This window comes from Triticum dicoccoides, chromosome 4A (genome assembly GCF_002162155.2).
Source record: "Triticum dicoccoides isolate Atlit2015 ecotype Zavitan chromosome 4A, WEW_v2.0, whole genome shotgun sequence".
In the NCBI taxonomy this organism is placed as follows: domain Eukaryota; kingdom Viridiplantae; phylum Streptophyta; class Magnoliopsida; order Poales; family Poaceae; genus Triticum; species Triticum dicoccoides.
In genome coordinates, this window is record NC_041386.1 from 405406665 (window position 1) to 405478753 (window position 72089).

Below are 72089 nucleotides of genomic sequence, written 5' to 3' on the forward strand. Positions count from 1 at the left end.
ATATTGTGCTAGCCTTGGAATGCAGATATGCTACGCCTCAGTGGCACACCACAGGAGCAACGACCAAGCTGAGCGCGCCAACGCGGAGGTCCTGAGAGGCCTCAAGATAAGAACATTCAATAAGAAGCTCGAGGCCTGTGGCAGTGGCTGGCTCGACGAGCTCCAGTCCGTTCTTTGGTCCATCCGCACCGCCGCCGCCAAGCCGACGGGCGAGACTCCGTTCTTCCTCGTCTACGGAGCCGAAGCAGTCCTCCCTCATGAGGTCAAGCATCGTTCCACGCGGGTGTTGGCATTTGATGAGGCATGCCAGGAAGCCACGCGGGGGATGGACCTCCTGCTGGGGGAGGAAGGCCGCCGTCAAGCCTCGGTCCAGGCGGCAAGATACTAGTAGGCGCTGCGGTGGTACCACTACCGCAGCGTCTGCTCCAGGACGCTCGAGGTTGGCGATCTCGTACTGCGGCGGGTGCTCTCCAGGGAAGGGCTTCATAAGCTCTTGCCCATGTGGGAGGGCCCATTTAAGATTGCCCGTGTCTCCAGACCTAGTGCCGCGTGCCTGGAGGCGCAGGACGGGATCCCCATCCAGAGTGCCTGAACATCCAGCACCTCCGGAAGTTCTACCCATGAAGCAAGGCCCAGTACCTGTGAAGGTCTCTGCTCGTGACACTCTCACGTAATAATGAGTGGGGATGTACATGTCCCGGAGTCTCCGGAGAGACGCCCTCGGGCCTTGGGGGCTCCCTCCCACGTCCTAGTGGCAGTGCTTAGCACCGCGCTAGTGAGATTAGTCCAGGTGCCGGACACTGCTGTTCATTTGCTTGCTTTGTGTAGTTGGTTTGCCCCCCTTTGTTTTAGTGGAATTTGGAGTTCTCACGTGTTTGACTGCCTAGTTGGGTTTCCCCTTCGCCTTCTCTCTTGCCCTTCAGTCTTGGCCCGGGAGGAGTGACAGTTTCTCGTCCCTCTACCTCGCACGTCTCACGTGAGGGGGCTGGGCAAGTGTGTGCGTGCATGGCGTTGGGCCTGCCCCGTGTCGCAAACACACTTTGCCACAGCCCTGTCCCCCCAGAGCCATGGCTTTTTTATCCTCGCGAGATGCCCTCGAACGAGCTTGTGATTTGCGCATCTTCTTAAGTCCGTGCCCCCAGGGTACCGCGACGCGATGCACTAAGCCACGACTAGCCCATGCCCGAGGACTTGCGCAAGGAAGAAAAGGACACCCAACAAAATTTTCTTCCTAACAACTATGCAGCTTCATGATGTCTCCTGAGGCCAGCGACCCCTTAGCCAGCAGCAAGGGGGCCTCACGAGACGATGGAGGGTGCGCCATCGCGAGGTGCAACACTACCGCGAGTATATCAAGCAAAGTTATTCTATCGCACCTACCCGGACATGAGCAACACAACACACATCAGTGCAATAAGCATAGCATAGTGGCAGAAGTACCATGGTTCATTACACGCCCCAGCAGGGCCCTCTACTTTTTTCAAATGCATGGAAAAGGAAAGGCTAAAAAAAAGTTGCCCGCACGACCACGGCAGCTCCCAAGGCTGGGCTCCAGAGGCCTCTAGGCTCAGCCCAAGCCTTCCTCCCACTTCACCGGAGCGCGACGACAAGACGATCCGCCACCGTCCTCGAAGCGAGCCCGATGACGAGGTGGCTGGTGGTAGTTGTCGCTGCTCATTCTCTTGCTGGAGGAGCCGCCATCGTCTTCAAGGAAGCACCCTGCGCGACGGCCGTCCTCCCCAAACACCCTCACGCAAAGGGTCACGATGCCGGCGAACTTGAAGTGGAGGGTGCACCTCCCACTCAGGCCACGCGCGTGGGTAAACGCCAGCCAGTCGCGGGCCAGGGACACGTTCTTGGTGGCGGAAACATTGACCCTGACCCACAAGGCCTTGCTGCAACAACCGCCAGCCTGCAGCCAGAGGTCATCAGGCCCCACGGCCGGCAGCTCACCCGCAAAGAAGCGGTGGAGCAGGAGCCAGGTGCCGGCTAGCCTGTCCGACCACACAACGAACTTCGGGAGCACCTGGGCCGAGTGCAAGTGAGGCCGAGGAGGCCGGGCAACCGTGGCACACCTCCCCTCGTCACAGGGGCTGCCTCGCCCTTGGCGGCACCCGCCATGAGAAGAATCACCGCCACGGCCGACCAAGATGCGCCCGCGCCCCTCGAGAAGCTGCCGTGGGAGTCGCGACGTGCTTGTGGGGGCGGCCTCGCCCTCTCTTGGGTGTGGCGAGTAAGGTCCCTCCTTGGCGGCCTTCACCTTCTCGACGGCGGAGAACTTCCTCGTCAGCGCCATGAGGACTACATAAAGGCGGCGAGGCAGAGAGAAGATGAAGAAGCAGACTGCGAGAAGACGGAGATGAGCAAAGGGGGGCTCCGCCCCTCTACTTATTTATAGAAGGAGGGAGGCCAACCACCGGCCTCCATGATCCCGTGCAATAATGGTTTCTTTGCATGCAGTGGAGTCTCGTCTAGTCGAACAGTTGCCGAGGCAACGTGGGGAAGCGAAGGCGCCCACGTCCCATCAATAGCCACGTGTCGACCAACGCCGCAGGCAGTTAGGGCCCGTGGCGCTCTGCACTTGCCCTTTGGCTTCACTCGAAGCCAAGTACGAGCGTTCCTTGGGCCCGGGGGCTACTATCGGCGTTCTGGGAGTGGGGGTACCCAGACTTGCCTAGCTGCGGCCAACGGCGTGCGTCTAGCAACGGCCCAGTGATATGTCTCCAACGTATCTCTAATTTTTTATTGTTCCATGCTATTATATTATCCATTTTGGATGTTTAATGGGCTTTAATATGCTCTTTTATATTATTTTGGGACTAACCTATTAACCTGAGGCCGAGTGCCAGTATTTGTTTTTTTGCCTATTTTAGAGTTTCGCGGAAAAGGAATACCAAACGGAGTCCAAATGGAATGAAACCTTCGCGATGATCTTTCTTGGACCGAAAGCAATCCAGAAGACTTGGAGCCGAAGTCTGGAACTCCGCGAGGCGGCCACGAGGCAAGAGGGCACGCCCAGGGGGGTAGGTGCGCCCCCACCCTTGTGGGGCCCTCGTAGCTCCACCGACATACTTCTTTCTCCTATATATACTCTTATACCCTAGATCGATCGCACAAAGCCTTGAAACCACTTTAGACCGTCGCAACCTTTTACACCCGTGAGATCCCATCTTGGGGCCTTTTCTGGCGATTTGCCGGAGGGGGAATCGATCACAGAGGGCTTCTACATCATCACAATAGCCTCTCCAATGAAGCGTGAGTAGTTTATCACACACCTTTGGGTCCATAGTTATTAGCAGGATGGCTTCTTCTCTCTTTTTGATTCTCAATACAAAGTTCTCCTCGATGTTCTTGGAGATCTGTTCGATGTAATACTGTTTTGCGGTGTGTTTGCTGAGATCCGGTGAATTGTGGGTTTATGAACAAGATTATCTATTAATATTATTTGGTTGTTCTCTGAATTATTATATGCATGATTTGCTATCTTTGCAAGTCACCTCAAATTATTGGTTTAGTTTGGCCTAATAGATTGATCTTTCTTGCAATGGGAGAAGTGCTTAGCTTTGGGTTCAATCTTGCGGTGTCCTTTCCTAGTGACCGTAGGGGCAACAAGGCACGTATTTTATTGTTGCCATCGAGGATAAAAAGATGGGGTTTATATCATGTTGTTTGAGTTTATCCCTCCACATCATGTCATCTTGCTTAATATGTTACTCTCTTCTTATGAACATAATACTCTAGATGCATGCTAGATAGCGGTCGATGTGTGCAGTAATCTATACTATTAAAGGAGAATCGAACGTCGTGATGGTTCGACCTTCGGTATTACCCCGTGCCAAAATAGATCGAAGGAAACAACCCACGTTCGATGACAGAAAAAAAACTCCACGATCTCCACCTCCTCCCCGACTTTCCCCTTCCCCAGGCACGACCCATCTGCAAATCTTCTCCCGCACCCACCCTGCGCCTCCCTGTCCAAAGGACGCCACCACTATCCGGCGATCCCCGACACCTCCTCTTGTGTGGGAGTAACTCCCTCTACGCCCGTCTATTGTGTGCCGCTACCGCCCCGCCCATGGACCTTTTGGGCATGGTCGGGACCGGCACCGCACCACGACGGTGGAGGCAGCAACTAAGGTCTAGGAGGAGAGGCACAAGAGCTGCAGCGGTGGAGGCCGTCACGGACGTCGAGGAGGAGGAGAAAGGCTCGACCGAGTGTGGCCTTGCCAGAATGCCCACGTCGATGGCGCGCCACCGCTCTCGCTGGTGGGGTTAATTTCGCCGCGCCTCATCGCCCTCAAATCCCAACTACCTCGATGTCGATCCCGTTTATATCCCCAAAGAAATCGTTGCAGTCGTCCTCCTCCTTCATCGCTCGCATCGGCCAATCCGACATCTCCTTATATCCTCTCACCCACGGTCTCTCACTTTCCCGGCGCCGACCTCTGCTCCGTCTCCGCCCGCCATCCCCTTGACCCGAGTCGTCTTCCGGTGCAATAGATAAGTCGGCAAGCTCACTGAGGCCCATGGCCCGGCTACACTTGCCGGAGCCATCAGTAGGGACCAAGCAAGCCAACCCGCATGACGTGCTTACAGCATCTCGTCGGTGGTTGCGGTGAGGGTGCGTGCCACTCAGACCAAGTACAAGGACAAAGGTAGGGCCAACAACCTGGACTTCAGGACGCATTGTCAAGGGTGCGTTGATCTTGATCCTCTCATTTGTTTTTGTGACTCTCCTGCAGCTGCGTGTAGCGCCTGTTGCTCTTGTATTCCAGAAATTTTGATAAATTGTGTGGTTCTTATATTCTTACAGTAGCACACCGTGTGATCCTCTGCCTCTTAAATGTTTACTGGGATCTTCCTTGCCTTGTCTTTCACACAACCATGATTGATTGGGCGTTTTGACTACGGAGTTGTGTCGTGAGATTAATTTGGTGTAGATTGCAATTTCAGTGGAGGAATGATTTTCAGATCAAGTGGAGAATAAACTAATTCTTCATCTTTTTTTTGTTCGACACAAATATATGCCATGGGTCTGATAGCAGATTGAAGAGCTGCTTAATGAAAGAATATATTTGTACCAAATGTATTTGTACCCATAGTACTAATGTTATGTGTTCTTCTGCCATCAGGTGATTGAAGATGGTTGTGACCAATTTCAGAGGTGCAAAGCCATTGCACATTGTTGGTAGGAATTGGGTTTGGAAGATACTCGATTGAGCAACTCCTTTGTTCTTTGATTATAGGTATACTCCATCTTTGTGGAAAGTACAAGAAGAATAACAATTATTAATGATAATTGTTCTCTGGGTGTTTTGGTGGGATAATAGAAACAAGCTTCCTGAAGGAGGAGATAGGCAATACCACTAATTCTTATATCGCTATATGCTCTCATGTTGTAGATTACAAGGAGCCGTACGACCGACCTACAGAAAGTGATGGATTATGAGATGTGGCAAACTAAAAGAAAAATTGTGTTGCCATGCCAAATGTGTGCAGCGTGCCACCATGTGGATCTCCTCTGCGTCGATTCAACGGCATGGACCTAGCAGCAGTGTGGCGGTGGGCAATAATAACCTTTGGCCTTAGCGGTGAGTCACGGCAGCAGACTGGTTCAGGACAGAATTAGTGGTACTGCATTTCTATTTTTCTGCAGCTGTTCCTGGATCTATTTGTTCTCCCTCTTAACTGTGAATAGCATGCCAAATTCGCCTTTAGTAATAGAGATGTACATACCTTGGTGTACAAGGACCCATTGTACTCCTTTTTTGTAGCCTCATAATCTGTCCATAATCATATACATGTTGTAGACCGTACAAACTAGCACGGTGTTACTGAGAGAACAGTTCTATGATACCTTTGGGTCACCACACCAGACCAAAAGTATGGTGTTTTTTTTATTACCGATGTGTCATAGAAGTGAGATGTCTTATTGCTTATGAATGTCTCTATGCTTTGTTAAATTTTCCTTGACAATGATGACATGTGTTCAATTTATGATTTAATCTTTAAGCAAGAGGTGAAAATTGGTCTTAGATTCAGCATTATGAACCTGACTATTTATACCTGTCCGATCATTCATCCTCGTGTATAACCACATTTCATTCTATATCAGATAATCCCTATGGGTTTGAGTAATATTTATCCTATTTTAGGTATCAAAATTTCCTTCACTGCTGGTGCTGCTCTGTAGTAATTTGTCTAAAGGTTCCAAAATTGGCATGTAGGAAGCAGGCTGCCTCTCTAACATGTTTAAAACTTTTTTGTTAATAATTCTGTTTATAACTTTGTCTTGAAATCTCGTAGCATGGTCGATATACTGATTTTACATTCTAAACATTTTCCAAAACAATTCACCCTCACTGAGGCATTGGTTGATGTGAAGCATGAGGCAAATTTGATTGCACATTTGTTCAAGTTACTTACTGTGGGTTGCAGGGATATGGCGATTGTCACAAGTCCTTGATTACACATATTTATGTTTTGCCCTTCATGTGTGCCCTTTCTCATAGTGAACAACAAGAGCTCTGCAACAATTCTTTGCAGTTGGAAGAAATGCCACATAAGAAAAGAAGGTATTGCGAGCCAGATCCACATATGAAGACCGACAGAGAAGTAGTGAAGGAAGATGAAAACCATTTTTTCCTCAAAAAAAAGAATATGGAGACCATCATCAAACTTTACCTATTTGTGTTTCGGGTGGGACTTACATGCAGAGAAACAAACATGAGGGTCTCCAAGAATGGAGCGAAGTGGGAGAAATACATTGGAGTTTGTGAACAAATTTTAGAGTTTTGATAGAAGGACCAATTGGTTCAATACTTGGTCATGAAACTATATGATTTTGTAAATAAATGATGTGGCATCCAATATGAACTCAAATTGTTTTTCACATATCTTTGTGGTTCAAATTCCATTTGGTAGGCAAGCATGTACTGATGGAACTATCTCCAGTTTCTATTTATCATAAACAGATTTTGGTAAGAGTTCAAGCATCTTTTGTTTGCATCTTCCATAACCAGTATGTTTTGATACGCTTGCTTTGACAAGACAATGTCAATAAGTTCAACTTAAGAAAATCACACGAACCATTTACTTGAATAGCCTGGTAGTCCGAAATCCAAATAGTTGAGAAACATGCACCTACATATGAGCGTTACCAATCCATAAAAACAATGAATGACAAGCATAGTAAGAGCTAGCTTATCATGTCATAGTGAAAAATTATGGATTGAAGTAGAGTGATGACACCAAAGCTAGAGCAAGGAGTGGACCGAGATTAAAGAGGGGAAACGAAAGTTTGTCTTGTTTGGTTAGTTGTTGAGACAAATACAACCAAAGTAACATTGTTGTGTTGTCCAGTGGCAACGCACGGGTATTTAACTAGTAGTAGTAGATACAGAATCGTTTCGATCTACTTGACATGAACGTGATGCCTATTCATGATTATTGCTTTAGATATCTTCATAACTATGCACTTCTCTATCAATTGCTCGGTAGTAATTTGTTCATTCACCATAATACATGATATCTTGAGAGAAGCCACTAGTGAGACCTATGGCCCCCGGGTCTCTTTCTTATTATATTGTATTTCTTTTATTTATAGAGAATCCCGTTTACTATTTTGCAATCTTTACTTTCCAATCTATACAACAAAAAATGAAAAATAATTACCTTTCTATCTTTATTAGATCTTACTTTTGCGAGTGACCGTGAAGGGATTGACAACCCCTTTATTGCGTTGGTTGCAAGGTTCTTGATTGTTTGTGCAAGTACTAGGTGACTTGTGCATTGTCTCCTACTGGATTGATACCTTGGTTCTTAAAAACTGATGGAAATACTTACGCTACTTTGTTGCATCACCCTTTCCTCATAAGGGGAAAATCAACGCATGCTCAAGAGGTAGCAAGAAGGATTTCTGGCGTCGTTGCCGGGGAGATCTACGCCAAGTCAACACATACCAAGTACATATCATAAACTCTTCTCCCTTGCATTACGTTATTTGACATTCGCCTCTTTTTTTCCTCTCCCACACTTCTAAAATGATTTTCAAAAACCTTTGCCTTTTCTTCGCCCCTTTTCCGTTCGTCTCTTTTCGCTTGCTTCTTGTGTGCTTGTGTGTTGGATTGATTGTTTGTCACGATGGCTCAAGATAATACTAAATTATGTGACTTTTCCAATGCCAACAATAATGATTTTATTAGCACTCCGGTTGCTCCTACTACCGATGCTGAATCTTGTGAAATTAATACCGCTTTGTTGAATCTTGTTATGAAATATCAATTTTCTGGACTTCCTAGTGAAGATGCCGCTACCCATCTAAACAACTTTGTTGATTTGTGTGATATGCAAAAGAAGAAAGATGTGGATAATGATATTGTTAAATTGAAGTTGTTTCCGTTTTCTCTTAGAGATCATGCTAAAACTCGGTTCTCTTCTTTGCCTAAAAATAGTATTGATTCATGGAATAAGTGCAAAGATGCCTTTATCTCTAAGTATTTTCCTCCCATTAAGATCATCTCTCTTAGGAACGATATTATGAATTTTAAGCAACTTGATCATGAGCATGTTCCACAAGCTTGGGAGAGGATGAAACTAATGATACATAATTGCCCTACACATGGTTTGAATTTGTGGATGATTATACAAAAAAATTATGCCGGATTGAATTTTTCTTCTAGAAATCTTTTAGATCCGTCCGCGGGAGGCACTTTTATGGAAATCACTTTAGGAGAATCTACTAAACTCCTAGACAATATTATGGTTAATTATTCTCAATGGTACGCCGAAAGATCCACTAGTAAAAATATTCATGTGATTGAAGAGATTAATGTTTTTAGTGGAAAGATTGATGAACTTATGAAATTGTTTGGTAATAAAAGTGTTTCTTCTGATCCTAATGTTATGCCTTTGTCCACTTTGATTGGGAATAATAATGAATCTATGGATGTGAATTTTGTTGGTAGTAACAATTTTGGTAACAACGCGTATAGAGGAAACTTTAATTCTAGGTCGTTTCCTAATAATTCCTCTAATAATTATGGTAATTTTTACAACAGCTCTTATGGAAAACTAAATAAGACGCCCTCTGATTTTGAGATTAGTGTTAAAGAATTTATGAGTTCTCAAAAGAATTTCAATGCTTCGGTTGAAGAAAAATTATTTAAGATTGATGAGTTGGCTAGGAACATGGATAGAATTTCTCTTGATGTTGATTCTTTGAAACTTAGATCTATTCCACCTAAGCATGACATCAATGAGTCTCTAAATCCATTAGAATTTCCATTGATGAGTGCGAAGAAGGAACCGCTAGGATGCGTGCTAAAAAAGATTGCTTTGTGAAAGCGTGTTCTTCTAGTTTTCATGGTAATAATGACGAAGATCTAAAAGTGGTTGATGTGACTCCTATTAAATCTTTGTTTTCCAATATGAATCTTGATAAATATGGGGTTGAAGATGAGTCAGCTTCAGTTATAAGGCTTCCCAATGATTCGGAGTTTTTAGATCTTGATGCAAAAATTGATAAAAGTGGGATTGAAGAGGTCAAAACTTTACATAGCAATGAACCCACTATTTTGGATTTTGAGGAACTTAATTATGATAATTGTGCTTTGATAGATTGTATTTCCTTGTTGCAATCCGTGTTAAATTCTTCTCATGCTTATAATCAAAATAAAGCTTTTACTGAACATATCATTGATGCTTTAATGCAATCCTATGAAGAAAAGCTTGAACTAGAAGTTTCTATCCCTAGAAAAGTTTATGATGAGTGGGAACCTACTATTAAAATTAAGATTAAAGATTATGAATGCTATGCTTTATTTGATTTGGCTGCTAGTGTGTCCACAATTCCAAAAACTTTGTGTGATGTGCTTGGTTTCCGAGAATTTGATGATTGTTCTTTAAATTTGCATCTTGCGGATTCCACCTTTAAGAAACCAATGGGAAGGATTAATGATGTTCTTATTGTTGCAAATAGCAATTATGTGCCCATATATTTCATTGTTCTTGATATAGATTGCAATCCTACATGTTCTATTATTCTTGGTAGGCCCTTCCTTAGAACGATTGGTGCAATTATTGACATAAAATAAGGAAATATTAGATTCCAATTTCCGTTAAGGAAAGGTATGGAACACTTTCCTAGAAAGAAAATTAAATTGCCTTATGAATGTATTGTGAGAGCCACTTATGGATTGCATACCAACGATGACAATACCTATATCTATTCTTGTTTTTATGCCTAGCTAGGGGCGTTAAACGATATCGCTTGTTGGAGGCAACCCAATTTTATTTTTGTTCTTTGCTTTTTGTTCCTGTTTAGTAATAAATAATTCATCTAGATTCTGTTATAATTGTGTTTTTTATGTTTTAATTAGTGTTTGTGACAAGTAAAGCCTTTAGGACCTTCTTGGGTGATTGTCGTTTGATCTAGCTGATAAAAATGGAAAGTATGCGCTCATGAAAATAATTGTCATTTTTTACCAGAGAGCGATAAAATACCAATTCCAATTGCAGTATATCAATATACTTTTTATCCTAGCCGTCCTAGTTTTTCAGAATTTTTGGAGTTACAAAAGTATTCGAAAGCTCCAGATTGCTACATACTGTTCTGTTTTTGACAGATTGTATTTTTCGCGTATTGTTTGCTTGTTTTGATGAATCTATCAGTAGTATCGGGGTGTATGAACCATAGAGAAGTTGGAATACAGTAGGTTTAACACCAATATAAATAAAGAATGAGTTCATTACAGTACCTTAAAGTGGTGGTTTATTTTCTTATACTAACGGAGCTCATGAGATTTTATGTTGAAATTTTGTGTTGTGAAGTTTTCATGTTTTTTGGTAAAGATTTGAAGGATTTTGGAATAAGGACTGGCAAGGGCCTAAGCTTGGGGATGCCCAAGGCACCCCAAGATAAAATTCAAGGATAACCAAAAGCCTAAGCTTGGGGATGCCCCGGAAGGCATCCCCTCTTTCGGCTTCATCTATCGGTTACTCTACTTGAGGCTATATTTTTATTCACCACATGATATGTGTTTCGCTTGGAGCGTCTTGTATGATTTGAGTATTTTCTTTTTATTTTACCACAATCATACTTGATGTACACACCTTTTGGGAGAGACACGCATGAATCCGAATTTATTAGAATACTCTATGTGCTTCACTTATATCTTTTGAGCTAGATAATTTTGCTCTAGTGCTTCACTTATATCTTTTTAGAGCAAGGTGGTGGTTTTATTTTGTAGAAATTATTGATCTCTCATGCTTCACTTATATTATTTTGAGAGTCTTTTAGAACAACATGGTAATTTTCTCTGACTATAAAACTAGTCCTAATATGATGGGCATCCAAGATGGGTATAATAAAAACTTTCATGTAAAGTGCGTTGAATACTATGAGAAGTTTGATGCTTGATGACTATTTTGAGACATGAGGATAGTTATATTAGAATCATGCTAGTTGATTATTTGTGAATTTGAGAAATACTTGTGTTGAGGTTTGCAAGTCCCATAGCATGCACGTATGGTAACCGTTGTGTAACAAATTTGAAGCATGATGTGTTTCTTTGATTGTCTTCCTTATAAGTGGCGGTCGGGGACGAGCGATGGTCTTTTACTACCAATCTATCCCCCTAGGAGTGTGCGCGTAGTGCTTGATTTTGAGGACTTGTAGATTTTTGCAGTAACTATGTGAGTTCTTTATGACTAATGTTGAGTCCATGGATTATACGTACTCTCACCCTTCCACCGTTGCTAGTCTCTCTAGTACCGCACAACTGTCGCCGGTACCATAAACCCACCATTTACCTTCCTCAAAACAACCACCATACCTACCTATTATCGCATTTCCATAGCCATTCGGAGATATATTGCCATGCAACTTTCAACCGTTTCGTTTATTATGACATGCTTCATGATTGTCTGCCTTGCATGATCATGTAGTTGACATCGTATTTGTGGCAAAGCAACCATTCATAATTTTTTTCATACATGTCACTTTTGATTCATTGCACATCCGGTACACCGCCGGAGGCACTCATATAGAGTCATATTTTGTTCTAAGTATTGAGTTGTAAATAAATAGAAGTGTGATGATCGGCATTATTAGAGCATTGTCCCTTGTGAGGACATAAAAAAAGAGAGAGGCCAAAGAAGCCTATGAAAAAAAGGAGGCCAAAGAAGCCAAACAAAAAAAGAGAGAAAAAGAGAGAAGGGACAATGCTACTATCCTTTTTCCACACGTGTGCTTCAAAGTAGCACCATGATCGTCATGATAGAGAGTCTCTTATTTTGTCACTTTCATATACTAGTGGGAATTTTCGTTATAGAACTTGGCTGGTATATTCCAAAACATGGGCTTCCTCAAAATGCCCTAGGTCTTCGTGAGCAAGCAAGTTGGATGCACACCCACTTAGTTTCTTTTGTTGAGTTTTCATACATTTATAGCTCTAGTGCATCTGTTGCATGGGAATCCCTACTCACTCACATTGTTATCTATTGATGGGCATCTCCATAGCCCATTAATATGCCTAGTTGATGTGAGACCATCTTCCTCCTTTTTGTCTTCTCCACAACCACCATTCTATTCCACCTATAGTGATATGTCCATGGCTCACGCTCATGTATTGCGTGAACGTTGAAAAAGTTTGAGAATAATAAAGTATGAAACAATTGCTTGGCTTGTCATCGTGGTTGTGCATGATTTGAATATTTTGTGTGACGAAGATGGAGCATATCCAACTATATGATTTTGTAGGAATGAACTTTCTTTGGCCTTGTTATTTTGAGAAGACATGATTACTTTGTTAGTATGCTTGAAGTATTATTATTTTTATGTCAATATTAAACTTTTGTCTTGAATCTTTCATATTTGAACATTCATGCCACAATAAAGAAAATTAAATTGATAATTATTTTAGGTAGCATTCCACATCAAAAATTGTATTTTTATCATTTACCTACTCGAGGACGAGCAGGAATTAAGCTTGGGGATGCTTGATACATGTCCAACGTATCTATAATTTTTGATTGTTCCATGTTATTATATTTTCTGTTTTGGATGTTTAATGGGCTTTGGTATTCTCTTTTATATTATTTTTGGGACTAAACTATTAACCGGAGGCCTAGTGCCAGTTTCTGTTTTTTTGCCTATTTTAGAGTTTCGCGGAAAAGGAATACCAAACGGAGTCCAAACGGAATGAAACCTTTGTGATGATCTTTCTTGGACCAAAAGCAATCCAGAAGACATGGAGTCGAAGTTTGGAACTCTGCGAGGCGTCCGCGAGGTACTTCATAGCTCCATCGACGTACTTCTTTCGCCTATATATATTCTTATACCCTAGATCGATCACAAAGAGCCACACAACAACTTTTCCACCACCGCAACCTTCTGTACCTGTGAGATCCCATCTTGGGGCCTTTTCCAGCGATCTGTTGGAGGGGGAATCGATCATGGAGGGTTTCTACATCAACACCATAGCCTCTCCGATGAAGCGTGAGTAGTTTACCACAGACCTTCGGGTCCATAGTTATTAGCTAGATGGCTTCTTCTCTCTATTTGATTCTCAATACAAAGTTCTCCTCGATGTTCTTGGATATCTATTCGATGTAATACTCTTTTGCAGTGTGTATGCCGAGATCAGATGAATTGTGGGTTTATGAACAAGATTACCTATGGATATTATTTGGTTCTTCTCTGAATTCTTATATGCACGATTTGATATCTTTTCTAGTTTGGACTACTAGATTGATCTTTCTTGCAATGGGAGAAGTGCTTAGCTTTGGGTTCAATCTTGCGGTGTCCTTTCCCTGTGACAGTAGGGGCAACAAGTCACATATTGTATTGTTGCCATCAAGGATAAAAAGATGGGTTTATATCATATTGTTTGAGTTTATGCCTCTACATCATGTCATCCTGCTTAATGTGTTACTCTGTTCTTATGAACTTAATACTCTAGATGCATGCTGGATAGCGGTCGATGTGTGGAGTAATAGTAGTAGATGCAGAATCATTTCGACCTACCTGACATGGACATGATGCCTATATTCATGATCATTGCCTTAGATATCTTCATAACTATGCACTTTTCTATCAACTGCTCGGTAGTAATTTGTTCACCCACCGTAATACATGCTATCTTGAGAGAAGCCACTAGTGAAACCTATGGCCCCCGAGTCACTTTCTTATTATATTGCATCTCTTTTATTTACATCGCATCTCGTTTACTATTTTGTAATCTTTAATTTCCAATCTATACAACAAAAATACCAAAAATGTTTACCTTACTATCTTTATTAGATCTCACTTTTGCAAGTGACCGTGAAGGGATTGCCAACCCCTTTATCATGTTGGTTGCAAGGTTCTTGATTGTTTGTGCAGGTACTAGGTGACTTGCGCGTTGTCTCCTACTGCATTGATACCTTGGTTCTCAAAAACTGAGGGAACTACTTACGCTATTTTGCTGCATCACCCTTTCCTCTTCAAGGGAAAACCAACCCATGCTCAAGAGGTAGCACCCAGTACGGCCCAGCTTCAGCATCGACAGATCAAGACCCTCGCGAGGCGGACGACACCAAGATCTCCCCGGGGGGCAGCCTCCCCAGGTTGGCTCCCGAGGAGCGGAGATATCAATGCAAGGTGCACCTCACAAGGTTCATGTGACGTGAGCCATGAAGACCAAGGTCAGGTGGACGCCAGCGGGCGCAGTGTACCAGTTCGCTCTTTGACGCTGAAGAGGGAAGCGCAGGCACGGAGTCCCGAGGCGTCAAGCAAAGGTTTCCATTTTGGTGCAACAATGCCAAGACCGCCAGGATGGTAAGATGGAGGTCATCGCGGAGCCCACCGCGGTGTCATGACCAGGAGCTTTTGCATGCGAAGACTACTTTTGTTAGGATAACTTGTACTTGTTGTCTCCCTTTGAATTTGGCCATTGTGGGATCCCTTCCTGCTTACATTTGGGAAGAGGACCAAGGCCACTATAAATAGGACAAAGCCACCACCATAGGGGGGACGGATCCATTCCACCATGACCACCACACCACCTCATCGAGCCTAAGAACACCTCACCTCCTGAGGTTGTTCATCCATTGTACTATTTCATCCTCAGCCCGTCGAGGCCAATCCACTACAAAGCAGGAGTAGGGTTTTACACCACAAGGTGGCCCGAACCTGGGTAAATTGCTATGTCTCTTGTTCGCTGGGTTCGTCGAGCTAGGTCATAGGACCAGTGAGCAGGCAGGTTGTGGAGGACGAGTTCTTCGCACGCGCCCCAGTGTCAGCGGAACCCCGAATCCGACAGCCCCCCGTGACCCGCCTAACCTAATTCTTTCACCTATATATTCCTAAATATCCCCAAACCACCAGAGGCATCCAGGAAAAAACTTTGCCACCGCCTTAACCTTCTGTACCCGTGAGATCCCATCTAGGGACCTTTTCTGGCACCCGGCCGGAGGGGGATTCGATCACGGAGGGCTTCTATAACAACTCTATTGCCCTTCCAATGAAGTGTGAGTAGTTTACCACAGACCTACGGGTTCATAGCTAGTAGCTAGATGGCTTCTTCTGTCTCTTTGATTCTCAATACCATGTTCTCCTTGATGTTCTTGGAGATCTAATCCATGTAATACTTTTTTGCGATGTGTTTGCCGAGATCCGATGAATTGTGGATTTATGATCAACTTATCTATGAATATTATTTGAATCTTCTCTGGATTCTTATATGCATGATATGATATCTTTGTACTTCTCTTCGAACTATCTATTTGGTTTGGCCAACTAGATTGGTTTTTCTTGCAATGGGAGAAGTGCTTAGCTTTGGGTTCAATCTTGCGGTGTCCTTTCCCAGTGACAGTAGGGGCAGCAAGGCACGTATTGTATAGTTGCCATCAAGGATAAGAAAGATGGGGTTTTCATCATAATTCTTGAGTTAATTCCTCCACATCATGTCATCTTACTTAATGCGTTACTCTGTTCTTCATGAACTTGATACTCTAGATGCAAGCAGGAGTCGGTCAATGTGTGGAGTAATAGTAGTAGATGCAGAATCGTTTCAGTCTACTTGACACGGATGTGATGCCTATATTCATGATCATTGCCTTAGATATCATCATAACTTTGCGCTTTTCTATCAATTGCTCGGCAGTAATTTGTTCACCCACCGTATTATTTGCTATCTTTAGAGAAGCCTCTACTGAAACCTATGACCCCGGGGTCTATTTTCCATCATATCAGTTTCCGATCTACAATATTAGTTTCTGATTTACTATCTTTTCAATCTTTTACTTTACGATCTATAAACCAAAAATATTTACTTCATCATTTATCTATGTCTATAAGATCTCACCTTTGCAAATAACCGTGAAGGGATTGACAACCCCTTTATAGCGTTGGGTGCAAGTTGTTTGATTGTTTGTGTAGTTATTCGGTGATTTGTGCATTGTCTCCTACTAGATTGATACCTTGGTTCTCAAAATGAGAGAAATACTTATCTGTAATTTGCTGCATCACCCTTTCCTCTTCAAGGGAAAAACCAACGCAAACTCAAGACGTAGCACTGCTCTCGCCCTGAGGCAACCCTGCCAGGCAAGTTTGTTGCGTTCTCCACCACAATCCACCATCTATCCACCAAAGTAGGACTAGGGTTTTACGCCTCGCAGTGGCCCGAACCTGGGTAAAATTGCGCATGTGATCTTTGTCGTGATGTGCGATGTTTGTCTGCTCTTTGTGCACGTGCTCATCCCCCCCACCGAACCACAAGGGGCTCTTGGCCCCATAGGTGGTCGTTGTTTCCCATGACAGGTTGTTTCTTCAGGAAGTGTACCATATGCTCATTTCCATTAACATGAAAAGTAACATTGCCCTTGTTGCAATCAATAACAGCCCCTGTAGTATTCAAAAAGTGTCTACCATGGATGATCGACATACTGTCGTCCTCAGGAATACCAAGAATAACAAAGTCCGTTAAGATTGTAACATTTTCAACTACGGCAGGCACATCCTCACAAATACCGATGGGTATAGTAGTTGATTTATCATCCATTTGCAAGGAGATTTCAGTTGGTGTCAACTTATTCAATTCAAGTCTATGATATAAAGAGAAAGGCATAACACTAACATCGGCTCCTAGAACACATAAAGCAGCTTTAACATAGTTTCTTTTAATGGAGCATGGTATAGTTGGTATTCCTGGATCTCCTGGTTTCTTTGGTATTCCACCTTTAAATGTATAATTAGCAAGCATGGTGGAAATTTCAGCTTCCGTTATCTTTCTTTTATTTGTCACAATATCTTTCATATACTTGGCATCATGAGACATTTTCAAAATATCAGTCAAACTCAAGCGCAAAAAGACAGGTCTAATCAATTCAACAAAGCACTCAAATTCTCCCTCGTCCTTTTTGGATGGTTTAGGGGGAAAGGCGTTGGGTTTCCAAACCCATGGTTCTCTTTCCTTACCATGATTCCTAGCAATTAAGTCTTTCTTATCATATATTTTATTCTTAGGTTGTGGGTTATCAAGATCAACAGCAGGTTCCATCTCCACATCATTAACATTACTAGGTTGAGCATCAACATGAACATCATCATTATCATTATCACTAGGCTCATGTTCATCACCAGATTGTGTTTCAACATTAGAAATAGAAATATCATTTGGATTCTCAGGTGTGTCTATAACAGGTTCACTAGAAGCATGCAAAGTCCTATCATCTTTCTTCTTCTTTTTATTACTAGGAGGACTAGGTCCATTAGTGTTAATTCTCTGGTAATCTTGCTCAATTCTTTTAGGATGGCCCTTAGGAAACAAAGGTTCCTGAGTCATTTTACCACATCTAGTCATAACTCTAACATCATGATCATTCATTTTATTATTCATTTCATTTAGCAAATCATTTTGTGATTTGAGAACTTATTCTACTTGAGTTTTAACCATAGAAGCATGTTTACTAACAATCTTGAGATCATTAATACTTCTACACATATAATCACCCAAGTGTTCAAGCATATAAGTATTTCATTTCAATTGTCTACTAACATATGCATTGAAGTTTCTTGTTTAACAATAAAGTTATCAAATTCATCCAAGCATATTTATACTGAGGAATATCACCTTCATCAATTCCATAGAGAGAATTTACCTGTACTACCTATGTCGGGGTATTGAGACCATGTATTTCTTCAACAGGTGGTAAATTCTTAACATCTTCAACTTTAATACCCTTTTCTTTCGTAGATTTCTTTGTCTCTTGCATATCTTCAGAACTGTAGAATACCTATCTTCTTCGGAGTTGGCTTAGGGGGTGGTTCAGGAAGAGTCCAATCATTATCTTTACTCAACATGTTACTCAATAGTACTTCAGTTTGTTCCGTGAAAACACAACCAGCATAACTATCTAGGTGGTCCCTAAAAGCATCGGTTTGTCCATCATAAAAGATATCAAGTATTTCATTTTTCTTGAGTGGATGATAAGGCAAAGCATTAAGTAATTGGAGAAGCCTCCCCCAAGTTTGTGGGAGACTCTCTTCTTCAATTTGCACAAAGTTAAATATTTCCTGTAAAACAACTTGTTTCTTATGAGCAGGAAAATATTTTTCAGAGAAGTAATAAATCAAATCCTAGGGACTACATGCAGAACCAGGAGCAAGAGAATTAAACCATATCTTAGCATCACCCTTTAATTAAAAAGGAATCAACTTAAGAATATAGTAATAGCAAATTTTTCCTCATGAGCAAATAGGGTGGCTATGTCATTCAATTTAGTGAGATGTGCCACAACAGTTCCAGATTCGTGACCATGGAAAGGATCAGATTCAACCAAAGTAATTAACTCAGGATGTATAGATAATTCATAATCCTTATCAGTAACGAAGATAGTTGAAGTAGCAAACTTAGGATCATATTGCATTCTAGCATTCAAAGATTTCTTCTTTCAACTTGACAAGCAATTTCTTAAGCAAGAAAGTCCCTAGCTACCTCTCCATCCATAACACAACCCTTAGGTATAACAAGCAATTCATATCTAGGAGAGCTAGGTCTAACAGGTGTTTCAAAGTGTTTAGTTTCAATAATTTCATCAGTTTTAGAAATATCATCAGTTTCAGCATTCCCAATATCTTTAGCTCTAGCAAGTTGTTCATCAAGAAATTCACCCGATGGCAGAGTATTATCAGGCAAAGTAGCAGTATCATCGTAAGCATCATGCGTAGTACAAGTAGCATCATTAATTACTTGCAACATATCAGAATTAATAACAGGTGGTGGTGTCGCAAGCTTACTCAAAGCTGAAGGTGAATCAAGTGCAGAGCTAGATGGCAGTTCCTTACCTCCCATCGTCCTAGAAGGAAAAATCTTGGTTTTGGTATCTTTCAAGTTCTTCATAGTGATCAACATATATAAATCCGAAGTGACTCAGAGAATAGAGCTATGCTCCCCGACAACGACACCAGAAAGAGGTCTTGATAATCCACAAGTATAGGGGATCGCAATAGTTTTCGAGGGTAGAGTATTCAACCCAAATTTATTGATTCGACACAAGGGGAGCCAAAGAATATTCACGAGTATTAGCAGTTGAGTTGTCAATTCAACCACACCTGAAATACTTAATATCTGCAGCAAAGTTTTTTGCAACAAAGTAGTATGGAAGTAACGGTAATAGTGACAAAAGTAATAGTAGCAGTTTTGTAGTGATTGTAATAGAAGTAGCAAGGTAAGTAACTTAGCAAAGATCAATATGCGAAAAGCTCGTACACATTAGATCGACAATGATAATTGTGTTGGATGATATTTGTCATGTAGCAGGCATAACCTAGGGTGACATACACTACTAGGGAAAAGTGTCACATCCCTGTTCCTGTTATGCACTAGGCTAGGCCTCATGTGAGCATCATGTTTTAATTCAAATGAAATTTGAATTGAGGGATTTTCAAAGCCTCAGAAACCTTCTAAAAATGATCAACATTAAAATCTTCTCAAAGAAGTCCAAGAAAATGTTCCTCTTAGTCTCTGAAAATATTTCAAAGAGGTAAAACTCAAAACAATATTTTTGGTATCTCAGAGTTAATTATTTTGGGCCATTTGAATTAATACAATAACTATTTGCTTTGGATTTATATTTAATATATATTAAATATGACTCCAATTAATTCTGGAAGTTTGTGAGTGGCTTTGTATATATTTTAGCAAGCCACATAAAAACCTACAGAATTTATTAAAATGATTTAGTGTCTAAAACTAAATCAAAACAAACTACAGAAAATAGAAAACAGAATTAAATAGAAATAAAAGAAAGGGAGAGAAGGCCACCAGGCCACCTACCTAACTTACCTGGCGCCCACTTACCTGGCCCAGCACGGCCCAGCCCATCTCCACTCCCCCTGTCGTCTTCCTCCTCGCTAGAAGGACCGAGGCGTGGCGCGCGCCCGAGAGGCCTCGGCCACCTCCTGCTTCCCCTGGCCACCTCCTGCTTCCTCCTCGACGCCCCGGTGACGCCACGCGCCTCCCCGACCCCCTCTCACCTCTCCCTCACTCGCTGCACCCTCTCTCCCTCCCCTGACTCCCTTCCCCGAGCTCACCCGAGAGTCGCCGTCACCGCCGTTCGCCATAGCCGCAGCCACCAGCCCTCCCTCGCCCTTCCGCCAGTTCCAGAAGCTCCGCCGCTGACCTCTACACCGTCCCCGCCAAGCCACACGAGCGGACGCGCCCTGCAGCGGCTTCCCCGACCTCTTCTTCAAGCTTCGGCCACCGAGATCGCCGGCGACCGTGTGCCCTCCCTGACGCCTCCCCGAGCTCCCCGAGGCCACCGTCGCAACGCCTGTGAGCCTCCGATCGATTCCCCTCTTCTCCCCGCGTCGATTTCGCGCCCTAGCCACAGATGCACATAGCCGAGTTGTGCTCACCGCCGGCGAAGTCGTCACCATGGCTTGAGCAAGCCCAGCTTGCCCCTGAGCATGTCATCGCGCTCGCGCTGCTCCCAGGAGCCGATCTAGCCCACCCGTTCGTCTCACCGTGCACCACAACGCCGATTCCAAGCACACCTGAACTTCGGCCGCCGCCTTGGAGCTCGCCGTCATCGGCTCCGGCCACCATAGGTCCGGCCACCACCACCGTTCGACGCGTGCCACTGCGTGCGTTTGAATGCAACTAACCGCGCTCGAAATGATGCCCTGAGGGCGATTTCCGAAGCCCGTCGCCGCATCTGGCCTCGCCGGCGTCATGTCGCCGGTGGGGTTGACCCACTTGACCACGGCGGAACCCCCCCTGGGTCGATGACAGGTGGGGCCAGCCCCTGTTAATTAGTTTAGGTGTTAGATTAGTTAACGCTAATTAATTTAGTTAATTATTTAAGCCACTGACATGTGGGCCCAGCCCTGCTGACATTTTCGTTAGTATTAGTTTAACCCTAATCAACCCGGTTAACCAACTGAGTCACTGAAATCATAGAAATTCAGGAAATTCCAGAAAATTGTATAAACTTCTAAAAATCATAGAAATTCAACCGTAACTCCAAATTAAATACTTTATATATGAAAAATTATCAGAAAAATTCAAGGAATCCATCTGTACCATTTTCATGCATGTTAGAACAACTTATAGCTGCTGTATAGCACAAATCAATTAAATGGCATTTGAATAATCACATATGGAGTTTGAATTTGAATCTTGTATTCAAACCAACTTCATTTAATCTGTTGCTAGTTGCATTAGCCCAAAACACATTCATTTTGCCATGTCATGATCATGCATCATATTGTGCATTGCATTGATTGTGTTCCCTTCTGTGTTGCCGGTATTTGTCACCTCTCGATAGACGTGATACCGATGATGTGATCGTTGACACTGATGAAGACTCAATGTTATCTTCAGAAGTGTCAGGCAAGCAAAACCCCCTTGTTCATTCCGATAAAATCCCACTCTCTCGCTCCTGCTCTCTTTTACCGCATTAGGACAACACCGATTCCTCTGTTACTTGCTGCGGTAGCTGAACCCCTTTATCCTTTGCATGACCTGTCATTGCCACAGTAAATAGATGAAACCCACTAGCATGAGTAGGAGTTGTTTGAGCCCTGTTGTGCCTACTCATTCATGTTGTTTGTCATGCCTGCTACTGCTTAGAGTTGAGTCGGGTCTGATTCATCGGGGATGAATTAGAGGTGTGTGAACATGTCCTACTGTTGAGAGCTAAGTGTGTGAACACGATTTGGTAAAGGTAGCGGTGAGAGGCCATGTAGGAGTACATGGTGGGTTGTCTCATTGCAGCCGTCCTCAGGAACTGAGTTCTGTGTTTGTGATCCATGATTCAACTACTACCACGCATTGGGCCCGAAACCAATGGACCCTCTCGGCTTCTTAATCACCCTTGTCCTCTGTCCAGGAGTTGCAAGTAGTTTTTGGTGTTTCTAGTATGCCGGAGGCCGTGCGCAGCGCTGACCGTAGGGGTGGGCTGTGATGCAGTAGGCACATGGCCGGGTAAACCGGGCGCCCGTTTGGTGTCACGGAACCCTGTTCACATCGTTTGGGGCTGTGAGCGAAACTCCGGCCGGATCTCCTCATGGATGGAACCCGAATAGGCGATAAACCTGGACTAGAGACTCGAGTGTTTGGGCAGGCTGTGGCCGACACCCATGTTGGGCTTCCGCTTGAAGGTTTCCGAGTACATGTCGTGTAAACAGCGGTAAGTGGTGAGAGCGTGTGTGAAGAAGTACACCCCTGCAGGGTTAACATCATCTATTCGAATAGCCGTGTCCGCGGAAAAGGACTTCTGGGTTGCTTATATCAGTTCATAGACAAGTGAAAGTGGATACTCTAAAATACGCAAGATAAGCGTGAGTGCTATGTATGGCGTTCTCGTAGGGAGACGGGAGCGGATCCATAGTGGTGTATTGATATGGTGAATATGTGGACTCGTGTGCGCCACCTCAAAAGAGTTACTTGCAGTCGTAGTTCAGGATAGCCACTGAGTCAAACCTAGCTTGCTGCAGTTAAACCCCACCATCCCCTTGTTGATAATGATGCATATGTAGTTAGTTCTGATGTAAGTCTTGCTGGGTACATTTGTACTCACGTTTGCCTATTTTATGTTTTTGCAGAGAGACTTCGGTCTCGCTAGTAGCTCCACATGGACTTCGACGTTTAGCTTGTTACCTCAGCTACGATCTTGTGCCCTCGGCAGGATTTGGTAGATAGTCAGGCTTCTCAGCCTTTTTCATTTATAGATGTCTGTACTCAGACATGATAGCTTCCGCTTGTGCTTTGATTTGTATGCTCTGAATGTTGGGTCGTGAGACCCCCTGTTTGTAATATCTCGCTCCTCGGAGCCTATTGATTAAATACTTGTGTCGTAGAGTCATGTTGTGATGCCATGTTGTACTTGCACATATCGAGCATATTGTGTGTATGTTATTGAAATGCTTGGTATGTGTGGGATCTGACTATCTAGTTGTTTATCCTTAGTAGCCCCTCTTACCGGGAAATGTCTCCTAGTGTTTCCACCGAGCCAGGGTAGCTTGCTACTGCTCCGGAACACTTAGGCTGGCCGGCATGTGTCCTTCTTCGTTCCTGTGTCTGTCCCTTCGGGGAAATGTCACGCGATGAATACCGGAGTCCTGTTAGCCCGCTACAGCCCGGTTCACCGGAGTCCTGCTAGCCCAGTGCTACAGCCTGGATTCACTTGCTGATGACCGACATGTTCGATGTTGGGTCATGGATGCCTGTCCCTGTAAGTTTGTGCCACTTTGGGTTTACGACTAGCCATGTCAGCCTGGGCTCCTTATCATATGGATGCTAGCGACACTATCATATACGTGTGCCAAAAGACGCAAACGGTCCCGGGCAAAGGTAAGGCGACACCCGTGGGAATACCGTGCGTGAGGCCGCAAAGTGATATGAGGTGTTACATGCTAGATCGATGTGGCATTGAGTCGGGGTCCTGACAGCATTGGTATCAGAGCTTGACTGCCTGTAGGATTACCAAGCCAAACTGGTCGAAGTTGAGTCTAGAAATTCTTTAGTTATATAAGGGAATTGATTGTGGGTTGGAACGTAAGGCTCTTTTTACTCCTTATACCTCATGGCCTTCTGATCTGAGTCATCATCTTCTCTTCTACGGGGATTAAGAACTAGGCTATCTCTTCTTTCTATTAGGATCACGTGTTACTAATCAGTAGACTTATAAGATTGTTGGATTTAAGTCTCAGTTCAGTTCCTACTACTTCCGTATGTTAATTGTTGATCTCGGAACCTTGATATTGTGCTTCTGAGTGGTTATGCCACCATTTTGTAGTATGTCTCAAATCTTTTCTGAGCATTTACAGCCGTTATGCTGTCCGAGTCATCCCAGGTTTCTAAATAGTCTGATGCATTTGCAAAATCCTTTCCCTCTGGTTTCGATGTTCCTTTATGCCAGCTCAATCACACTAATTGTTGAGTTGAGGTATTCTATTGCCTTGACATTTATGTTGGAATTATTATTATGACCCTAGGTGTCTCACGGGATCATCTAGTGGTCTAGCCATGATTTGTGTCCTAGTGTTATGATTCTGGCCTTTATTCTCGAAAGCATTCCGTGATGCTACTTAGTAGTAGGTATTCTACTCCTGGGTTTTGAACCCAAGATTCACTCTACTTACCTCATGTTGATAGTGTTTGCTAGTTCCTTGAGGATATTAGTAACCTTTGCGATAGCTCTCAAGGTTCGTGGTACATTCTTCTTCCAATTACCATGAACCATTCTTGGCAGGAGTTCTTCTGAACCAAAAGATGACAACAAGAGTGCTCTCGATGAGTTCTCCATGCTATGTTGTGACTCTGTCAGTTCTACCTTTCTGCATGGGTTATCTGGAAGAAATATGTTGAACTTTGTTCGACATGCTAAACCATGCATCCACAACTCAGAAAATCGTATGTTCCTTTGAGTTGTCCCTCTTTAGTTGTCTGCTGACCTTCTCTATCAATTGATAGTCAAGAGTATGTATGCATTCATTCATCGATGCCTATTATTCTTGTGGTCCGTCAAGCCATTCTATCCGGAATGACTAGGAGAAACAAACTCCAGTACCTCTTCCATATCCAGGATTGGGTCAAAGAAGTTGTGCTCCGCAGAACAAATTGCTAATCCAGCTTTTGCTCTGTTATACCTTGGAGTATTACCATCTTTTATATCGGGATTGTTATAGGAATTGCACACCATCCTATGAACTCTGGGTACAGTGATACTTCTCGCCATCATTACTCATTCCTCGGTTCCGTGTGGTTATAACCGGAATGTCGACAAGTGAATCGTGATGTGTGAAATCAATACTCCTAGTAACCTTGTTGCTTGGTAGTTAAATGGACAATAACCTCATTCTTAATGTGTTGGTTCTTGAATCATCATTCTAAGATTGATCGTGCTATCTTGTTCATCTTCCTGGTGCACATTTCGATTGATGAGTTAGGATTTTGTCAAGTCCTCGCTCATTTGATTATATCGTCTTGCCCTAAAAAGCAAGATTGTTCTCGAGCTTAGTAACATATCGGTGGTTCGTGATTTTCCGAATATCTTCTCGAAAGTATCACCAGGTTGTCACCTGACTGTTATGTTGAGCTCGTGATCAAGTTGGTTTATTCTGTAAACCATCCTTTCTCCAAGAATCTGTGTTGGATACCCCTGAGCTAGTTTGTTAAGCCAAGCAACAACTTGGAGAGTTGGAAGATAAAAGCTTACCTGACTTAGTTCATTTCAAAGGGATACCCTTTGTATGTGTGTGTTGAAGAAAATTGATATTTCATCGGCTGACCCTCGTGATCAGTTAATAGACCTATCATCTTGTCCAACCTTTGATTTGGGTGTGGGCTATCCTCAAATCAAGTCAGAACCAACGATGTTCGTAATGTTGTCTTACTCGTGGGTTTTCCTCGAGCATACACCATTATATTCTTTGGTTTGACCAATGCTATCACCGTGTTCACTTAACTATGGAATTCCTTTTTAAAAGGAAACCCGGATGAATTGTTGTTGAGCCCATTGACAACATCCTTATCTCCTCCATGATTTGTTGAACATTAAGCTAGTGTTGGAAACTTTTGAAAGCATTTCTTCATGCTAGTTCATGAAGCATATGTTCGGATGTAAGAAGTGACTTCCTCCAGTTCATGTGCATTTGATGCAAGTTGCCGCCGTGGATTCGAGAAAGTCAATGTTGTTTCCTTTGGAATCATCCCAAATCAGTCATGCATACGTGCGAAGTATTCTGTGGTTCGGAGACTTGCAACCTCCATTCTATATGTGTCCCTAGCACACCAAGCCACTGATTGATTTGTTCAAGGTTAATAAGTTCTAAGTGCTAGTCCCGAAGGTACCAGACGGATTTGTACAAAACTTCGATATCCTCGCTGATGGTTCCCCCTCCTGAACTCGGTAGTGTTTTATTATAAGACTACTTTGTGGTCATGCTTGTCTGGGACAACGTGTTCACATGTTTGTAGCAGAACCAGCTCATGTTTTGGAGCTTACTATCGTAGTTCATTTCCCGAGAATCTCGCAACGTCATCTCGTCGATTTGTGTTGCAAACTTTCGTTTTTCTTCCTAGACTCGATGAGTCTGGAATATCCTGACACCAACCAGATCTGAATCTCAGGCAGATGTGATGGTTGGAACATTTCCCAAGAACTATAATATTGGTCTCTCGATAACCGGTAAGGTGGATGTCGTGGCCAACACACCCATCCGGTAGACCTATTATTATAGTATCTTGTTTGAGGAAGTTGGCCACCTTCCCATAAGGACTTCGTAGGATTTACTTCCTAGTTGTGCCTTATGATTTTTGAGATCCCGAAGTCCGACCTTTTTACTTGATGTTCTAGATATCAAACCATATCTATGGGTGGATTACGCTAGCACATCAAGGAGAACATTAGAAGCGGAGTGCTAAATCTCTCTCGATCGATCATCTAGATTTCGTTCCCTTGGCTTCGCTAAGGTGAAATCCGAGAAAGTGTTATCCTCCTTTGCATCTGCATCGTCCATCGCTATTCATCATGGTAGTATGTTGTGTGGTCAGCACCTTTGACATGGATGTTGGTGAAACCTTGATGATTATGGAAATGCTCAAGTTCTTGAGAGCACGCACAAGCGCTACGTGTTATCATCGGTACTAACTGGGATTGCCCCAGATTTCCTCGGTTATGCTATAACCATTCCAATAGTGGAATAACTCTCTATTGTTGAGCCTCTCCCCAGTTACTAGAATCATTCCCAGCATTTGCATTTTGTCCCCAGCTTGCACAGCCAATGGGCCATTATACCATGGGTCTCTTCCATTTCCGATGATAAGCAAATTCATCCATTACGTTGTCTTCAACAAGGTAATCCATATCATTCAAGTCCGAGTATGCCATTCTACCGACCCCCGCCAATCAATTGCTGTGATTTGCCTTAGGCTGATATAGAGAGTCTCAATGATCTCTATATCAAAGGTAATTCTTTTTGCCACTTAAGGGGATATTTCTACGAGTCACCATCCCTAAGGTGCCTCGTTGTGGTATCATGGCAACTCAACTCCTCGCTACGTTGACAATCGTTTACCACCTTCTTAGGTGTGGAATCGTTGTCTACCTAGTGAACCTTCGTCATCTGTTCCACTCCATTCCTCTAGAGGTGTGCTTCGTCTCTCAGCTCGAGAGATGTTGCTATGTCCCATTCCGTGAGTTAATCCTGAGTTGTTCGATCCTTGAGAAGATTAATTCTTCTAGAGTTTTCCTTCCCTCTTCTTGTCATGTTAGTTGGAGTTCTCAGAGAAAGACTTTGAGACAATGATGGTGATCGGATCAATGCTCTTATGAAGTGCACCCTGGATCGTGAAGATTATACTAGTTTGCGTTTCCCCTTCACCTTACCCTACGCTTGAATCTCGGGACGAGATTTTTGTTTAGTGGGGGTGAGTTGTCACATCCCTGTTCCTGTTATGCACTAGGCTAGGCCTCATGTCAGCATCATGTTTTAATTCAAATGAAATTTGAATTGAGGGATTTTCAAAGCCTCAGAAACCTTCTAAAAATGATCAACATTAAAATCTTCTCAAAGAAGTCCAAGAAAATGTTCCTCTTAGTCTCTGAAAATATTGCAAAGAGGTAAAACTCAAAACAATATTTTTGGTATCTCAGAGTTAATTATTTTGGGCCATTTGAATTAATCCAATAACTATTTGCTTTGGATTTATATTTAATATATATTAAATATGACTCCAATTAATTCTAGAAGTTTGTGAGTGGCTTTGTATATATTTTAGCAAGCCACATAAAAACCTACAGAATTTATTAAAATGATTTAGTGTCTAAAACTAAATCAAAACAAACTACAGAAAATAGAAAACAGAATTAAATAGAAATAAAAGAAAGGGAGAGAAGGCCACCAGGCCACCTACCTAACTTACCTGGCGCCCACTTACCTGGCCCAGCACGGCCCAGCCCATCTCCACTCCCCCTGTCGTCTTCCTCCTCGCTAGAAGGACCGAGGCGTGGCGCGCGCCCGAGAGGCCTCGGCCACCTCCTGCTTCCTCCTCGACGCCCCGGTGACGCCACGCGCCTCCCCGACCCCCTCTCACCTCTCCCTCACTCGCTGCACCCTCTCTCCCTCCCCTGACTCCCTTCCCCGAGCTCACCCGAGAGTCGCCGTCGCCGCCGTTCGCCATAGCCGCAGCCACCAGCCCTCCCTCGCCCTTCCGCCAGTTCCAGAAGCTCCGCCGCTGACCTCTACACCGTCCCCGCCAAGCCACATGAGCGGACGCGCCCTGCAGCGGCTTCCCCGACCTCTTCTTCAAGCTTCGGCCGCCGAGATCGCCGGCGACCGTGTGCCCTCCCTGACGCCTCCCCGAGCTCCCCGAGGCCACCGTCGCAACCCCTGTGAGCCTCCGGTTGATTCCCCTCTTCTCCCCGCGTCGATTTCGTGCCCTAGCCACAGATGCACATAGACGAGTTGTGCTCGCCGCCGGCGAAGTCGTCACCATGGCTTGAGCAAGCCCAGCTTGCCCCTGAGCATGTCATCGCGCTCGCGCTGCTCCCAGGAGCCGATCTAGCCCACCCGTTCGTCTCACCGTGCACCACAACGCCGATTCCAAGCACACCCGAACTCCGGCCGCCGCCTTGGAGCTCGCCGTCGTCGGCTCTGGCCACCATAGGTCCGGCCACCACCACCGTTCGACGCGTGCCACTGCGTGCATTTGAATGCAACTAACCGCGCTCGAAATGATGCCCTGAGGGCGATTTCTGAAGCCCGCCGCCGCATCTGGCCTCGCCGGCGTCATGTCAGGTGGGGCCAGCCCCTGTTAATTAGTTTAGGTGTTAGATTAGTTAACGCTAATTAATTTAGTTAATTATTTAAGCCACTGACATGTGGGCCCAGCCCTGCTGACATTTTCGTTAGTATTAGTTTAACCCTAATCAACCCGGTTAACCAACTGAGTCACTGACACGCGGGACCCACTATCAGGTTTGACCTGGACCCGCCTAGTTGACCTGCTGACATCAGCATGACCTAGTGCTGACGCAATAAATCATTTTCTGGTTTTAAAATAATTCAGGAAATTCCAGAAAATTGTATAAACTTCTAAAAATCATAGAAATTCAACCGTAACTCCAAATTAAATACTTTATATATGAAAAATTATCAGAAAAATTCAAGGAATCCATCTGTACCATTTTCATGCATGTTAGAACAACTTATAGCTGCTGTATAGCACAAATCAATTAAATGGCATTTGAATAATCACATATGGAGTTTGAATTTGAATCTTGTATTCAAACCAACTTCATTTAATCTGTTGCTAGTTGCATTAGCCCAAAACACATTCATTTTTCCATGTCATGATCATGCATCATATTGTGCATTGCATTGATTGTGTTCCCTTCTGTGTTGCCGGTATTTGTCCCCTCTCGATAGACGTGATACCGATGATGTGATCGTTGACACTGATGAAGACTCAATGTTATCTTCAGAAGTGCCAGGCAAGCAAAACCCCCTTGTTCATTCTGATAAAATCCCACTCTCTCGCTCCTGCTCTCTTTTACTGCATTAGGACAACACCGATTCCTCTGTTACTTGTTGCGGTAGCTGAACCCCTTTATCCTGTGCATGACCTGTCATTGCCACAGTAAATAGATGAAACCCACTAGCATGAGTAGGAGTTGTTTGAGCCCTGTTGTGCCTACTCATTCATGTTGTTTGTCATGCCTGCTACTGCTTAGAGTTGAGTCGGGTCTGATTCATCGGGGATGAATCAGAGGTGTGTGAACATGTCCTACTGTTGAGAGCTAAGTGTGTGAACACGATTTGGTAAAGGTAGCAGTGAGAGGCCATGTAGGAGTACATGGTGGGTTGTCTCATTGCAGCCGTCCTCAGGAACTGAGTTCTGTGTTTGTGATCCATGATTCAGCTACTACCACGCATTGGGCCCGAAACCAATGGACCCTCTCGGCTTCTTAATCACCCTTGTCCTCTGTCCAGGAGTTGCAAGTAGTTTCTGGTGTTTGTAGTATGCTGGAGGCCGTGCGCAGCGCTGACCGTAGGGGTGGGCTGTGATGCGGTAGGCACGTGGCCGGGTAAACCGGGCGGCCGGATCTCCTCATGGATGGAACCCGAATAAGCGATAAACCTGGACTAGAGACTCGAGTGTTTGGGCAGGCTGTGGCCGACACCCACGTTGGGCTTCCGCTTGAAGGTTGCCGAGTACATGTCGTGTAAACGGCGGTAAGTGGTGAGAGCGTGTGTGAAGAAGTACACCCCTGCAGGGTTAACATCATCTATTCGAATAGCCGTGTCCGCGGAAAAGGACTTCTGGGTTGCTTATATCAGTTCATAGACAAGTGAAAGTGGATACTCTAAAATACGCAAGATAAGCATGAGTGCTGTGGATGGCGTTCTCGTAGGGAGATGGGAGCGGATCCATAGTGGTGTATTGATATGGTGAATATGTGGACTCGTGTGCGCCACCTCAAAAGAGTTACTTGCAGTCGTAGTTCAGGATAGCCACCGAGTCAAAGCTAGCTTGCTGCAGTTAAACCCCACCATCCCCTTGTTGATAATGATGCATATGTAGTTAGTTCTGATGTAAGTCTTGCTGGGTACATTTGTACTCACGTTTGCCTATTTTATGTTTTTGCAGAGAGACTTCGGTCTCGCTAGTAGCTCCACATGGACTTCGACGTTTAGCTTGTTACCTCAGCTACGATCTTGTGCCCTCGGCAGGATTTGGTAGATAGTCAGGCTTCTCAGCCTTTTTCATTTATAGATGTCTGTACTCAGACATGATAGCTTTCGCTTGTGCTTTGATTTGTATGCTCTGAATGTTGGGTCGTGAGACCCCCTGTTTGTAATATCTCGCTCCTCGGAGCCTATTGATTAAATACTTGTGTCGTAGAGTCATGTTGTGATGCCATGTTGTACTTGCACATATCGAGCATATTGTGTGTATGTTATTGAAATGCTTGGTATGTGTGGGATCTGACTATCTAGTTGTTTATCCTTAGTAGCCCCTCTTACCGGGAAATGTCTCCTAGTGTTTCCACCGAGCCAGGGTAGCTTGCTACTGCTCCGGAACACTTAGGCTGGCCGGCATGTGTCCTTCTTCGTTCCTGTGTCTGTCCCTTCGGGGAAATGTCACGCGATGAATACCGGAGTCCTGTTAGCCCGCTACAGCCCGGTTCACCGGAGTCCTGCTAGCCCAGTGCTACAGCCTGGATTCACTCGCTGATGACCGACACGTTCGATGTTGGGTCATGGATGCCTGTCCCTGTAAGTTTGTGCCACTTTGGGTTTACGACTAGCCATGTCAGCCCGGGCTCCTTATCATATGGATGCTAGCGACACTATCATATACGTGTGCCAAAAGACGCAAACGGTCCCGGGCAAAGGTAAGGTGACACCCGTGGGAATACCGTGCGTGAGGCCGCAAAGTGATATGAGGTGTTACATGCTAGATCGATGTGGCATTGAGTCGGGGTCCTGACAAAAAGCCTAGCAGCAGCGCGGGTTTTGGGTGTATCAGTAGCGCGGGTGCCCGCACTACTGATACGGCGCCATAGCTAACTTGTAGCAGTAGCGCGTGCTGACACATGCTACTGCTATACATGTTTAGCTGTAGCATGCATTGCAGACATCGCTACTGCTAATTATCTGTAGCGGGTCTTATACCCCGTGCTATTGCTATTACTTTCAAAAAACTCTCAATCACATGCCTGTTGTAAATGGTAGAAGTGGTTCGATCTAGTAACGATTGGCGTCGCCAAAGGCATGAGCGGACATCGGAAGACCAGATCCGGCGGTGGCTGTTGGAGAGGGCCCGTTTCTATGGCAGAGCCAAGCCGCGGCGTGGGGCTCCTCGTCCCGACCATGCCAGATAGCTCCAGGTCGTCCATGGCGATGACCTGCACGGGCATGGACATGGGAGGGTGAGTCAAACAAGAGGGAAAGAGAGAGAAAAGGAAAACCGAGGGTTACAGGAAGGTAATGGAGGGAGCAGCGGAGGTAGTCACCGGAGGTGAGGTGCTTTGGTGTGGTGGCGCGGGGCGGCGGCCTCCTAGATGTCAGTGGAAGACCGGCGAGCTCTCAGACGCCGGTGGCGTGAGGCAACGGCCTCTTTCGGCGCCATGGAATAGGATGGACGCATGGGCAAGAGTGTAATGCCCCGATACCGATGTGCCAGGTGTCCTCCAGTTATTCGCTGTTGTTGCCTTGTCATTGCTTGCGTGTCATGCATTGCATATCATGTCATCATGTGCATTTCATTTGCATACATGTTCGTCTCATGCATCCGAGCTTTTTCCCCGTTGTCCGTTTTGCATTCCGGCGCTCCTATGCCCTCCCGTGGTCCTTTCTACCTCTTTTCGTGTGTGGGGGTTAAAAATTTCCGGATTAGACCGATACTTGCCATGCGGCCTTGGTTTACTACCGGTAGACCGCCTATCAAGTTTCGTGCCATTTGGACTTCGTTTGATACTCCAACGGTTAACCGAGGGACCGAAAAGGCCTCGTGTGTGTTGCAGCACAACACCCCTCCAAAGTGGCCCAAAACCCACCTAAACCTCCTCCATCATCTCACTCGTTCGATCACGATCGCGTTGCCGAGAACCGCACCTCATTTGGACTCTCCTAGCTCTCTCTACCTATAAACATGTCACCCTCCCGGAATTTTCGCGTAGATGAACCCTAAGTTTTCCCCCGCACGCCCCCAGGCAATTTTCCCCGCCGCCGGACGTGTCCGCTGCCTCCGCCCCGGCGAATCCCGACATGCCACGTCGCCTCGCCGCCCTTCTCTCTCCTCCCCGCCCCACCGGCAGGCCCGCGCGGCCCGCGTCCGGCCCTCCCGGCCCAGGGCGAGCGCCGCCTCCCTGCCTCCTCGCGCCAGGCCGCCGCCCCCGCGTCTGGCGCCGCTCACCCGCACCGGCTCGCCGCACTGCCGCAAGTTTCACGCCGGCCGCAGCTCCCCGTCGCCGCCCGGAGACGAGCTCCTCCGCCGCGACCTCCCCTCACCGTCCGGACGCCTCCTCGCCGCCCCGGTGAGTCCACGGCGTGGTCCGGCGACCTCCTCTGGCCAGCCCCTCCTCTCCTCTGGCAAGACTCTGGCCAGCTATAGGAACGGTGACGATCCTCGATTTCCACGGTTGGTTTTATAGTGGTCTCATTATGTCTTAAAGAGTCCTTGGCTATGCCGACACGGGGACGCTTCGTATGTCATGTGCACTGCCTTGTACATGATGGTGTTGTACGATCGAGCCCGTGTAGGCCCCACCACGAAAAATTCGGACGAAATCTCTATCATATGTTTATTCCGGCTTATTCTGCAAGCCAATCCTTTGTTTTGTTTTGAGTTGTGGTATTCGAGTTGCTTCGAAGTCAAGTGTTGATTCCATACCATTCATAAGCGGTGTTCTCATATTTCTATGTGAATACTAATCCTTCATGATAATCGAGATTGTCATGTCAATCCTTTTCAACCGGCATATTTCTCTCCAAGTGGATCCGATCAACATCTGCAAGATCAACTCAAGTTTTCTCAATGTTGTTTGTTTCATCCATCTCCAAGTTTCCTTTGTTTTCCCCTCCCTCCCTCCCTTGTTTTTCTCCGAAGACTCATATATCTCAATCAAGTATCATTTTATTGATGTGGAGTCTCTTCTTTCTTTCCTTTCAATGTTATTACCAAGTGATTCTCATGAAGATTCTAACAGAGTTTCAAGTTCATCACTCTTCACTCATTTCAAATCCCTTCTCATGCCGGTGCACCTCATATTCATTCACTTCTTGCTATTTAATTGTTCCGGAGTGCTCAAGATATCTCGAGGCTGTTATCTCATTCAAGTCTTTTAATTCAACCGGTGCAATCTCTCTCTTTAAATCATTTCAACGGTGTTTCTCTTGAGTGGGCCCTAACCCACAGGTCTTTTCCCAGGATCTTACCTGACTCTTCTTATTTTCCTGAAGCTATCCTCAAATTTTATTTTCAAAGTTTGACGTAAGAATGATTGTCATCAGTCTTATGTTTTTCTCCAAGATCTTTCAAATTCTTTTCATCGTTGGCTCAACTTTTCCATTCTTCATTCCGGTGTGCCTCAATAATTCACGGTGGTGTTTCTCGTCATCATTCTCGGATTTTGAAGACCGAAGAAGAGTTTTTCCTCCATATCTTATCCGTTCTCTCAAAGATTCGTCATTCTAGCTTGTTGCTATCCTCTCATAGTTGTTTTTGGATTGTGAGAACTCTTTTCACCTATCCGGAGCAGTTCAAGAGCCTTCTCAGTTTGATTATCCAGAGTCCATCATTTCAGGTTATTCATTCATTCTCAGCTTCCAGTTATCATTCTTCAATCTTACTGGCGCGTCGTTCAAGTGATCTCTAATAAGTTCGTGATCCCTTCTTTCTCAGGTATCTGGATTGTCTCAAGTATCTTCGTTCTTTTTATAATTCGTCCCGATGTTTCTTTATCTTTACTTCATTTATTTAAATTCTTAAAGTGATTCGTTCAAGAGTTCTCGTCATTGGTTATCATATCAATTCATTCGTTGTTTCAAATCCTACCGGTGGTTCATTGAAGACCTTCTCAAGTTTATGTTATATCTCTCTTAATCTTCTTTACGAGAATAAGTAATATGTCAAATCCGTTGACTGTCATCAATTAAATTGGTGAAGGATACGCATAATGTAATTCTTATTCTTGTTTCATCGAGTGAACTCAATTCCGTATCCCGGAGGCTCATCAAGTTCTCGGTTTTCAATTGTTGTCATCTTTTCTTTTCCGGAGTTCCATGCTTTCCCGCTTTATCTCATCATGAAGTTCCATCTTAAATCATTACAAGGTTTCACCTTGTGTTTTCAACTTCCCTTTCTTTTCGTCATCCTTTTGTTTACCGGAGTTCTTCATAAAGGTTCTACATGATGGTTCATAAAGGATTTAAATTCCTTCTCGAAGTGTTCATCGAGATTCTTTTCAGAGGAGCTCAAGCATTCTTCTTCTTGCAATCCGGAGTGCAATTCTTTCTTTCGTATCATTGGAGGTGGTATTATGTCAATTTGGATAATTTGAGTTCATGTTTCATGACTCACAGGTTGTTAAGAATGGGGTATTTTAAATCCATCAATCTCTTTATTGGAGTATCTTGGGTTATATTTCACCTAAAGATTTCCCTAAGGATTGTTGCTATTTATGGTGCTCTTAAAGGACCCAAATTCTTCTTTCATCCTTCCGGCGAAATAAGCTTTCTCGTCTCTTTGTTAATACCAATCCAATTCTTTTCCCATGAGTGGCAAGTTGTCACCTCATAATTTTGAGATGTCTTCTATAAGACCATATCAAGCTTATTCTTTTCGTTGTTGGTTTTCCAACAACTCCGTTCTAGCATTTGTGGTAAGCGTGCTTCCTCAAGATCTTGTTTTCCCTTCATTCATTCCTTTCCATTCGTACTTTTGTTACGGAGGCTTGGTGATGTTGCTCTCTTCAACCCATCTTTTCATTTTGTCAGGATCGTGTTCTTTTCATGCCTATCCTTTTAACCGGAGTGTTGTACCCTTTTTGCACAAGTTCTTTTCGCCTTATCAAGCCTTGCATCTCTTTTCAGCCGGAGTGCTGCCCAAAGTTGTTCTTCCTTGTTCCTCTTTACTAACGGAGGTTTTCAACTTCGTTCATTTCCGTGGTATTTTTTTTCTCGAAATGACTTACCCTTTTCCAGGTTCTTTGGTTTCACTCGTTTGTCAAAGAAGCAACTTAGTTTTACCTCTTCTCTTTCTCTTCCGTTTTCCCTCCGGTGCCATTCTAGATCTCGGGACGAGATCCTCTCGTAGTGGTGGAGTGTTGTAACGCCCCGAGACCGATGTGCCAGGTGTCCTCCAGTTATTCGCTGTTGTTGCCTTGTCATTGCTTGCATGTCATGCATTGCATATCATGTCATCATGTGCATTTCATTTGCATACATGTTGGTCTCATGCATCCGAGCTTTTTCCCCGTTGTCCGTTTTGCATTCCGGCGCTCCTATGGCCTCCGGTGGTCCTTTCTACCTCTTTTCGTGTGTGGGGGCTAAACATTTCCGGATTGGACAGAGACTTGCCATGCGGCATTGGTTTACTACCGGGAGACCGCCTGTCAAGTTTCATGCCATTTGGACTTCGTTTGATACTCCAACGGTTAACCGAGGGACCGAAAAGGCCTCGTGCGTGTTGCAGCTCAACACCCCTCCAAAGTGGCCCAAAACCCACCTAAACCTCCTCCATCATCTCGGTCGTTCGATCACGACCGCGTGGCCGAGAACCGCACCTCATTTGGACTCTCCTAGCTCCCTCTACCTATAAATATGTGTCCCTCCCGGAATTTTCACAAAGTCTGAATCTGTTTATATTTTTGCTATGTTCACATGCCTACAATTGTATTCTCTGATCCCTTTTGGCTCATGGTCACTAAGGGACTTTTGTTAAGTGCTTTGAGTAGCTTCATTCCATGCCTTGATTTGCCATGATATGTTCCTGTCGCATGTAGTTATCATGCTCTAAAGATTGCTTCCTGATGATAAATTCCTGACATGTTTATTTCACAAAGTCTGAAACCTGTTATCATTTGCACTTTTGCCATGCTTGTTTGAACCTGTTAATGGGTGAATTAGCCGTAGCTCAGTGTCCATGTTTTGTCAAGCATCTTGAGTGGATCCCTGCCATGTATTTTGTTGTCATGTTTGAGTGCTGTAGCATGTTTATCTTGGTGCATTTAGATGGTTACTTGCTGATTATCGCAGACCGGTGCCATATTTGTTTTGCTTGCCATTTCCAAACCGTGCATCCGATTCCGGTGATCTTTATATAAATTTCAACCAAAATCACCTCACCTTTCCAGTGGCACTCTTGGATTTCCATGTTGAGGCTAGGTTCAATCATTCCTTTCCAAATCATGTGTTGGTTGTTTACTGTGTTGTGTGCTTCTTTCCGGTGTTGCTTCTTCGGGTTGGTTCCGATAACATCGCGTTTGCGAGGAACCGTTCGACTACGTCCATTTGTCTTCTTCATGGACTCGTTCTTCTTCCTTGCGAGATTTCAGGCAAGATGACCATACCGTCGAAATCACTTCTATCTTTGCTTGCTAGTTGCTCGCTCTTTTGCTATGCCTATGTTGCGATACATACCACTTGCTTATCATGCCTCCCATATCATTGAGCCAAGCCTCTAACCCACCTTGTCCTAGCAAACCATTGTTTGGCTATGTTACCGCTTTGCTCAGCCCCTCTTATAGTGTTGTTAGTTGCAGGTGAAGATTGGAGCTTGTTCCATGTTGGAACATGGATATTTTGTTGGAATATGACAATATCTCTTATTTAATTAATGCATCTATATACATGGTAAAGGTTGGAAGGCTAGGCCTTATGCCTGGTGTTTTGTTCCACTCGACAGTTCCTTACACGGTTGGGTTATAATGGGAACCCCTTCACAGTTCGCCTTGAATAAAACTCCTCCAGCAATGCCCAACATTGTTTTATCATTCGCCACCTAGCCTTTTCTTTCCCTTGGGTTCTGCAAACTCAAGGGACATCTTTATTTAAACCCCCCAGGCCAGTGCTCCTCTGAGTGTTGGTCCAAACAGAGCCACTTGTAGCGCCACCTCGGGGAAACTCGAGGGATGGTTTTAGTTGTACGTAGTGGTCATCTGAGTGTGCCCTGAGAACGAGATATGTGCAGCTCCTATCGGGATTTGTTGGCACATTCGAGCGGTGTTGCTGGACTTGTTTTACCATTGTCGAGGATGTCTTGTAACCGGGATGCCGAGTCTGATCGGATTGTCTTGGGAGAAGGAATATCCTTCGTTGACCGTGAGAGCTTGTGATGGGCTAAGTTGGGACACCCCTGCAGGGATTTGAACTTTCGAAAGCCGTTCCCGCGGTTATGGGCAGATGGGAATTTGTTAATGTCCGGTTGTAGAAAACCTGAAGTTGATCTTAACTAAAATACATCAACCGCGTGTGTAACCGTGATGGTCTCTTCTCGTCGGAGTCCGAGAAGTGAACACGGTGTTGGAGTAAGCTTGACGTAGGTTGTTCTAGGATCACTTCTTGATCATAGTTGTTTGATCGTGCTCTGCCTTCTCTTCTCGCTCTTTTTGCGTATGTTAGCCACCATACATGCTAGTCTCTTGCTGCAGCTCCACATCATACCTTTTTACCCTACCTATAAGCTTAAATAGTCTTGATCGCGAGGGTGTGAGATTGCTGAGTCCCCGTGACTCATAGATACTTCGAAAACCAGTTTGCAGGTGCCGATGGTTACCAAGCAGGTGACGCAACCAAGCCCAAGGAGGAGCTCGATGAAGATCTTGTCCTTTGTGTTGTTTCATTCTAGTTGACCAGTAGTGGATCCTAGTTGGGACGATCGGGGATCTGTGTAGCATTTGGGGTAGTCTTCTTTTATTTTGGGTTCCATAGTAGGACCTTGTTTGTATCTGGTTGATGTAATGCTTTATTCATGTATTGTGTGAAGTGGAGATTGTAAGCCAACTATGTATCTCTTTCCCTTATGTATTACATGGGTTGTGTGAAGATTACCTCACTTGCGACATTGTTTTCAATGCGGTTATGCCTCTAAGTCATGCTTCGACACGTGGGAGATATAGCCTCATCGAGGGCGTTACAAGTTGGTATCAGAGCCTTCCCCGACCTTAGGAGCCCCCTTCTTGATCGAATCACTGGCGTTATTGAGTCTAGAAATGTTTTGAGTCATTTAGGAATTATATATATCGAAGAGTTAGGAATTCTTTTTACTCCTCAGTCCCTTTGTCGCTTTGGTGAGGCATCCTGACGTAGAGTTTTGACTCTTCTTTTCTCAAATTTCACTAATTTTTTTAGGATCACGCGGGTATTTTGGAATCGTTCCGATGGTTTTGTGACGAGAACAATGTTCTTGGTGCCTCCTAACATTTAGGGGTTGTGGCAGTGTCCCGGGGAGTTGAGCTCCGATGTGTTGTCGTCACAATTTTGTCGTTGCAGTTCTAGAATACCTGAGTTTAGTTTCGTCGACATCGAAAATCTCTTTTATGCAGTTGTTGGTGAGATAACCTCGACGCCACCCAGTACTGGGGCGGGAGTTCAAGAGTATTGCCATAACTTGTATAACGGATGCTTTTCGAAGGTTGAGGTAAATGATTGCCTTCCAAGCAGCGTCAATCGAAGACCCCGACAACAATGCAGCTTGGTATCCACCTAAGGTCGTCCCCAAGAAGAAGAAGAAGCAGCAACTCCGTGTCGGACCTCAGGAGGGCAGCGCCGCGAGTGGCGCCTCATTAGGATCAGCACCCGCGCCTGGGGCGTCTCCCTCTATCGCATAGGAAGGCGTGCCCAGCGCCCTCCTCAGGCAAGGCTCGGTGGCTCTCTTCTGGAGGGCCTCAGACCTTGCCAACGTCATGAGGGAGGCGCTCGGGCACCACTTCGAGGCGTGTTTCGTGGCACGTCTCCATCAGGAGGACACCAGGCAAGGAGCCCTCGGCGCTCAGGAGTTCATCACCAAGGTATCTCAGGAGCTTCAGGAAGAAAGAGCAATATGGGCGACCGCCGCCCACCTTGCGATGCTCCCCACTCGGGCGAGGGTGGTGAGCTGCGCGTCTGCATCGACATCCGAGGGCTCAACCGAGCCGCATCTCAGGAGCGCTTTTGGCCTTCGCGTGTTGGGCGCTGCGAAGGTCCACCTCACAACTACGTTTGTATGCCGCTCGGCCTGCCGAGCATGGCTGCTCCCTTCCAGTGCAACCTGCGGAGCATCATGGCGGGCCAGGAGGCCAGGCACCACGCAGTCCTGGCGGAGATGGCGACGGTTGTCGGTGTCAAAACCGGCGGATCTCGGGTAGGGGGTCCCGAACTGTGCGTCTAGGATCGATGGTAACAGGAGATAGGGGACGCGATGTTTACCCAGGTTCGGGCCTTCTCTATGGACGTAATACCCTACTTCCCGCTTGATTGATCTTGATGAACATAAGTATTACAAGAGTTGATCTACCACGAGATCATAATGACTAAACCCTAGAAATCTAGCCTATGAATATGTGGTGTCCTTTCCAGACTATCCCCTTCGGTTTATATAGACAGCGAGGGGATCTATGGTTTACATGGAGTTGGTTATATAAAAAGGAATCTTCGGTCGCCAAGCTTGCCTTCCACGCCAAGTATAGCCCAATCCGGACACGGTGCAATCTTCGGTCTTCATGTCTTCACGGCCCATCAGTCCGGCCCATGGATAATAGGTCAGACACCCGAGGACCGCTTAGTCCAGGACTCCCTCAGTAGCCCCTGGACCAGTCTTCAATAGCGAGGTGCTCGGCACACATATTGTCTTCGGCATTGCAAGGCGGGTTCTTCCTTCGATGACCTACAAGTAATATATTCGACATTTATTCCAATATCACCTCCTTGTCTTCTGTGCATTGAATAATCTTTGTCCTCCACTTGTCGAGTGAATGTGGAAAGTCAGGGCATTTTTGCGAATAACACCCCATCCATGCAAGGAAGAGCGGATATTTAAAGGGATTGGATCCCGGATCCATTCAGCGCTACGCAGAAGAAATCCCTAGAGACTGCTTAGGAGAAACTATTCAAGCATGGCCAGTGTTCCCAGCTCATCCGCTCGTCCCGGCCTAGAGAAAGGCGAGTGGGAGAGGTGTTCCGTGTCTCATAGTCGATTGATAAAGTTGCAAACACAGGGATTCCTTCCCCATGCAGATCTAGTCCCTGTTCGAACGGGACTAGCTTTCTTCAATGAGGGGACTCAGGCAGAGGACTTCCCCAATCCATCCGAGGGGGAGCGGGTGTGTTTTGTCCCCTACCTGCTAAGTGGTGTCGGATTTCCAATCCATCTGTTCCTTCGAGGGCTTCTGGAATACTACAGCCTCCAGCTGCACAACTTCACTCCGACCTCTATTCTGCATATTGCGGGTTACGTCGCTTTATGTGAAGTTTTCCGGGGCATCGCGGCTCATTTCGAGTTGTTTAGGAAGTTGTTCTGTCTCGTCCCGCGCAATCACGAAGGGTCAATATTTGAAGTGGGCGGAGCCGAAGTATGGCGCGTAGCCGTTACCGGATACCCATCCAGCACACCAAGGAAGGCACCTGATGAATGGCCCTCCGAATGGTTTTATATAGAGGACGTTGTGATTCCTGACCCAATTCGAAAGGGTCTCCATGAATTTGCGCACGTCCCACTGAAGAAACGCCACAATTGGCATCCCCGGAGTCTTGAAGAGGAAGATGACGCGGAGGTTCGTTAGCTGATGAGCAGGATAAAAGAGCTCACCCAGTCCGGACTCAGAATAATGGAGGTTATGGCGATTTACATAGCGCGAGGGGTTCAGCCACTCCAATATAGAGGGCTTCCCATGTGGCAATACAATGGGGAGGACGCCGCCCTTCGCTGCGGTGGGAAAGGTCCGGATACCCCTGCCGCTTTGGCTAAGATATTAGTCGAACAGTTCAAAGGTGAGAAAAAGGAATTTTTCCACGTCAAATCTAGAGACGGGTACTCTATGTATAACCCTCCCAGCTGGGTAATGTCCGACCCCTCCATTTGTACTTCTTCCATCTCCGAATCGCCTTTGATAAATTTCTAGCTTGTCTGCATATGACAACACTAGCGAAAGGTCACCGAGGGATTTTATAGTCCCGCCCCACAGCCAGAGGACCACAACCGGGAGCTCAATCCTGGGTTCGAAGAGGATCCGGATATATTTGTGGTGCTTGCGGAGGGGGTGTTTTACCAGACGATCTACGACGGCACATAAGTGGCCATCATCGCCGACTACCACGGTCTTCTCTCGGCTTCACACGTAAGTGATCCGAACACACATTGTTCAAAAGAGATCCCTCATTCCTTCTTACCCACCGCATTGTCTTCTGCTGAAAAGGGGAAGGGTTCGGCGCACCGTACTACTCCAGGGGTACCTCTGAAGAGAGCGTCCCCCACTCCGGGCGAGCCTTCCAAGAGGAAAACGAACGAAGATACGGCCATGCCCTCATTAAAGAGGTATGAATTCGCCAACCTGCACCTGAGCTGTCACATCCAACTGTGACCCTCCTGTTATTCATGTGTTAGGAGAAAAACGCGCCGGACCGTATCTGGAGGCTCAAGCGGTTGTACTTCCCGTAGCTAGGATTCAAATCCTGCCATGAGGATGGGGGCCGATACGGAGGCGAAGCCGGACTGTCCTCCGGCCGAGGACTCGGATGATGTATCCGTCACCAACTCGGAAGTGGAAAGTGCGATGAATTATCAGTGCCGTCGGGCCATTTTACAAGACCCTAGCTTTTCTGAAGAGTCTTTTAATGCCTTCAACTCGGCTGATGCGTACATCCGAGCTACTCAAGATGGGATTAACAGGGCCACAAAGCAACATTTAAATGATGTGCAGGTAAATTTATTTTGTCTGACTATGATAACCATATGCCAGTAGCCCCCGAGACTTAAAGGAGTTGAAACAACTGATTTAGGGACCATTGTATGACCAGGTGCTTACGGAGAAGAACAACCAGCTAGCTCAGGAGCTGGAAAAGTTTCAGCGTTGGCTGCTTGCTGCCAATGCTAAACTGGAGAAATATAAGGCATCTCCCGGTAATGTTTCCTTCTATCGGAAATTCATAATGATACATCGATACTGCGAATCTGGGTGCCAATATTTGTGTTCAGCCATTTAGACCAAGTACAAGAGCAGCTGGACGCCGGTCAAAGCGAAGAATGCGGAGCCAAAAAGCTAATATCAGCGGGCGAGCGTGTATTGACAAAAGTCGTTCAGGAGAAAAGAAACTCCAGGACTCGAACTCCAAACTAGGCAAAGAACTGAAAGATGTGCAAGCTTAGCTAGTTGACTCCATGAAGGAGACCAAGAAGCTGTGAGGTGGCATATTCAGTATGTAGGCACTTCTGTTTTTATAACAGTTTTGGAGGTAACGGTAGCTGATATAGTTGTAATTGCAGGTGTTTTGACGAACCGCTCCTAAGAGGAGGTGTCCGGATCATCGAGTGATGTTTTACAAGGTTTGTCGCAGTTGCACGAGCAAGCTCGGCAGGCGATGCGGTGTGTAGCCAAGGCTTTATGGCCATCCGACCCCCTCCAGGAAGCATGGAGCAGCTGGTAGAGTTGTTCAAGGGAGCGCGGTGGCGTATCCGGCGGTGGAAGATATTGGCATGCCGAGAGGGTGCGCGAGAGGCCTGGGCCATGGTGAAGACGCGCTATACCAAGCTGGATCCTAATCACATGGCTCGAGTCGGACCGGGAGGGTCGAATGGGGAAGAAATTCCCGTTAGTTTACTATATGACCAAGTAGAGGTGGCCGCCAAATGTTCCCAACAAGATTGTAAGTTAGACTGCCTATTGGAAGGTGTAGAGGAGGAGGTTTTCGAGTCCAAGTGACTGTGTGCTTTCCTCATCTAGCTGAATTGTATATCATTTGTCATGGCAGACCTTTTCGCTTCAGCCTCCGATCCCGAAGGTGCGGAGTGTTTCCGAATACCATCGTAGCCGAATAGGCCGGGGTGTGCCTGGAAAACTAGGCGTAGGGGTCATAATTGCTTGAACATACAAGTTGTATCTGGCTAGCTATGTTATATTACATTGATATCGTAAGAAACATCTTCCAGAGAGAACATTTCCGTTAAGGGTTCCTTTCCCTGGGTGTGCATGCATTTAATGTGGATGTCCGACTTGTGATGTGAGCACCACGGTTTGTATAACTTCTTGGGGTGCATGATGGAGTGAGCTTGAAAACATCTTTAATTTGCCGACTGAATATGCCCTTAAGAAGCTAGCTTTCAGCTTCACCCAGTCTAAGGTACACATCCAGATGACCCGGCGGTAACAATCGCAGAGGTGCTCCCTTTATGCCCTAGCCGAACTAACGCGAACGTAGGGCATAAGCACAGGAGCCAGGCAACCTAGCTTGGCCAAAACTTAAGTCATATCAATGCATATAATGGCAAAGAAAAGGTACATACGGAAAAACTCATATGTGAGGAGCTTGATGCTCAAGGAATGACAAGAACTTCTATCCGAGAAGCCCCCATGTACAAGTGGCATACATGTTTGAAGATGTATGTGCCAATGGTGTGCAGTCTAGCCGCACTAAAGCTTTAAAGCGAGAAAGAAGAAAGTAATCGGAGAAGAGAGAAAACAATTATAGGGGAGGAGGAGGCGAACAAGGGGTTGAGCACTGGGCGTAGAATCTCCGAAGTCTGGTCGCATTCCAGGGGTTCGGCTCGAGGCGATTGTCTGATGCATTGTGAAGACGGTACGCTCCTCCGGTGAGAACTTCGTCAATTATGAAGGGACCCTCCCATTTGGGCTTGAGTTTGTCCTTTTTCTTCTCCGGGAGCCGTAGAACGAGTTCGCCAACATTGTAAGTCTTGGCCCGTACTTCTCTGCTTTGATATCTTCGAGCCTGCTGTTGGTAAACTGCTGAACAGGCTTTTGCAACATCGCATTCCTCCTCCAAGGCATCTAGGCTATCCTGCCGATCGAGCTCGGCTTCTCTCTCTTCATACATATGCACTCTAGGTGAGTCGTGGATAATATTGCAGGGAAATACGGCCTCTACACCATACACGATGAAGAAAGGTGTGTACCTGGTAGTACGGTTGGGCGTGGTCCGCATCCCCCAGAGTACGGAGTCGAGATCCTCAACCCAGTGCTTGTCTGATTCTTTTAAATACCGCACTAGTCTGGACATGATGCCGCTCATAATAAGACCGTTGGCGCATTCTACTTGACCGTTGGTTTGTAGGTGGTAGACAGAGGCATAATCAAGTTTAATACCTAGATTAGTACACCAGGTTTTTACCTCATCGGCTGTGAAATTGGAGCCGTTGTCAGTGATGATGCTATGTGGGACACCATAACGGTGCACAACATCGGATATGAAGTCTATCACCGGGCCGGACTCAGCCATTTGACCGGTTTAGCCTCTATCCACTTAGTAAATTTGTCCACCATAACCAACATATATTTTTTTCTTATGGCTTCCCCCTTTAAGGTGTCCAACCATGTCAAGTCCCCAGACCGCAAAAGGCCAAGTGATGGGGATTGTTTGTAGGGCAGTCTGGGGCATATGGCTTTGATTGGCAAAGAGTTGGCATCTGACGCAATGTTGGACAAGGTCCTGTGCATCCGATCGGTCCATAGGCCAATGAAACCCTGTACGGAAAGCCTTGCTAACAAGGGCCCGAGCTGCGGCATGGTGCCCGCCGAGTCCGGCATGAATTTCAGCCAAGATCTGCCGCCCCTCTTCCTTGGATATACATCCTTGAAGGACTCCGGTGGCGCTTTTCTGTAGAGCTCTCCATCATGAACCTTGTAGGCCTTCGAGTGCCGGACAATGCAGCGGGCCTCATTCTGGTCCTCAAGAAGCTCCTTCCTATTAAGGTAGGCCAGGAAGGGTTCGGTCCATGGGGCAATGACTGCCATGATGAGATGCACCGATGGTGTTATGTCGATGTTTCCGGGATCTGGGGTTATGTTTGGGTCCGGACTAGCGTTGTCGTTTTCCCCTGCCACACCATAGATGGCTTAAAGAGCCATTCCAGGAAGATATTAGGTGGGACGGGGTCGCGCTTAGCGCCAATACGAGCAAGAACATCCGCCGCTTGATTACTTTCTTGAGCCACATGATGGAACTCGAGCACCTCGAACCGGGCCAACATTTTTATGACTGCGTTACGATACGCTGCCATCTTCGGATCTTCAGCGTTGAAATCTCCGTTTATTTGAGATATTGCAAGGTTTGAGTCCCCGCGCACTTCTAGGCATTGTATGCCCATGGAGACAGCCATCCGGAGACCATGCAATAAGGCCTCGTATTCGGCTGCATTATTGGAGTCTGTGTATAGTATTTGGAGAACATGCTGGACGATGTCTCCGGTAGGGGATGTTAAGACGACACCCGCTCCTAACCCTACCAGAATTTTGGAGCCGTCGAAGTGGCGCATGACCCAATTGGAGTATGTGCCATACTCTTTAGGGAGTTCGGCCTCTGTCCATTCGGCGATGAAGTCAGCCAGTACCTGGGATTTGATAGCTTGACGTGGTTTGTATGCAATGTCAAATGGCAGGAGCTCAATGGCCCATTTGGCAATCCAGCCCGTAGCATCGCGGTTATTTATAATGTCGTTGAGTGGTACTTCGGAGGCCACCATGATTGAACACTCCTGGAAGTAGTGATGGAGCTTCTGGGATGCCATAAAGACTGCGTATGCTATTTTTTGATAATGAAGGTACCTGGATTTGCATGGTGTAAGGACAGTAGATACATAGTATACTGGCTTCTAAAGCGGGAATTTATGTCTGTCCTGTTCTCGTTCAACAACGAGTACGGCGCTCGCCACCTGATGTCTTGCCGATATGTATAATAACATCGGGTCGCTAGGGTTAGGTGCGACCAGGATTGGATTGCTTGCAAGAAGGGTTTTTCTTTCTTCCAATCCGGCTATTGCCGCGTCCGTCCACTCGAGGTGGTCCGTTCACCGTAGAAGGCGATAGAGAGGCAGTGCCTTTTCTCGTAATCTAGAGATAAAGCTGCTTAGAGCTTCCATGCAACCTGCAAATTTTTGAAGTTGCTTAAGGTTTGTTAGCTTAGCCAATTGTGACAAAGCTCGGATTTTGGCTGGGTTTGCTTCGATTCCCCTATTGGAAAGGATAAAGCCTAGCAGTTTTCCAGCGGGGGCGCCAAAGACACACTTTTCCGGGTTGAGCTTAATGTCATATGCCCTGAGGTTGTAGAATGTAAGACGCAAGTCGTTTATTAGTGTTTCCACATGCCTGGTTTTGATGACGACGTCATCAACGTAAGCTTCTACTGTTTTGCCAATCTGTTTCTCCAGGCATGTTTGAATCATGCATTGATATGTGGCGCCGGTGTTCTTGAGCCCTTTTGCACTTGTTATTTGAAGCAAATGTCTCGAAGACTGTCAATACTCTTGGCTCGTCGTCTTCTGGGGGTGTTGTTCTGGGGTGTCCTTGATAAGGATGTCCTCGCCGCTCTTCTCTACCTGTCGTAGTATCCAACATGCTCTAAGGCTGTGGGTTGCTACGATATCTGTTGTTGTATGTATTTTGCATCGGCCGTTGAGCCACCCTTCCAGAATGGTGCCGTGCCTTATAGTGGCTTTGTGTTTTTTGACTGTTGGACTGGGCGTGCCCCGAGGGTACACCCTTTTTTCCTGTAGGGGAAGTTGGGTTGGGGCTGGTGGTTCCCAGCAAGCTGCCCGAGTTTCCCATGCGCTTTCCATCATGCATTATTTTTGTATGATTGTTGCTAAGTCAGCAAATTTGAGTATGCGGCGCCGATTGATGGTGTTGAGGATTCCTTCGTCCACACAGTTTTTGCAGAACGCTGATATTGCGTCCTCGTCACGGCAATCTTTTACCTTGTTCTTGAGAAGGTGGAATCTGGCCCAAAAGTGTTGGACCTTCTCCCGAGATTTCTGTTTTATGCTAATGAGAGCCTCTATGTCCGGGTGGGTGGGTGGAAATAAATCCGAACCCCGACCTAACCGGTTGTCCGGGGTCCGATGACCTTCCGGACTAGACAGTCTGGGTTCCGCAACATCTTGTTTGGAGCCGCCATCCAATGCTATGTTTGGAGGGCTGGTTGCATCCTTTCGCGGGTGAGTATCCGACTCTATATGAACGGCGACCCGAACATAGTCCGTTTTGATATAGAAGAAGAATCGCCATCCTGCTATAGGATTGCCGCGATCTGGTGGGTGATAAATGGAGCTTCGGTTTCTCCCTGATCGCTTTTAGGCCCGATTTGATCGTAATCTGTGGCGATTCCTAAAGCGGCGATGTGATCTAGGAGCTCATTTAAGGACGAAAACTCGACCGGATCCATCTGCTTGGAGTGCTCGGAGTTGATGCGAAGGGGATTTTCGATGGCCCGAGAGTTCATCGTCGACTCCGCAGCCGAATGGGCGACCATAGTAAAATCGCCCAGCCGGAAGGTTTGGCCCGGGGCCAAAACTACCCCCGCAGTAACGTTGTATTTAACGACAAGGCGAGCCATCGGGCCTTTCCTCGACGGCACTGTGGAACTCTCAATGAAAGCACCAATGTCAGTGTTAAAACCGGCGGATCTCGGGTAGGGGGTCCCGAATTGTGCGTCTAGGATCGATGGTAACAGGAGACAGTGGACATGATGTTTATCCAGGTTCGGGCCCTCTCTACGGAGGTAATACCCTACTTCCTGCTTGATTGATCTTGATGAATATGAGTATTACAAAAGTTGATCTACCACGAGATCGTAATGGCTAAACCCTAAAAATCTAGCCTATGAATATGGTAATGAGTATATGTGGTGTCCATTCTGGACTATCCCCTTCAGTTTATAGAGACGCCGAGGGGATCTAGGGTTTACATGGACTCGGTTATAGAAAAAGGAATCTTCGGTCGCCAAGTTTGCCTTACACGCCAAGTAGAGTCCAATCCGGACACGGTGCAATCTTTGGTCTTCATGTCTTCACAGCCCATCATTCCAGCCCATGGATAACAGGCCAGACACCCAAGGACCCCTTAGTCCAGGACTCCTCAACGGTCCTCAAGGAACCGCCTGAACCCCCAGAGCATCCCTAGGCTCAGGGCCCCGGCGGCTCGTGAGGAGCAGCCCCTTCACCGCGTACCTTTAGCTGCCTCAACACCCCTCCATGAACGAAACCAGGTGACATTTCCAAGTTCATTTAGCTGGGAGCGCCCAGGGGGTTGCATTATTCCCAGGCCGCGTGGGTCCGTCCTTGTGGCATGTTTCCCTTCCTTTTTATGTCTTTAGTTTACCTTGCTGGGGGCGCCCCTCGGGCTGTATCATCCCCAAGCCGCTCGAGCCTGACCCAGTGGCACGTATCGTTCACGCATTTACCTGAGCTAGGTTGCTTTTCATGCTTAATCTATCTATGACTATCACTTGCTTTATTGTCGCCCATCATGGAAGCCGCGCACCGGACGTCTTTCTTCGGGACCCTTCACGTGAGAGGGTTAGGCACGGCGTCTGTGCTCGGGCTCGTCCATGCAGCGTCGATAAATCCAACGGCCGAGCTTTGTCTGGCGGGCCAGCCCCGTTCACGTCACCTCCTGGGGCCGTTGGTGCTTGGCTTTCTCATGCGATAACCTCAGGAGATTCATTCAGCACAGGTTGTCTAACCACCTTGCAGGACCAAGACAGCAAACAAGAACCAAGAACAGGCGCAACCCGCCTTGAGGTAGGGCCTCGTGAGTCTCGCGCTGGCTCATGAGTGCCCAGACACACCTCGTCTAGCCCTACCGTGCAAGCCACGTGTCAAGGCGGGGTTGTACATGCCCTGGGGGCTCTCCGCAGTAGGGAGTCCCCTCCCATGTCCCAGTGGAAGCACCATGCTCCACGCTCACAGTCGATACTGCCGAGGAGCGGCTATGCCCATGCAAGTGCAGAAGCTCCATGGTCCATCCTGGTGATAAACAACTGAGGGCGGCCTCCAGGCTCGATGTCTGGCCTCAACGCAACGCCTCCCGTCGTGAGAACCGCGCGAGGGGGCTGAGAACGGGGCTACGCTTGGGTCACACCCAAGCGTACGCCACCCCGCCAAGTCCCTCAGACCTGGTCGTCGCGCGCCCTCCCAAGTGGAGCTAAGGTATGAAGGTCGTTTGAACGTCAAGGGGGACTCTTGAGCATCATGACTCAGGAGCCTAACTGACCACGTAGCCCCTCACTCCTTAGTCCGTCCTGGTCTCCGGTCGACCCAACAGTGGTAGAGGTAAGCGCAGGGTCGGGCCCTGCCGACGTAGAACACAAGACCAACCATTGCATCTCCTTTCCACAAGCTATTTGTGCGTCAAGGGGGACTCCTGAGCATCGCGACTCAGGAGCCTAACTGGTCGCGTAGCCCCTCACTCCTTTGGTTAGTCCTGGTCTCTGTTCGGTCCAATGGTGGTTGAGGTATGCGCGGGGCCGGGCTCTGCCAACGTAGAACATAAAGCAAATAGGAAGAAAATCGCAAAATATCAAAGCAAATATTACAATACATATTGTTCTCCGAATACCAAACACAAGTTTAAACGCCTCCACGAGGCACGCTACATGCTGCAGGAGTTTCAGCAGGGAAGAAGCCGCAAGCCAGTCATCCATCGACACCGCCGGCACCTACAAGAGGTGCCCCCTCCTGGGTGGCGTCGTCTTCACCTGCACCACAGGTCGAAGGCGCGGGGGTGAAGGCATCGAACTTCTCCAGCAGGGCTTCCACGCGACCCTTCACGGCTACGGCGGCAGCCGCACAACGCTCCTCGTTCACAGGCTCCAGCAACTCGTCAAGAAGCGCAGCAGGATTGCAAAAATGGAGTTGGCTGAAGATGCAAGTCAGCGTGGCTAAAGAAAGAATGTGAGCTTCTGCCTCTGCCATGGGGCCGATTCCACGCACGACTTCATCAAGCGCATCGACCAAGTAGGGAAGCAACTGGGCGGGCCCGTCCTCATTGGTCGCCAACAGCTTCTCCAAGCCCTTCTCATAGAGTGACTTCAGGGCCTCGTGAAACCTCTTCTCCAGAAGCGCGAAGGCCGCGCGGTCCTTAGCCAGAACCTTTGCCTTGGCGTCAAGATCGACCCCCTTTGCCTCCACCTTCCGCTCCATCTCCTCCAGCCGGCTGCGTTCAGTGGCCTGCGCCTTCGCCAACTCCCCCAGCTCGGCATCGCGGTTCTTGATGGCGTCCTCCCGGGCCTTCATCTCCTCCTCCTTTGCCTGATGGCCGCGAGCTTCTTCTGCGTGCTCATCTCGTAAACTCTTTAGCTCGTCCTCCAATGCCCGACAACTTTTGTAGGTGGTTTTGGCGTCCTTCAGCTCGGCGTCCTTGAGGGATTCCTGGATTAGGGGTTCTCCGGACAGCCGGACCATATCCTTTGGCCGGACTGTTGGACTATGAAGATACGAGATTGAAGACTTCGTCTGGTGTCTGGATGGGACTCTACTTGGCATGGAAGGCAAGCTAGGTAATGCAGATATGTATATCTCCTCCTTTGTAACCGACCTTGTGTAACCCTAGCCCCTTCCGGTGTCTATATAAACCGGAGGGTTTTAATCCGTAGGACAAGATACAATCATACCATAGGCCAGCTTCTAGGGTTTAGCCTCTCCGATCTCGTGGTAGATCAACTCTTGCAATACCCATATTATCAAGAATAATCAAGCAAGACATAGTGTTTTACCTCCATCAAAAGGGCCCGAACTTGGGTAAAACATCGTGTCCCCTGCCTCCTATTACCATCCGCCTTAGACGCACAGTTCGGGACCCCCTACCCGAGATCCACCGGTTTTGACACCGACATTGGTGCTTTCATTGAGAGTTCCACTTCGTCGTCATCATTAGGCTTGATGGCTCCTTCAATCATCGATAGCGATGCAGTTCAGGGTGAGACTTTTCTCCCAGGACAGATATTTGTGTTCGGCGGCTTCGCACTACGGGCCAACTCGCTTGGCCATCTGGAGCAGATCGAGAGTTACGCCCCTGGCCACCAGGTCAGGTTTGGAAGCTTAAACTTCATGGCCGATATCCGCGGAGACTTGATCTTCGATGGATTCGAGCCCCTGCCTAGTGCGCCTCATGGTCACGATGAACATGATTTAGCTCTGCCATCGGGTAGTGTTCAGGAGATCGCGCAGGTAACCGCTCCGACCCTCAATTGGGAGCCAGTTGCGCCATCCATGGACGGGTGGATAGACCCCGCCACAGAGGCCACACTCTCATCGGCGATCGAGCCGAGCATCGACCTTACCCTTCACGGGAGCCGTGACGCCGAACTACCGGATTCTTCCCCGGCCACGGACTACGAACCACCTGCGCCCGTGCCTATCGAATCCGAATGGGCACCGATCATGGAGTTTACCTCCGCGGATATTTTTCGGCACTCGCCCTTCAGTGACATACTGAACTCATTAAGGTCTCTCTCCTTGTCAGGAGAGTCCTGGCTGAACTATGTCCGGCAGGATTGGGATGCGGATGACGAAGAAATTCTTCGCCCACCCACCACCCACTTAGTAGCCACTGTCGATGATTTGACCGACATGCTCGACTTCGACTCCGAAGACATCGAAGGCATGGACGACGATGCAGAAGGCGAACAAGAACCACTGCCCACAGGGCACTGGACAACCATCTCGTCATATGACATATATATGGTGGACACACCCAAAGAAGGCTATGGAGACGGGACTGCGGAGGATGACCCCTCCAAGAAGCAACCCAAGCGCCGACATCAGCAGCGCCGCTCTAAATCCCGCCAAAGCAAAAGCGGTTACACCGGCATAGGAGATAATAGCACTCCGGACAGTGCCGAAGACGACAACAATCCCCTCCAGCAAGATTTAGGGTAGGAGGATGGAAAAGCCAGCCCTCTCGAGAGAGCGGCAGATGGAGAGGCGGAGGATGATAGCTACATGCCTCCCTCCAAAGACGAGGCAAGCCTTGACGATGACGAATTCGTCGTGCCTGAGGATCCCGTCGAACAAGAGTGCTTCAAGCGCCGGCTTATAGCCATGGCAAATAGCCTTAAGAAAAAGCAACAGCAGCTTCAAGCTGATCAAGATTTGCTAGCTGACAGATGGACTGAAGTCCTTGCGGCCGAGGAATATAAACTCGAACGCCCCTCCAAGAGTTACCCAAAGCGCAGGTTGCTACCCCGACTGGAGGAGGAAGCACCAAAACCTACATCTCTAGCGTATGACGCGGCTGATCGGCCACCTCGTGGCCGCAACAAAGAGGCATTCCAGCCAAAAGTTCAGCCCGCACCCCGACACCACTCAAATAAAAATTTCAAGACATGGGGAAATACACCAGACCTGCGAGACGTATTGGAGGACAAAGCAAAACACGCAAGATCGATCTACGGATCGCAAGGGAGCGCCACTATGCGAGACGATAACCGTCACACCGGATACAGTAAAAGTAAGTCCGGCCGGGCCGAACACAGCGGTCAAGACTCATTTGAGTTGCGTCGCGATATAGCCCGGTACAGAGGCGCCACACACCCCCTATGCTTCAGAGACGAAGTAATGGATCATCAAATCATAGAGGGTTTCAAACCCGTAAATATAGAATCATACGACGGCACAACAGATCCTGCGGTATGGATCGAGGACTTCCTCCTGCACATCCACATGGCCCGTGGTGACTATCTACACGCCATCAAATACCTCCCACTTAAACTCAAAGGACCAGCTCGGCATTGGCTCAACAGCCTGCCATCAAAATCCATTGGCTGTTGGGAAGATCTAGAAGCCGCATTCCTTGACAACTTCCAGGGCACTTATGTGCGACCACCAGATGCCGATGACTCGAGCCACATAATTCAGCAGCCAGAGGAATCAGCCAGGCAATTCTGGACACAGTTCCTAACAAAGAAAAATCAAAATCGTCGACTGTCCGGATGCAGAGGCCCTAGCAGCTTCTAAGCATAACATCCGCGACGAGTGGCTCGCCCGACACCTTGGCCAGGAAAAGCCAAAATCTATGGCGGCCCTCACAACACTCATGACCCGCTTTTGCGCGGGAGAAGACAACTGGCTGGCTCGCAGCAATAACATATCAAAGAACCACGGTACTTCGGATACCAGGGATGGCAATGGCAGGTCACATCGCAACAAAAACAAGCGCCGCATTAACACCGACAATATCGAGGACACGACAGTCAATGCCAGATTCAAAGGCTCTAAACCAGGTCAGCAAAAAAAGCCATTCAAAAGAAGCACTCCGGGCCCGTCCAGTTTGGACCGTATACTCGACCGCTCATGTCAAATACACGGCACCCCTGACAAGCCAGTCAACCACACCAACAGGGATTGTTTGGTGTTCAAGCAAGCTGGCAAGTTAAATGCCGAAAACAAAGATAAGGGGTCACATAGCGATGACGAGGAGGAGCCCCGGCAGCCAAACACCGGAGGACAGAAGAGGTCCCCCCACAAGTGCGGACGGTGAACATGATATACGCAACCCACATCCCCAAGAGGGAGCGGAAGCGTGCGCTAAGGGACGTATATGCGTTGGAGCTAGTCGCCCCAAAGTTCAACCCATGGTCCTCTTGTACGATCACCTTCGATCACAGGGACCACCCCACTAGTATCCTTCATGGCTGATTCGCCGCACTTGTCCTAGACCCAATCATTGACGGATTTCACCTCACTCGAGTCCTTATGGATGGCGGCAGCAGCCTGAACCTGCTTTATCAGGACACAGTGCGCAAAATGGGTATAGACCCCTCAAGGATCAAACCCACAAAAACGACCTTCAAAGGCGTCATACCAGGTGTAGAGGCCCATTGCACAGGCTCAGTCACACTGGAAGTGGTCTTCGGATCCCCGGATAACTTCCGAAGCGAGGAGTTAATCTTCGATATAGTCCCGTTCAGCAGTGGCTATCATGCACTGCTTGCGCGAACCACATTTGCGAGATTCAACGCGGTACCGCATTATGCATACCTCAAGCTCAAGATGCCAGGACCTTGGGGGGTCATCACAGTCAATGGAAACACAGAGCCCTCTCTCCGTACGGAGGAGCACACTGCCGCCCTCGCAGCAGAAGGGCAAAGCAGCCTCTTAAGGCAATCCACTAGTTCGGCGATTCAAGACCCAGACACCTTCAAGCGCCCGGAGTAATCGGCAACAAGACCGCCTGGCATGTTCCGAGCTCGCATAGCAATGCAGCCCCCACCCCAGTACCAGCCAAACGGCGAAATCCATGCCACACGTACATAATTACGCATGAAAAATACCATGGGCACAGGTGGGTAGGGGGGCACGACTACGACATGCCCCAAGACGCGGCTCAACCGCACTAGGGGCTTCCTGCTTTGTTATATTTCTCTCTTTCAGGATTTAATCTCTGGAAACCCCGTCCGGCAGTACGGTTGCCGGACACATGATGCAACAACCAAGGAGGCAGAAAGGTACGTCACACCACGGAACTCCCAGGTGGTCTCTAATAACGAGTGAAATACCTACTTTAAATACCATTCCTCAGCTTGCCCTTGGAGGGGACATGTCAAATAGTCCTACTTTTTGCTTATCACATTACTTGTATCATTCTGCTTCGACGCACCCTTTTTCAATAAACAATGCATAACACAAGACTATTATTGCATTCTTCTTTTATATTTATATATATATATATATATGTTCATTCATGACATTCAGCACCAGTACACTCTGGTACGGCCAATACGCCAGGGGCTTAAGCATACCCCATAATACGGCGTGAGAAGTCTGAACACTTTCGAGAGTGCGGCACCCCAAACTTATAGCATTATATGCATCAGCTCCGAATCATGTCTTGGGTCAATAGTTGGGTTTGCCCGGCTCCCATGTTTTGGTACCTTACATTCCGCTATATCGGCTAACGTAGCACTGGGAGAACTACTGCGATTGTGCCCCGATTCAGCTGGGCTAAGCACCTCAGTAGAGAAAGCTAAAACTGACTGTCATGATAAGGCGAGAGTTGGTCGCTGTTCGAGAGGTTTCGAGTCCCTAAAGACTTATGCCGCTTAGAGCGAGTAGTCGGCTTTGTCCGGCTTAAGGCGTGTATAGCGCCCCGAATTCGGCCTTCCGAATACTAGGGGCTTCGCCAAAATTTAAAATTGTAGAATTCTATGGCTAAGTGAGAGTGATAAAGCATTATAGTCCAGTTGCCTTGTTCGTTGTGCTGAGCACCTCCCTCGAAGGACCCAACAATGGGAAAAAGAGTGCTCAGGTTTATCCCGAACACCCAAGGACTCGTGGCATGGGGGCAGAAGCCGACGACTGGCCATCTCTCAGATTTTATAAACAGCCGCATAGAAGGTAATATTTTAAATTCAAACAAGTGCTGCATAGCGCATATGAACAAGTTTTCATAATATAGGATCACACGAGCAAGTTCATTCAAAAATTACATCTTTTGCACACTCGTCCGCCACAAGACGGGCACCCTTCATGACACCCTCATAATACATTTCGGGGTGGCGATGCTCCTTGCCCTGCGGTGGCCCCTCCTTCACCAGCTTCTCAGCGTCCATCTTGGCCCCGTGCACCTTCGCACGGGCAAAGGCCCGACATGCACCCTCGATGCAGACGGACCGCTTTATGGCCTCCAGCCGTGGGAAGGCATCCATAAGCCGCCTCACCAGGCCAAAGTAGCTATTGGGAAGGGAGTATCCAGGCCACATCGGGACTATAAGGCCCCTCATGGCCTGTTCGGCCGCCTTGTGCAGCTCGACCAGTTGCTTCAGCTGGTCGCTCATAGGCATCGGGTGTTCGGTCCCAACATACTAAGACCAAAATAGCTTCTCTGTCGATCATCCCTCCTCGGCCTGGTAAAATTTCGTGGCATCCGACACGCTACGGGGCAAATCTGCGAATGCTCCTGGAGAGCTCCGAACTCGGGTAAGTAACAAGTAATTTACTTTCACATGCTTGCTTTGCATATTAAATGCCTTACCCGCCGCTATCTTCCTCATCGCCTCAATCTCCTGGAGGGCCTTTTTGGCTTTAGCCTTTGCATTCTTTGCGCTCTCAAGGGCCGCGGCAAGCTCAGACTCTCGCCCCTTCGAGTCAAGCTCCAAAGCCTCGTGCTTCATCACAAGAGCCTGGAGCTCCTACTACACCTCACCCACCCGTGCCTCTTGCTTTTCCCGCTCAGTGCGCTCCTTGGCCGCTTTGTTTTTGGCCTCAAACAGCGCTTGCTTCAGGGTCGCCACTTCGGTCGTGGCCCCTGGCACATTCATGATGATCCTGTCATTTCGCAACCACATTTTTCTTTTATATATAGACAAGGTATTACTTACCTTTGTTCTCCTCGAGCTGCCTCTTGGCAAGGCCGAGCCCTTTCTCAGACCCCTCGAGGTCCTGCTTCAGTGCGGCGACCTCCGAAGTCAGTGCAGCAGAGGTCAGCAGCGAAGCCTGCATACGCATACAGACATACTTATATTAGACTCCTGCATATATTATTTGATCCTCTATTCGGCTTTTCTTTGTGAACACCAAACAGAGCATCAGGGGCTACTGTCTATGCGGTAATATATTTCCTATATTTTAAATACTTACCTCAAAGCCTGTTAGAAGGCTAGCACAGGCTTCAGTCAGTCCGCCAAGGGCGGACTGAACCTTCTTGATCACCGCACTCATAATTGTGTCGTGCTCTTCATTGATGGAAGCGCCGCGAAGCGCTCCCAGCAAGTTGTCTGGTGCCTCTGGATGGACAGAGGTCACCGGCACGGGCGTCTTGCCCCTTTTGGAAGGGGGCCGCCTGCCTGGGTTCGGAACCACTGGAGGTTCCGGCGCGGTGTTCGGCTGAGAGCCGAACTTGGAGCCCCCGGGAGCCTTGCTCCCTTTGCTCATGGAGTCCGGAAGGTCGCCTTGAGGCGCCTCCGGGACTGTCTCCCCTCGGCTCGGTGCCCCCTGAGACGGTACCTCGGCATTGTCCGTAGGGCAAGGAGAGGTGGCGGTTGGAAGTGTATCACTATTTATGTCCGACGAGTCCAAGGAACCGTCCGACGATGATACATCGATACGGGCTTGGGGCGGACTGCATAATCATTTTCGACGTTAGGAAAAGTAGTGCGACAAAGGTATGCTATGAGTTACTCTGGTATCCGAATACTTACGACTTCGCCAGGGGCATGGCCCTGAGCAGCCACTCATCTTTGCCGTCGGCGGCGGTGGTTGAATAGTCCGGAAGGAGAGTCCTTCCCTTCTTGGACCCTTCGGCCTCCCCGGTTGTGGCGGCCTTCCTTTTCATGTCTCCCCCTGCTGGAGGGGGAGAGTCTTTGTCTTCCTTCTCCTTGTTTTCGTGGGAGGAGTGCATCTCCGAGTTATCCGACGATGTGTGCGATACCACCTGGTGTCGGGAACTCTTTCGGGTTCCCTTGTCCTTCTTCTTGGTCTTATCCGGCACTTCATACGGAGCCGGAGTCCGCATCTCCGTCAGGAGAGCGTCCGCAGGGTCTTCGGGCAGAGGGGCCGGATAGTTGTTCTGCTCCGATGTCTCCACCCAGTCCTGTCAAAGGCATGGTAGCTCAGACCCCGCACATGATTAAGCTATGGAAAATAAACACCCTATCAGATGTACAAAACTTACTGGATTCGCAGAACGCTTCGCGCTTAGCCTGCGGTCCTCGGTAAGAGAAGGAGGGACCTCGGCGCCCTTGAACAGCACCCTCCAGATGTCTTTATGCATCATGTCGAAGAGCTCGCTTAGAGTCTGGTGCCGGGCCGGGTCAAACTCCCATAAGTTGAAATCCCGTTGTTGACACGGGAGGATCCGGCGAAAGAGCATGACCTGGACTATGTTGACAAGCTTAAGTTTCTTGCTTATGATGTTCCGGATACACTTCTGGAGTCCGTCCAGCTCCACCGATGAATCCCAGGACATGCCCTTCTCCTTCCAGGAAGTGAGCCGTGCGGGGATTCCGGATCGAAACTCGGGGGCCGTCACCCAGTTGGTGTCACGCGGCTCGGTGATGTAGAACCACACCGATTGCCACCCCATTATGGTCTCCACGAAGGAGCCCTCGAGCCATATAACGTTGGGCATTTTCCCCACCATGGCTCCGCCGCATTCCGCTTGTTGGCCGCCCACCACCTTCGGCTTGATATTGAAGGTCTTCAGCCACAGGACGAAGTGGGGCCAGATGCGGAGGAAAGCCTCGCACACGACGATGAACGCCGAGATGTTGAGGATGGAATTCGGGGCCATATCATGAAAGTCAAGCCCATAATAGAACATGAGGCCGCAGACGAATGGATGGAGGGAAACCCCAGTCCGCAGACAAAGTGCGGGAGGAAAACCACCCTTTTGTGAGGTTCCGGGGTAGGGATGACCTGCCCCGCGGCTAGCAGCCGGTGCGCGATATCCGCGGCTAAGTATCCGGCTCCATGTAACTTTTTGATGTGCCCCTCCATGACGGAGGAGATCATCCACTTGCCTCCCTCTCCGGACATGTTTGGAGAGAGTTGAGGAGGAGGATGCGGACTTGGGCGCTGGAGCTCGAGTGCGCGAGAATGGATGAGCAAGGAGGAAGAAGGCGTGGGTAGAAAAAGGTGAGATCTTATCCCTTTATATGGTCGGACTAAACTATGCGCCCCCACTTGCCTAGTAAAACTCGCTTATCCCCCAAGCACCATAATTGATGGCGCGGTTGGTTTACCCACGTCCGTATTGATGAGAATCATGTAATAAGGGGAACACGATCTCTGCTTTGACAAGACGTGTCAAGAAACCGCCTCGCGTTATGTGCGGGGGCTGGTTAAAGAAAAACGTTCAAATAATTACCTGACCATGGCGTGATGTCATGCTGCCAAAACGTGTCAGCAGATTAGATTTGTGGTAATATTATTCTCTCTATGGTGGTATGTGGAACTTATTTTGCAGGGTCGGACACTATCCTTGTATTCAAATTCTTCTGTGGTGTATTCGGAGGAGGAAGCCTCCTTGCAATGCCGAAGACAACACTGTGCGCCAGACTCATCGTCATTGAAGCCTGGTTCAGGGGCTACTGAGGGAGTCCTGGATTAGGGGGTCTCCGGATAGCCGGACCATATGATTTGGCCGGACTTTTGGACTATGAAGATACGAAATTGAAGACTTCGTCCCGTGTCCGGATGGGACTCTACTTGGCGTGGAAGGCAAGCTAGGCAATATAGATATGTATATCTCCTCCTTTGTAACCGACCTTGTGTAACCCTAGCCCCTTCCGGTGTCTACATAAACCGGAGGGTTTTAGTCCGTAGGACAACATACAATCATACCATAGGCTGGCTTCTATGGTTTAGCCTCTCCAATCTCGTGGTAGATCAACTCTTGTAATACCCATATGATCAAGAATAATCAAGCAGGACATAGGGTTTTACCTCCATCAAGAGGGCCCGAACCTGGGTAAAACATCGTGTCCCCTGCCTCTTGTTACCATCCACCTTAGACGCACAGTTCGGGACCCCCTACCCGAGATCCGCCGGTTTTGACACCGACAGTCCTCCTTCAGCTCGGCGTCCCACAGCTTGAGCGACAGCCCGCTTCTCCTTCTTAGAGGTCATCACGGCTTGGCTTAGCACCGCTCGGACTGTGGCCTCAGACTGAAGCCAGCCGAAGGCCAGCTCCATGCGCCCGGCTACTAGACGCGGATCCGCGCATAGGAGATCTTCCTGCAGCTGAGTCATCTCTGAAAGGGCACGCTCCAAGACAGCAGGGGAGGCCGAAGAACCTGGGAGTAATGGTGGATTAGGAGGAAGAGGCGTCATCGTCACCATCGCCTGGGAGATAAGAAGCTCCTAAGCCCCATAGACCTCAGCACCCGAGCCGGACGCTGGCACCTCCTGAGTCAGCGGTGCTCCGGTGGTTGACTCCTCCCGAGGATGCTCCACCCAGCCTCGCGAGGATGATCGGACTGGAGAAGCGCGAGCACCATCCCCACCTTTGCTCATGGAGAGGGGCGCGGTCGTAGGAGGCGAACCCGACACAGGCAGCACCACTTCGCTCTCCCTTCTCCTCTTCACCGCAGGCGTCAGCCTGGTTGCACAACAAGGGAAGAGAGTCGGAAACAAGCACCAACAGCAAAGACAAGAACGAACGATAAGAGGCCGCATTATAAGCAAGAACAAGATTAAGCTCAAGCACTTACTGGTCCACAACAGCGTATTCCACCCTCCGCTTGATGAGCATAAATCCGGAGAGCTTCGCAACCCGAGGTGCGAGCACGCCAGCCCCAGAAGCAGAAGCAGGAGCGGCAGCTGGGCCAGAAGCGGCTCCAGGCGGCGGTGGAGCAGAAGCAACGTCCCGAGAGATCAACGCAGATCGGCCCCTCGTCAGGACGACAGGCAGCTCTCCCCTCTCCAGGCGGTCGCCGGCCTCGTCGTCGTCAGGAAAGGCACAAACGATGTCGGCTTTACTCAAGGGGAGGTCTCCCTCGTCCCTTCGGGGGTCTCCTCTGAGTCTTCCTCCTCTTCCTCTTCCTCCCCATGGGACTCACCAGAAGATAGCTCCACTGGCGTCGACGCCATAGGGGCCTCGGTGAGCACCGACGGCACCAGTCCACGCCCGTCAAAGGTCGGCCTAGAGGCCACGACCAGCGCCCCGTCCTTGTGGCGGAACAAGGGAGTGAAGACATTCGGCGGATACTCTTGATCGTCCCCAACCAAAAGGCGGAGAGCTGCTGCCAGCTCCTCGTCGGACAAGGCCTTCGGGCTCAAGTGAACCTTGTCATCTTCATCCCCAAGCTCCCACAAGGGGAGCGTGCGGTCTTGAAGCGGGGCCACGCACAGCATCAGGAATTCCCTCAGGAGCACGGCCCCTATAATCTTTGCTGCCTTCGCGTTGCCCGGCTTCAGGTCGGACTTCATCTGCTCCAACACCAATGTCGCTCGCTCGTCGGCGAGCTTCACACAGGACCACCCCCTGTCGGATTGGGGCATCTCCGTCGGCATCGTCAAGTGTGGGTGGATGCATTTAGCATCCACCATGGCCCACTTGCTCCGGAAGCCGTTGTCTTTCTTCCCCGTCTTCGAGATCGAGTTGGCCTTGCCGGCCGCGATGAAATTGACACACCCGGAGGCGTGACCCTCCTTGGTGCAGAGGAAGAAGAAGTGGCACAGAAGGGCCATGGACGGCATCACACCGAGGTACGCCTCGCAGTAGTAGGCAAAGATCGACAAGAGAATGTTAGAGTTGGGATGAAGATGCAACGCCTGCAGCCCATAGTGATCAAGGACCTCGTAAAAGAAGTCAGAGAAGGGGGGACCAGCACAGGGGCGATGCTGCTCATAAATATGGGGAAGAAGGTGCTTCCCTCGGGTAAAACATCCCATGGATAACAATACGGTGTTAACAGTCTTTGAGACCTTCGTGTCAAATAATAGGCGCAATCGAACACTCCGCAGCATGGCTGAAATCTGCCACGTAGCAACAATAACTCCATGGAGTGACACGGCTATTACCATCAATGCCAGTGACGAACCTAAATTCTGAACAGCCCGAGCACCAGCCGCACTGGTCCTCGGTCCAATTGTGGACGGCTTTCGACTCACCAAAGTACTCATGGACGGCGGCAGCGGATTAAACCTCATCTATGAGGAAACTCCTCAAAAAATGGAAATAGACTAGAACCACATTGAGCAAGTAGCACAACCTTCAGGGGAATCATACCCAGTCGGGAGGCACGATGTGCTGGGAAAATCACACTAGATGTGGTATTCGGTACGCCAGAGAACTATAGGTCCGATGAAATTACATTCCAAGTGGCCCCGTTCAGCAGTGGATACCACACCCTTTTAGGACATGAGGCGTTCAAGATCTTCCAAGTCGTACCCCACTATGGGTACATGAAGCTCAAAATGCACGGACCCAACGGAATCATCACCCTCGCCAGTGATCCAGACACAGCACTCCGCGCCAAAAAAAACAGCCGCACTGGCCCTCGAGGCATTATCCGAAGCCCCCTCGGTCGAGGAATTAACCATGCTACGCTCCACAATGGACAGGGACGACGTGATACTCGATAAGAGATCCAAGTCCAACCAACGGACACTACAAAAACAGCCTCCATCGGGGCATAGTTAAACCCCGTCGTGGATGTCGCACTACGAGAGTTCCTGCGCGAGAATTGGGACATATTCGCCTGGCATCCCTCAGACATGCCAGGAATCCCCCGCGGGCTGGCCGAGCATAGCCTCAATATCCTAAAGGGATTCAAGCCGGTCAAGCAAGCTCTTTTGGCGTTTCTCCGGACCTAACAGACATGCCATGGGAGAGGAACTAGCCAAGTTATTGGAGGCCGGATTCATCAGAGAAATAAAACACCCAGACTGGCTTGCAAACCTGGTGATGGTACCAAAGAAGGATAAATCCTGGCGCCTATGTGTCGATTTCAAGGACCTCAATAAAGCTTGCCCAAAGGACCCCTTCCCCCTTGAAAGTGCAACTATCCCTAGGTGGTTTTGGTAATTCATAACAACATATAGCTCATTGAGCTAATGCTATTCCAAGATGATTATTTCAGGAAAGCTCAATAATTGGCATGGCATGGATGTGAAAGTGGAACCCTCAAAATGCTAAGGACAAAGGATTGGCTCAAGCTCAAAAGCTCAAGACTCTTCATTTTATATTTTAGTGATCCAAGATCACATTGAGTCTTTGGGAAAAGCCAATACTATTAAGGAGGGATGAGGTGTTGCTTAATGAGCCTCTTGCTTCATGTGCTTAGTGATATGCTCCAAAACCCTCAACTACTTTCCCATATCCACATATGACCTAAACCCTAAGCCAAACTCGGTCCTACCGATTCTTCCTATCCGGCACCACCGAGTTTCACTTGTCATTAACCACTGCCAAACCCTAGCAATTCGGTTCTACCGATAAGGATCTCGGTCTTACCGAGATGGGGTTGCAAACTCTCTGTTTCCCTTTCGTAACTTTTCGGTCTTACCGAAAGAGCGAATCGGTCCCACCGAGATTGCAATGTAAACTCAGTGTTTCCCCTTTGTAACTTTTCGGTCTCACCGAGTTCCACTCGGTCTCACCGAAAGAGCAAATCGGTCCCACCGAGTTTGCCTAACCAACTCTCTGGTTAGCTAATTACCAAATTCGGTCCAACCGAGTTTGTGTAATCGGTCTCACTGAGATTACGTTATGCCCAAACCCTAACCATATCGGTCCTACCGAGTTGCATGTCAGTCCCACCGAAAATCACTAACGGTCACTAGGTTTACATTTTCGGTCCGACCGAGCTTATTGATTCGGTCCCACCGAGATTGGGAAACTGTGTAACAGTTGGATTTTGTGTGGAGGCTATATATACCCCTCCACCTCCTTCTCATTCGAAGTGAGAGCCATCAGAACACACACACCATTCCAACTCATATGTTCTGAGAGAGAACCACCTACTCATGTGTTGAGACCAAGACATTCCATTCCTAGCATATGAATCTTGATCTCTAGCCTTCCCAAGTTGCTTTCCACTCAAACCTTCTTTCCACCAAATCCAAATCCTGTGAGAGAGAGTTGAGTGTTGGGGAGACTATCATTTGAAGCACAAGAGCAAGGAGTTCATTACCTACACACCATTTGTTACTTCTTGGAGAGTGGTGTCTCCTAGATTGTCTAGGTGTCACTTGGGAGCCTCCGACAAGATTGTGGAGTTGAACCAAGGAGTTTGTAAGGGCAAGGAGATCGCCTACTTCGTGAAGATCTACCGCTAGTGAGGCAAGTCCTGTGTGGGCGATGGCCATGGTGGGATAGACAAGGTTGCTTCTTCGTGGACCCTTTGTGGGTGGTTGCTTCTTCGTGGACCCTTCGTGGGTCGAGCCCTGTGTGGACTCGCGCAACCGTTACCCTTGGGTGGAGCCCTGTGTGGACTCGTGCAACCGTTACCCTTCGTGGGTTGAAGTCTCCATCAACGTGGATGTAGGATAGCACCACCTATCCGAACCAGGGGAAAAACATCCGTGTCTCCAATTGCGTTTGAATTCTCCAAACCCTTCCTTTTACATTCTTGCAACTTGCATGCTTTACTTTCCGCTGCCTATATACTCTTTGCATGCTTGCTTAAATTATGTGATGATTGCTTGACTTGTCCTAAAATAGCTAAAATCTGCCAAGAACTAAACTTGGGAAAAGGTTAAGTTTTTATTTGGTCAAGTAGTCTAATCACCCCCCTCTAGACATACTTTCGTGGACCCCCCTCTCCAAGAGCTTTGGTCTCCATTTGCTTGATCTCCATAGCTTTTGGTGGTCATAGCCTTGGTTTCACAACCTAGGAGAGTATGGCGTCTAGCGAGGGAAATTATCACCGTAGAGGTCCTTACTTTGATGGTACTAATTTTGCTAGTTGGAAGCATAAAATGAAAATGCATATTCTTGGACATAACCCCGCCGTTTGGGCTATTGTGTGTGTTGGTTTGCAAGGTGACTTCTTTGACGGGAGAGAACCAAACCGTGAAGCTATTGTGGATGAGTTGAAGATGTTGCAATACAATGCTCAAGCTTGTGACATTCTCTTCAACGGATTGTGCCCCGAAGAATTCAACAAAATCAGCCGTCTTAAGAATGCAAAGGAAATTTGGGACACTTTGATTGATATGCACGAAGATACCGACTCCGTCAAGGAATCCAAGTTGGATGTACTTCAAAGCCAACTTGACAAGTTCAAGATGAAGGATGGTGAAGGTGTCGCTGAGATGTACTCTAGGCCTGCTCTCATCACAAATGAGATTGCCGGCTTAGGAAGTGAAGAGATGACCGATAGATTCATCATCAAGAAGATTCTAAGAGCCTTGGATGGAAAATATGATACCGTGTGCACATTGATCCAAATGATGCCAAATTACAAAGATCTCAAGCCAACGGAGGTGATTGGAAGAATTGTTGCTCATGAGATGTCACTTAAGGATAAAGAGGAACTTCACAACAAATCAAGTGGTGCCTATAAAGCCTCATGTGAAGCCCCTACATCATCAAGTGAGAAACAAGACTTCAATGAAGAATTGAGCTTAATGGTGAGGAACTTCAACAAGTTCTACAAGAGTAGAAGCAAAGATAGAAGCTCCAAGTCAAGGTCCTACAATGACAAAAGATCTTCTAGTCGAGAGCGAAACTGTTACAATTGTGGAAGACCCGGACACTATTCCAATGAGTGTACGGCTCCCTACAAGAGAAGAGAGGATTCTCCAAAAAGAAGAAGCAAAGGATCACCACCAAGAGAGACAAGGAGTAGAGATGATCATTATGAACGAAGATACTCACGGAGAAGCAAGGATTCGGAAAGGAAGGAAAAATCATCAAGGAGCTACACAAGATGAAGACATCAAGCTCATGTTGGTGAATGGGTATCCGACTCCGACAGCCACTCCGAGAGAAGTTATCACTCCGACTCCGAAGATACTCAAGATGAAGGTGTTGCCGGTCTAGCACTTGTGTCAACCAACTCCTACGACATATTTGACTCACCAAATGAAGGAATTGGAAGATGCTTCATGGCCAAAGGTCCTAAGGTAACACACCCCGAGTACGTTGATTTCAATAGTGATGAAGATGACTTGTTAGGTGATGATTTGCTTGTTGACAACTCTAGTGATGAATACTATGATGAAATATCAATTAAACATGCTAATCAAGATAAAACGAATGACAATGATAAGGAGAAAATTGAGGCCCTAACTAAAGAGCTAAACACTGTTAAGTTAGCTCATGAAACCATCTTCGAGGATCATCAAGAACTTTTAAGAGCTCATGAGAAATTACGCTTTGAAAAGCTCAATCTTGAGCAAGAGCATGAGTTATTAAAAGCAATCAATGATGATCTCCGCAAGAAAAGTTCTTCTTACACTGCCAAGTGTTTGCTCTTATCCACTTACATGCCTCAAGTCAAGTCTAACAAGAAAGATTCTTCCTCTAGTAGTAACAATGATCATGCTAAATCAAATATTGTTACTTCTAGTAGCTCTCTTGATTCCACTAATGATTCTCTTAGCCAAGTTACACTTGAGCAAGAAAATAGTTTATTGAAGGGAATTATAGAGAAAGGAGTGTACAAAAGCCTTGCCGAGAGTAAGCAATTCGAGGAAATCATGCGCAAGCAAGGAATGCACCGGAAGAATCAAGATGTTGGTTTTGAGCGAAAGTTCAATGCCAATGGAGTTGAGTGGGAAGAAGATCAATACCCCAAGACAAAGTTTGTCCCTCAACAAGAGAAGTATACTTCTTTCAAGGGGACACAAGATCAAGATGATCTTCCACCACAAGACTACAAGCAAAAAGGCAAGGACAAGCTTCAAGAGGAAATTGATGCATTTGAAGAAGCTCCGAAGACCTTAGTCAAGTGGATTCCCAAGACTACTTCAAGCTCCACTTCATCAAGTACGACTACAACTCCAAGGATTCCCATCAAGATGATGTGTATCCAAAAGAAGAAGAACTAGAGAGTTCTTGAGGGTGACTCCGCCAACATACTTCACTCTTATCATTTTGGCAAGAACAAGTGCAATCAACTTCCACATCTTGCACTAGTTCAAGGAGTCACAAACCCTCTTGTTGGTAAGACAAGGGACAAGGTAACCTAAAACTTTTCATGGACATCATCTTTTGTGTGCATCACTCTATGTCTATGGATATCCTTGTTTGTTCCTTGTGGGACTAACCCATGTAGGTATTGAAAGTGCAATTCACTCAAATGGATAGCTCCAAGAGATCTACATCAACATTGAGCATCCACATCTTCAATATCTACATGAAGTCATCATCGACAAAACCCAAGGTTAGTTCATCCCTCTTAGGGGGGATATCACATTAGGGGGAGCTTTACTCTAAGAGTTGAGCTAAAGCAACTCTAAAGATGTGAACAAAACAATGCTTTATGTAAAAGTGGTAACCCCACTTGAGCTTAAACGATGAGTATGACCTATGATCAAGTGATCTCACTTGACTCCTAAGTCAATATACTAATATATAGATGACCTAGTCATCGCAAATTGCTTGATAGATGCTAGAATTGGTTGTGCATGCCTTGTCACATATTTCATTTGCCATCTTATTGTGTGAGCATGCTGGTTGCATATTTTACTCATTCGAGGACATCCACTTGTTGTTTTGATTGTTCGGCTTTATTTCTTTTTGCCAAGTGGATGGACAAGAATGCCTAAGAACCTCCTCTAGCTATCTATGTTATTCTCGTCTCAAACTCTATTCATGCTGCATCACAAATTTTGATCAAGTCAGATTCGAACCACTCTGTGTGAGGAGCGCTCGGAGTCCCTGATTCGTCGTAGACTTAAACTTCCAAAACCTCTTTATGATTCTCGGTCTGACCAATACTCCACTTTCGGTCCTACCGAGATCATTAAGTTGATCTAGGTTTTCGATCTCGGTGCAACCGATTTGAACATTTCGGTCACACCGAGTTTTAGTAACTGCTTGCAGTTATGAATCTCGGTGCCACCGAGTTGTTCCACTCGGTCACACCGACAGGGTCGGGCTATATATAGTCACGGGCAGAATTTGGAAATTTCTCCGAACCCCTTCACCCGCGCGATAGCCTGCTCTGCCCTCGTGGTCTTCGGATCGTCTTCTCGCCGCCAGCCGCCTCCAGTCGCTGGTCTCCATCGCCGTCAACGGGAATTCTGCCCCGCCGTTGCCGCCGTAGCAAGTCCCCGCCGAACTAGGGTATGGACTTGATCTTTGTGCTACTCCTCAATCTGATTCCTAGCACATTGTGATCATATTGATTCTAGCCACGTTTGATAAACTTCTATCTAGTCAAAACGCCCGTAGATTAGGTTTGATTCGAAAATTCTAGGTTTAGGTTTCCGCCGAAACCATCTCGGACCCACCGAGTTGAAAAACTCGGTCCCACCGATTTGGCTTATGCCATTGCACAAGTGAGACTCGGTCTGACCGAGAATTACTTATCGGTGTGACTGATTTTGGAACTCTGTGAAACCCTAGCAGTCTTGGTGCCACTGAACTGTGACTCGGTCCTACCGAGTTCACTACTTTAGGTTCCAAAACTGCTTCGGTATCATCAAGTTTGAAAATCGGTAGATCCGAGATGATTTCAGTAGGAAACTAAAACTAACTTTTTGGATCATTCTTTTTACAAAAATCTCTGCATTTTGTGATGCTCATCCTTTCTACCTCATCTATAATCTATTCATAGGGTCAGCAGTCAGTTTGCAGCATGTCTGATCAAAGTGATAGCCAAAATATGTCAGAGCAGCAAGTGGTGATGAGTGAGGGCACTAGTCCCTCCAGTTCATCTGATGAAGGCAGCAGGAGCACTCCTAGCAATTTGCCAAAGGCTGCCACGAGACAAAGGAAGAAGAGGACTTCAGATTTCGAAGATGAGGACTATATGGCAGAGGAAGAGGCCACTTCCAAGAGAGTTGAGCCAGCTCAAGGCACTAAGCCAGGTCTGAAAATCAAAAGGCCAGCAGGCAGGCAACCAATGTCAAAGGCCAGAATGTCAACTGAGAAGCCCATAGAGCCAGTTGCAGCTGAGAGCAAGAAAAGAAAGGAAAGGGTGAAGAAGACTGTGGCTAGAGTGCTTGGCAAAGCTTCCATCATGGAAGACGACGAAGAAGAAGAAGTAGCTGCACCAGCACCCAAGGCACCCAAGCTAATGGGAGATGCCATAAAATCAGGGGGAGCTGCTTCCAAGGCCAAGCCAGCTCCAAAGCCAAAGCCAAAGAGGAACACAAGAAGCATTCCTGCAGCTGAAAAGAACAAGGCCCCAGTGCCTGAGACTGTTGCTGAAGAAGAGGAAGAAAATGTCCTAAGGAAGCTAAAGCCCAAGATCCCAGACCACAACGATGCTCATCCTGTGGCTGAGGACATGAAGCTCAGGAGAGATTCAGGGCTGAGAAAGTGGAGAGAAGCAGCCCCGTATGCTTCAAGGAGAAGGACTGCCATGGACTACAGGTTTCACACCAAGGAGCAGCAGGATTTTTATGAGACAGTGCTGCTAGATAAGAAGCCCATTGTCTGTGAAATGCGATGGGTTGATTGGACATACATCAAGGACAATGACGAGCACTATCCTGGAGTGCAAGACAGCTTCATAGCTTGTGGAGTAGCTGACTTTGTTGGGCAGAAGCTCACAAAGTGGAATGAGGAACTCATCATGCAGTTCTACTCCACAGCTCACTTTTATCCAAATGGGAGGATCACATGGATGTCTGAGGGTACAAGGTACCAATCCACAGTTGCTGAGTGGGCACAGATCATTAATGCCCCAGAGGAGCAAGATGATGACTTGGATATCTATGCCAAGAAGAAGATGGACCACAACTCAATGTCAAATATGTACAAGGAGATCCCAAATGAAGCACTTGATACCTTCAAGTTTGGCTCAGTACATTACCTTCTGTCAGGGCTCCCGACGATCAATTGGATACTAAGGCACACCTTACTTCCCAAGTTTGGAGATCACAAGATGATCAGAGGCCATGCTATCAACTTGCTACATGTGGTTGATGTGCCTCAGAAGTTCAAGGTGATGAGCCTCATAGTGGAAACAATCAAGAGGACTGTAGTAGACCAGAAGAGGAGATGTGGATATGCCCCTCAAATTCAGGAGCTCATCAACTCCAAGATGGGCACGGGCATATATGCATTGGACAAGGAAATTTGCCCCTTCGTCCAGATTTTGAGAACAATGAAGTTGTGATGACTGAGAACGAGCCATCGTCTGCACAAGCATATGCAAAGAAGGAGAAGGCGAGGAAGGAGAAAGCTGCCAAGATGCCTACTCAAGAGGAGGCATCTGAATACTTCTTGAAGACCAAACAAGAGTAGCTTGGTTACTCGATTGCATCCACGCTGAGGATTGAGCAAAGTCTGGCCACCCTCACTCAGAATCAGCAGAGCCTAGAGAGAATCATGGAACAGAAGTTCTATGACTTGGATGTCAAAGTAACGGAAGTTCAGTCTGTAGTGGAGCAGCTCTAGGAGGACATGCAGGAGAGGAGAGGCAGGACTACTACTCATGCCTTTGCCAGAGTACCGAGAGGCCCGAGGTCATCTGCCGTGCCAGTTGCTGACACAAGAGCCACCACCTCAGCACCAGCCACAGCCTCAATTCCACCAGCTCCAGCATCTACTTCAGCTCCAACTCTAGCGTCTACTTCAGCATCTACCGAAGCCTTCGTCCTTGGAGTGATCCGGACTCCACCACCACCAGAAGATCAAGCCTGACGTCGATCTAGTGCTATGCATTTTCTAGGAACTTTTTGGTAACTTGTTGCCAAAGGGGGAGAAGATGTATAGATCATAGGCTTCGAGAGAGAGAGTGTTGCTTTTCTCTCTTGCTTTATTTGGTGGTTGTTTTTCGAACTTGTTTGCTTTTGAGTGCTTGAGATACTACGTCATTATTTGTGAGACATTGATGATCATGTGTTTGATCATAAGCTACACTTAATGCTTGCTTAATGCTATTATCTTATCTATCTTATGTGATCATTCATTATTCTTGGTGATGAGTGCATGTATTTCATTCTTATCATTTTAAGCGCTCCACCAAGATGTATGTGACATGGAAGAGTAACCCATGACTCTAACTCTTTGTGCATTTGCAGTCCAAAGCAAATTTTAAATATCCACAAATTTAGGGGGAGCTCTTACATATCACATACTTCTCAAAGCGATGATATATTTCATGCTTATTATCATTTGTCGAAGCTTTGATCTATATGTTGTCATCAATTACCAAAAAGGGGGAGATTGAAAGTGCAACTATCCCTAGGTGGTTTTGGTAATTCATAACAACATATAGCTCATTGAGCTAATGCTATTCCAAGATGATTATTTCAAGAAAGCTCAATAATTGGCATGGCATGGATGTGAAAGTGGAACCCTCAAAATGCTAAGGACAAAGGATTGGCTCAAGCTCAAAAGCTCAAGACTCTTCATTTTATATTTTAGTGATCCAAGATCACATTGAGTCTTTGGGAAAAGCCAATACTATTAAGGAGGGATGAGGTGTTGCTTAATGAGCCTCTTGCTTCATGTGCTTAGTGATATGCTCCAAAACCCTCAACTACTTTCCCATATCCACATATGACCTAAACCCTAAGCCAAACTCGGTCCTACCGATTCTTCCT